General features: G+C 37.3%; 9 protein-coding genes across 11 annotated transcripts; 5 read left to right on the plus strand and 4 right to left on the minus strand.

The window, feature by feature from the left end:
- Positions 1-23,261: 23,261 nt before the first annotated feature.
- Positions 23,262-24,994, plus strand: LOC110857176 (DOPA 4,5-dioxygenase). The gene is made up of 5 exons (XM_022105783.2): positions 23,262-23,420; positions 23,491-23,543; positions 23,710-23,786; positions 23,860-24,016; positions 24,467-24,994. Exons 1-5 carry the CDS (start codon positions 23,313-23,315, stop codon positions 24,669-24,671), a joined length of 600 nt encoding a protein of 199 aa, XP_021961475.1. The 5' UTR covers positions 23,262-23,312; the 3' UTR covers positions 24,672-24,994.
- A 4,303-nt stretch (positions 24,995-29,297) lies between these two features.
- Positions 29,298-31,904, plus strand: LOC110857144 (cytochrome P450 3A8). The gene is made up of 6 exons (XM_022105749.2): positions 29,298-29,610; positions 29,694-29,841; positions 29,945-30,113; positions 30,184-30,338; positions 30,417-30,505; positions 30,960-31,904. Exons 1-6 carry the CDS (start codon positions 29,401-29,403, stop codon positions 31,686-31,688), a joined length of 1,500 nt encoding a protein of 499 aa, XP_021961441.1. The 5' UTR covers positions 29,298-29,400; the 3' UTR covers positions 31,689-31,904.
- A 3,264-nt stretch (positions 31,905-35,168) lies between these two features.
- Positions 35,169-44,930, plus strand: LOC110857145 (myrosinase 1-like). The gene is made up of 8 exons (XM_035857673.1): positions 35,169-35,312; positions 35,380-35,404; positions 35,609-35,742; positions 35,813-35,964; positions 36,048-36,216; positions 42,918-43,133; positions 43,217-44,453; positions 44,744-44,930. Exons 1-7 carry the CDS (start codon positions 35,172-35,174, stop codon positions 43,361-43,363), a joined length of 984 nt encoding a protein of 327 aa, XP_035713566.1. The 5' UTR covers positions 35,169-35,171; the 3' UTR covers positions 43,364-44,453; positions 44,744-44,930.
- On the plus strand, positions 43,862-44,872 carry LOC118438130 (cytosolic beta-glucosidase-like). Its single transcript, XM_035857923.1, has 3 exons — positions 43,862-43,934; positions 44,068-44,453; positions 44,744-44,872. Exons 1-3 carry the CDS (start codon positions 43,862-43,864, stop codon positions 44,870-44,872), a joined length of 588 nt encoding a protein of 195 aa, XP_035713816.1.
- A 137-nt stretch (positions 44,931-45,067) lies between the features above and the next one.
- LOC110857238 lies at positions 45,068-47,975 on the plus strand. 3 transcript variants are annotated; one of them, XM_022105855.2, is made up of 5 exons: positions 45,068-45,212; positions 45,885-46,137; positions 46,439-46,799; positions 46,873-47,244; positions 47,425-47,975. In XM_022105855.2, the coding sequence occupies exons 2-5, from the start codon at positions 45,890-45,892 to the stop codon at positions 47,713-47,715; spliced, it is 1,272 nt and encodes a 423-aa protein (XP_021961547.1). In that variant the 5' UTR covers positions 45,068-45,212; positions 45,885-45,889; the 3' UTR covers positions 47,716-47,975. The 3 variants fall into 3 exon arrangements, with proteins under 3 accessions (XP_021961547.1, XP_021961546.1, XP_035713598.1); XM_022105854.2 differs by having other exon boundaries at positions 45,081-45,212; positions 45,868-46,137; XM_035857705.1 differs by having other exon boundaries at positions 45,087-45,212; positions 45,859-46,137.
- A 287-nt stretch (positions 47,976-48,262) lies between these two features.
- Positions 48,263-50,390, minus strand: LOC110857274 (E3 ubiquitin-protein ligase sina). Its single transcript, XM_022105897.2, has 8 exons — positions 50,126-50,390; positions 49,815-50,051; positions 49,510-49,736; positions 49,336-49,433; positions 49,112-49,263; positions 48,833-49,032; positions 48,561-48,773; positions 48,263-48,465 (listed from the first exon to the last, which is right to left on the minus strand). The coding sequence occupies exons 1-7, from the start codon at positions 50,139-50,141 to the stop codon at positions 48,600-48,602; spliced, it is 1,104 nt and encodes a 367-aa protein (XP_021961589.1). The 5' UTR covers positions 50,142-50,390; the 3' UTR covers positions 48,263-48,465; positions 48,561-48,599.
- Positions 50,391-50,878: 488 nt separating this feature from the next.
- Positions 50,879-52,987, minus strand: LOC118438093 (non-reducing polyketide synthase PKS19-like). The gene is made up of 3 exons (XM_035857850.1): positions 52,867-52,987; positions 51,834-52,724; positions 50,879-51,553 (listed from the first exon to the last, which is right to left on the minus strand). The coding sequence occupies exons 1-2, from the start codon at positions 52,871-52,873 to the stop codon at positions 52,024-52,026; spliced, it is 708 nt and encodes a 235-aa protein (XP_035713743.1). The 5' UTR covers positions 52,874-52,987; the 3' UTR covers positions 50,879-51,553; positions 51,834-52,023.
- Positions 52,988-64,819: 11,832 nt separating this feature from the next.
- On the minus strand, positions 64,820-66,351 carry LOC118438017. Its single transcript, XM_035857682.1, has 2 exons — positions 65,931-66,351; positions 64,820-65,398 (listed from the first exon to the last, which is right to left on the minus strand). The coding sequence occupies exons 1-2, from the start codon at positions 66,283-66,285 to the stop codon at positions 64,968-64,970; spliced, it is 786 nt and encodes a 261-aa protein (XP_035713575.1). The 5' UTR covers positions 66,286-66,351; the 3' UTR covers positions 64,820-64,967.
- Positions 66,352-66,831: 480 nt separating this feature from the next.
- LOC110857262 (oocyte zinc finger protein XlCOF19) lies at positions 66,832-69,168 on the minus strand. Its single transcript, XM_022105881.2, has 4 exons — positions 69,079-69,168; positions 68,504-68,673; positions 68,014-68,427; positions 66,832-67,556 (listed from the first exon to the last, which is right to left on the minus strand). Exons 2-4 carry the CDS (start codon positions 68,621-68,623, stop codon positions 67,173-67,175), a joined length of 918 nt encoding a protein of 305 aa, XP_021961573.1. The 5' UTR covers positions 68,624-68,673; positions 69,079-69,168; the 3' UTR covers positions 66,832-67,172.
- Positions 69,169-69,876: the final 708 nt, after the last annotated feature.

The following is a 69,876-nucleotide window of genomic DNA, read 5'->3' on the forward strand; positions in this document are numbered from 1 at the left end:
TGCCAATAAAATTAGCTCGGACCTTTTAATACATATAGACACGAGTTTTATGTATGTAAGAATTATACCTTTAATGAATTTATTTACAAATATCAACAACATTGGTTACCATGAATATACATATGTATAGGTTTACATTCTGCATATTAATTAAAACGTAGATTTAAGTACGCTACATAAAAATTTGCATAACTGATAAAATCTTGTTCACTGTCGAAATATGTCGAAAATTGGTGACCCGTAAAGTTTCCACTTCAATAATTCTCTCTGGCCCTTGAAGACCCCTAAAAACTTTACTGTGAGATATTATTAGTTCGCTTTCCATGAAAATTATCTTTTTGGGTTGAAAAAGTTCAATTACTAAACTAGCAGTTTTGCAAATTACTGAGAATCACATATTGTATTTGCACAGGTTTTAAAATTGACCTCAAACCTTCACTCGGAGTCAATGAATTTGTTTCGATTATTCAATACGTTCCTCAGACCTTTGGCTAGCTAGCCTATATCGCCGTTTTCACGAATTCATTAGTTTTCCTATATTTTGGAGAGAAATCTTCTTCAACTCCACCTGAAGGTTTTTCCGAAACACCAAAAAAAACTGGAGCTCGTCTGAGAAGAAGCTATGGTTTTAATAAATGGTCTAAACCCATTAAAAATCTAAAGGAGTGGCATCAGGACTTGTCACAGGTATCTGAGAGTTGGGAACAATTGAAATCCCTAGCTTTTGTTTTTACTCGGCTGCATACTGGGTCGTTTTCCCAAAGATTTTCGTTGTAAAGTTTGTTTTCGCGTGAACTTTGGCCTTTTTCTGACCTGTTTTTAAACTTTGATTTTGATGACGCTACTCACATGCAGCTGACATATTTTAACAACTTTTCCAATTTGAGTTTGGGTCAAAAGATTTTCTCACCTTGTCAGGGCGTCGATTTTTCGAAAAACCGTACGCGAAAACTTTTTTGGAGGCTGCAACTTTATTGGGGATGCCAGTCCCGCTAATTTAGATATTGGTCTAATTAAAGCGGAACTAAGTTCACGATATGTTGAAGAACGAGTAACATTGCATCCGGATATGTTCTACTTCTCCACAATTTTCCCACGTGACAATTTTCCTTCGGAAAAATGCGGAAGGAGATGGTCGACTTCGGATGTCGATTTCTTTGGCATTTGTTGACCGATTTTTGTCAACCAAACGTCAAATTCACCCAAAGAACTACGTTTTGAGAGTAAAATTGCGAAAGTACAAAAAACCTTATCCGCCCATGAGTTTGGTCAGTTTTTCTCACTGTGCAAATAGGATCTGTGACCCTGTAGACACTGTGTAAAATCAAAATTCTGTCAAATTCCTACATTTCCATAGTATGATTCCGACCACAGTAGTTTACCAATTCCCGAAACGTGACGAATCTCTTCCCACAAAAGTAACATGCATGCTTCCCAGCAAAGTGACGTTTTCTATGATCTCTTAAATTGACCATCACGTGAGTCCTGTACTCGCATTTGTCGCAGGAATGAACCTTCTCCTTGGTCCCGGGGTGTTTCGCCTCCACGTGACGTCTCAGGTGGGCTGATCTCGAGAATCTCTTGCCGCACAATTCACACGGATAATTCCTCTCATTTTCATGCAAAAAGCGGATGTGCAATTGTAGACCACGTGCAGTTAAGTAGGTCTGAAGACAGACGGGACACTTGAACATTTGTCGGGCACATCTTTCCAAATGCGTCAACTGTGAATAATCATTACAAAATTTGCACCCATTTTTTCGCACAGCATATTTACATAATTTACATACGTCGTGATTTCTCATGTCTGTCCTGCGGGAGAAACCCCTCCCACATTTGGTACACTTGAAGGGCCTTTCGGTCGTGTGGGTGGGAGTGTGGCTCTCAAGGTGTGCCCTCGTGTTGAACTCCTTTCCGCAAAGTGTGCACGGAAATCGGACCGGGTTCTCGGCATGTACAGTTTTTATGTGTCTCGAAACCTCGCGTTTTTGTAAAAAGGTTTTCTTGCAGCCGAGAAACCCGCATGGAAAACGGGGTCGTTCGCTCGTGCTGTGGATGTCTTCAATGTGTTTCCGTAGAGTAGAAGAGCAGAAAAATTCTCGGTTGCAAATATTGCAACTGGGTCGTTTCCGACTGGTGTGAATTCTTTTCATGTGCCCGGACAGGTATCCTGCATGTTTTACAGATTTTCCGCAAATCTATCCAAAAAATTGTGAGGATGGTCATAGAATTTGATAAATTAGTAATAAATATAATTGCTCACGTCACATTTCACCATGGCGTAAGAGTCGTGGATCGTCACGTGTCGATTGAGGTATTTCTTGGTTTGGTACGTTTTTGAGCAAGTGGTGTATTTCCATTTCTTCCCTGGGTCGAGATCCATTTGGGTACGAGGACGATTTATAGCTAAAAATGGTCTAACAGAGTTATGAGTAAGAATTAAATGATTCGACAAGCAGATCCGCCGACTATTTCAAAAGTACAAATACTCTATTGGATTATGTTCCCCACATGAAACGAATTAAAACTTAGCAATTTTTTCGGGCGCCAAAATTTCCTTTGGGGGGTTATGAGAATAATGGGAGATAAATGTGGTGCACATAGGGCACAGCATATCTATGAAATGGGTTGATGAAATTTCAAAAACAAAATTTTTTTACACTCTATGGATCAGTACCCCCATAGGTTTTTCGAACTGAGGTGGAATTCCGACTTTGAGGGGCTTTTCACAGCGACGCAAAATTGACTCAGAAATTAATTTTTCGCTATAACGAAAAAGTATGACGAAATGTTCATACATTAGCTTTTCACCAATTTTTACTACGTTGCAAATTATTAGTAGTAGAATAAAGGTTAAATTACAAAGAAAGTCGAAATCGACATGCGTGACCTTTTTCGGGGATCGAAAGGTCACAATGTCAAAGGTCACATTACCCCATAAATGGGGTATCGTTGGAAAGGTATTGGCGAGGGGATTCAGAATATGTATACTTTGTGGGGTCTGATACCACTCCCTGCAAGTCTAGAGGCCAAAGAACGAAAATCGGCAGTTGTCCAGAATTTAACACAGCAGTGGATTGGGAGCTAACACGGAAGCATGCATGGGAAAAACTCAAAAATATTCTTTTGGCTCTATGTTTGCAGGGAGTGGTTTCAGACCCCACAAAGTATACATATTCTGAATCCTCTCGCCAATACCTTTCCAACGATACCCCATTTATGTGGCTATGTGACCTTTGACATTGTGACCTTTCGATCCCCGAAAAAGGTCACGCAGGTCGATTTCGACTTTCTGGGTAATTTAACCTTTATTCTACTACTAATAATTTGCAATGTAGTAAAAATTGCTGTGAAAAGCTAATGTATGAACATTTCGTCATACTTTTTCGTTATAGCGAAAAATTAATTTCTGAGTCAATTTTGCGTCGCTGTGAAAAACCCCTCAAAGTCGGAATTCCACCTCAGTTCGAAAAACCTATCGGGGTACTGATCCAGAGAGTGTAACAAAATTTTGTTTTTGAAATTTCATCAACCCATTTCATAGATATGCTGTGCCCTATGTGCACCACATTTATCTCCCATTATTCTCATAACCCCCCCAAAGGAAATTTTGGCGCCCGAAAAAATGCTAAGGTTTAATTCGTTTCATGTGGGGAACATAATCCAATTAAGTATTTGTACTTTTGAAATAGTCGGCGGATCTGCTTGTCGAATCATTTAATTCTTACTCTTATGTAAGTAAATCTGCTTACTTAAATCTGCTGGAAATATCAAAATTCTATATCTTTCACTGGATAAGGAATTTACTAAATATTTTTCATCGCACTCCTTCCTTTTTTGGGTTACGTTTTCAATTAGTATTGATATACTTTTGAAAATGCTGGTAATAATTTTAAAAAAATGCAAATTGTTGATTTTTTTGTGTGGAATAACGTATAGGTAAGTTCGATTCTTACCTGCTTAGGATTGTTTATGCACATATTTATTTATGCATTAAGTGTTAGGTACGAAGAGGATGGAAGAGTGAGTTAGCATTTCGTGTGATCTGAAAAGGGTTGCATTTTGTTATGTAGACCAACAATGAAACCTTCCAATAATCCAATTCAGGGACAAGTTAACCCTTTCCTTTAGGAATAACCTCGCTTTGTAGGCCAGACAGGAATATAACAGGAGATCTTAAGATTAGTACCGTACATGCATAATGACAAGAACCATCCCTGTTGATGTCAGCAAAATTAACCCTTAGCCGAGGAAAAACGGTAACTATGTTTGGCGTTGCTGCGGGGCGTTTCGATGACCACAATTGTGATCATTCGGGAAGCCAAAAAATAATTAAAATATCGCAAGTTCTAAATCTGGGAACTTTTAATATATGAGTTGCTTAGATTCGGGAGGATTTTATAAATGCTCAATTCGGGAGAACGGCAAAACACGTTAGGAGAAAATTGACTGCGGGACAACGTCAATAAATATCATATTTTAAATGATGAGTATTAAAATTTACGTGTAACATTGTAAAGCAAAGTTGCATGATAATTAGAGTCAAGAACTATGACTTTGGTGCAAAATTATGACTATGCAAAACTACTCAAGACATTTGTAAAATAGAGCTATTGGTCCCAAACCACACATGTTTGTGGATCTACATAAGGTTTTTTTTTAACTTGGATCAAGAGTTCTGACTAACTATATGCATTCATTTGGTATATTTTAATTTTTAAATGCAGCCAAGACCTCAATCTAGACGAGGAGATCAATTTGATAATTTATGAGTTTGATAGAAGGTGTATATAACCCTTTATTTATTGGCGACGCTGGTTTTACCTCATATTTTGTATCTTAAATAATCCCCTGTACCTATATAAATTAGCTGAGATAGTTGGTGTACTAACTAAAATATTTGTCGAGCTTCTGGGAAAACCCTAAACTAATTTCTCCCACTAGTTTTTCATCAACGTTGAAATTTAGCAAAAATGAACATGTCCTGGCAAAATCAAGATTACACGAGACGGGTGTGGTTTGGCCTCAATAACTCTTCGTTATAAATTTCCTGAATAGTTTTAGCAGTTAGTAAACCAGAGTCAAAAATTTTACATGCAACCCATCCTATGCAAAGTAGGGGCGAAGTTATATGAAAGTGACCTAGTGTTACCACGGACGATTCTGAACCAAGGCCCTAATAATTTAAGTTTTTAGTGCCAACGTGTTTTGCCGTTTCCCGAATCAGCTAAATAATTTTTACCACGGAAATATCCGTTGTCCCGCACCTGACACGGAAACGTGAAAACGTGAAAAGCCGTTGACCCCGAAGGCAGAGACTTTTTTTGTGAACGGCTTTTCACGGTCTCCCGAATTAAAGCAAAAACTCTAAAACGTTTTTAAACGGTCTCCCATGGCTAAGGGTTAAGGGTGAAAATGCATGTATGTATTCTTTAAGCACGACCCACTTCAACCTTGCTGCTTGGCGAGGGCAAATTTCGCCCCTTGTTTTAGTCCCCGATATGAAGGGATTTCTCATTTCGTGACGAATCAGAAAATTCAACCTTTACTTCACTCACACTTAAAATTAATGTTACCCTTTCGAAAAGTACTGAACTTGTGCTCGGTTCTGCGGTGTCTAAAAAGTCCTATTTTGATGGCCATAGCCATCATAGCTTTGATGGAGCGTGCACGCGCTCTCACCTACTTCAGCACCGATTCATGTAAAATTTTAGACTTTGTCCTAGAGATGCGAAATTTGGCATTTACATGCACCAACATATGCTGCATCATAATATACGAGGGTGTTTTATTATTGATTTTCAATATATTTGTTCCGCGCTGTTTCTGGCCAAACTTTTGATGAAATAACTAACTTCAAATACATTTAGGAGGCTGTGATTGTTTTCAGTTCTGTAGGTTAACATCAACACGAGCCATAAATCAGCAAAATTTCCCTCGAAAATATCTTAAAATTTACGATTCGACTGCATTATCATCCGGAAATCGTGTCCCCCTGAAGTTTTTCTTTAAGTTTCGAAACGAATAATAATCACTAAGGGTCAAGTCTGGATTGTACAGTAGGTGGTTTATGACGCCGAAGCAATTTTCGTCTGCAGCAGCCCTCACAAAAAGCCAGGTGTGAGGTGGCGCATTGGCGTGCAAAAAATGCACCAACTCTATTTTTTGACCTCACGTTACTTTTCAACCGCAGCACGCAGCGCCTTCGGGGTTCCTGCATACGCAGCCTCATTTCGTCATATCGTAGTATTTCTAGCAATAAATTTGATAAGGTGGGGTCCTTTGGTATCCTAGAAACTGGTCATCCTCAATTTTTTGCCAGATTTTTGCCCTTTTGCTTTCACCAGGGGTGGAGACCCCCCGTGCATCCATTGCATGGATTATTGTTTGGTCTGTGTATCATAATAGTAGACCCAAGTATCATATGCACCTAGTAAAATATCAAGCAGGTTCCAGTTTTCATTTAAAACTTCAAAATTTGCCTCAGGAAAGCCGACTCGATCCGGTTTTTGAGATGAGAAAGCAATTTTGGTACCCAACGGGCGGAAACAATTTTCATACCAAGGTCTTCAGTTAACATAGAAAAAGTTGTTGGTTTTGGAACACCCATCTCATTTGCCAAATTGGACAGTTTCAGTCGTGGATCTCTCATTATTGGTTTTTCTTGGTTATGGAGGTTTTCTGCGGTAGAAACCGATTTTGGGCGCCCTAGCGAATTTTTTTCCGGTACCTCTATTCACCATCATTTGAAGTTATTAATCAAATTTATATTGTGCATTGTGTTGGACAGTCTTCATCGTAAATTTTAAGGATACGATCATAAATCTGCGATACGGATTGCCCCTCCAGCATTAAAAATCACATCACACTACGATATTTAATTTGCAAATCTGACATTTTTTCCGTCGAGGTAAAGTTTGCTGATTTATTGCTAGTGTTAATGTTAACTTACAGAACTGAAAAAAAATGACGGCTTCCTAAATGTATCTGAGGTTTGTTATTTCATCAAAAGTTTGGTCAGAAACAGTGCGGAAGATAGCTTTTGAAAATCAATAATAAAACACCCTCGTAACATCAATTCCCGTTCCGTTAGCTATAAATTTTTCAGGAAAAATCAAAAAGCAAATGCCATCCCTATTACATTTGGTAAGACTACTAAGGATGTGCACAAAGAAATAATGAATACCCTCATTATCTACTTAGGAGTAGAAGGTCCCTACTTCTCGGGCCCCGATTTCGATCTCCTTTGGATATGTTGTAGTACTACATGAGTGTAGAAAAAGTGAAGGAGGGTTAGACTCCATGAGCCCATTTACGCCCGCCACACCCCCTCAAAAGCGCCCAAACCCCCAGAGTTGCCGCACTAAAATCCTCGCCAAAAATCGAGTTTTGGTCAGATTTTCAAGAAATTTACATTTTTGTGATCCCAGATAGTTGCTCTATCATATCCAATAGCAGACTCAACTTTTTTGAAATTTTCAATATTTTCGAAGATTTTCTGACCAAGGGTATGTATTCATGAACGATCCATATATGTATGTATTCATAACATTCTAAAAATATAGACGGGAGTAACAAACAAGTAATCTTTTGAAAATTATAATTCAAATCAAACTCATTGCACATCACACACGACATATCCTGTTACACAGAAATTGTAAAGTGAAGGATTTGTCCAAGCAGACCAAATCATAACAGAAACAACTCATGCATTAACTCCGGGTAAATTTTATTAAATTCCAGGTAAAGCTCCAGATCCTGCAAAATTTGTCGTTTCCCTCTGAAATTATCATCATTTTATCAGCAAACTACTTAAAACTACCTACAATCCGATTATAAGAATTCTTACGCTTTCATGAAGCGTTTGGTCTCCTCCATCAAACCGGTCTCTTCATAAGTCTTGGCCAAGGACCAAAGTTCCAAAACATGATCGCACTTTAGGTAATTCTCCGCCAGTTGATAAGCACACCAAATTCGTAAGGGGTCCATGCAATATTTGTGAGCAGCTTTGTAAAGGCCGACGAGACTTTGCAGGTCGGGGAGGACGGTCACCTCACCGCAATACATGTATCCCAACATTAATTCCATAACGCCTTTGCCCACGTCCTTGACCACGACGCGTTTCTCAATGTTTTCCTGCGTCTCGGAGGCAAACATCTTCTCGAAAACGGGACTCGTCACTGGGTAAAAGAGTAGCACAAAAATGTGGTAATAGTAATTTTTAATTTGGGGTACTTCATGTCAACTTTAGCATATCTCGCAAATTGACCATAGCAACATAACCTGCGAAGTTTTGAGAAATTTCGTACTTTTACTACGAGAAAACCATAGAATTTTTTTCCTAAATTTACAATTGGCATGGGCATGGTCTTATATCGCAAACTCATCCTCTCCACTAAATGCTTAAGAAATTTCAAAAAATCCTTGGAAACCGATAAAAAAATTGTTTGCACAGATTTGTGAAATTTGTGAAATTAGAGTTCATAAATTTGCTCACGACAATTTTTTTAACTTCTCAACTTTGATTAATGGGATGCGATGCGAAATTAGACATGGTCGTAAGTACGCTCATTGAAATTACGTTGATAATTGTATTGACCTGAAAGAATCAATCGATTCGCTGAAAATTCCCGATCTTCACAGCAAATCACAACATCTGATAGTTTTGAAGAATTTACAAATTTCCCCAGCGATGTCTTCAAGTTGGTCAAGGGATGCTTGGCCTCTGCGGAATGCAACGAGTCAGAATGCGACGTCCTGTCCACATCTGCCACTTCAAATTCTAAAAGTAACATATATTAAATTTTTAAAGGGTGAAAATATTTATTTATTTATTTATTTATTTATTTCCGTCTATATTGAATTTATGCACCTTTTTGAACATCGACGAAAAACCGGAGCCGAATTTTATCCACGGTGGGAACGTAATGCTCAGAGATATTAATTGTACTGGCGAAACCTGTAAAATCGAGTCTGTCAGTATGGGGAAAGCTATGCGTCAAAACGCTGAGGACTTTTCCCTTTCGCATGAAATGAAATTCCATCGGCTTTAAACGAAACACTGTATCCCGTTTGGAGGACTTGGGTAGAACAAAGTTGACATATATCTTGGGTCCAGTTCGGTAAATCTGTGCGTTGCTGTTGTAATAAATAAAGTATTATTTCTTAATTACCATTTAAAGGAAAATATTAAACTGTGAGGGTATTCACGTCGACATTTGTAATCTTAGCAACTACGTAAGGTTTGTAAGTTTATGAACTCTTACCAATGAAATTTTACACATACAAATATTTCTAAGGAAGATTGACGTATATTGTTACGAACTTTATGTTTTTAGCTCGTAAACAAAACTTCGTAATTAATTCGACTGTTTAATATTTGCATTTGAGTTGAAATCACGTACATTATTAAGAAAATTGTGCGAAAAATTGTTTGCCAATAGTTACAAACTAGACGTGAAATCCCTCTATAAATAATTTGTTTTACACAAAAGAGTTTTCATATTTGGATAAGGACCCTGTCGTAAAATCGTGACGCCCCAAATAAACGTGTGGAAAAGATGGATCATCATCAACCACACCCAGTGAGGGTGGGACTATTATGTTCCATTCGTATATTTCTGTTGTTATGTTTGTCTGAAGGAGGTAAATGAAATTTTGTGGTTAGAATTATGTAACTGGTCGTAATTTAATAATGTGGGTAATCTTTACCGTAACGAGAGTTGATAACGATGCTGTCATCACTGGAGGAGTATCCATTTTAATTAGATTGTGGGGCATATATTTAATGTTCGAATTGTGTGTTAATGCTAAAATTCTGGCCGTTTAATAATGAGACTTCAGGTAATGGAATGACAACTAGCTCAACGCAAAGACTCCTTTAAAGGAATTTACGCATTCATTTATAACCTTTTGTCCCTTTGGATATATTTTTTTATAAGTATGTAGCAGAATAAGGTAAAGGGTTCAACTTTCTCTTTGGGAACCTTTGTTTCCTTTGCCAGGATATGAACGGATTTTAATAAAGTGGTTGGTTGGTGCAAAGGAAATTTGTACATATGCGTAAAATCAGCACCGTGTAGCAGCGACTTTCGCATGCACAGGAAGATATTTATTTAGAAATATTTTGGGACTAGATTACAAATAATCCAAAACAGACTTAGGATTAGCCAAATCTTTTGAAAAGTAAATGCGCTTGAATTCTTGAGTAAACTGTACTAAATCCAAAGTACTTAAACTAGTTACATTTACATCTGTATGTACATATGTAGGAGCATGTAAGTATCTTAAATATCGTCAAATAGTTGACGAACAAAAAACAAGGGGCCAAGCTTGTAAAAATCGTAAGCTTATGTATGTATGTAGGAAGGTGATTTTTGACAACAAAATTTTACGACGCTTATAAAATCTCGTAACTGTCATAACTTAATTTACGATACCAAGAATGCTAAGGATATGTATGAAGAAATAATGAATACCCTTATTATGTATATAATTAGAACTTAAGTTTATTAATCAATTTTAGCTCTTGCACAACTTTGAGTGACAAGTAACAATTTATTAAGTACATAAACCATAATTGAATATATGTATGTACGGATCCGACGAACCAAAATCTGCAACTATTGTACTAAATTTGTACAACTGGATTAATGCATATTTTCCGTGAAAATGTGAAGCTGACTTGTGCTTATTTTGTACAAGTCAGATGTACTAAATTCATACCAATAATTTATCACTACAAGTTTACTTGTACCAAATATGCACAAAATTAACACAAACAAATATGTACGTATTTTGTGTAAATTTGGTGATGATTAATATGCATTAATGAGGTGCGACTTTAGTGCGAATTTGGTGCGAATTTGGTGCGAATTTAGTGCGAATCTATTGCTAATTGTGTGTTAATGCTACGCATGAAATTAATACACATTCATTTATACGAATTACTCAAATTTCAATTATTGTTTATTTATTGAAACTTGATCTGCAATGAATTTATTTCTACAATAATGTATCCTTCAAATATTTAACTAATTAAAAGATGAATTGCAAATTGGGATACAAAAATATTTGTCGTCATTAATTGGCAGAATTATGCATTTACGGCGCAAAGAGACAGGTCAAATTAAAATGCATTCCTGAGCAATGTCACATAAAATGCAAATATCTAACTTAGAACTTTTGCAAGGATATTGTTCCACGTCTAGTCGAGTTTTAAAAACCTTGGCTTCGAACTCACTGTCAGATATCTTATTAGTTAGTATGCAATATCGTTTATCAACAGTTAGCCAAACATTGTCACCACTTTTTGTACTCGGTCCACTATTTCGTAAACTAGTTTTTTCGACTGCAGATGAAAATGATTCTATTTCACCTACCCGGTGAATTACTTGACTCAGATGGGATGAGTTGGATCGAATCATTCTTTTTATAGTTTGCATAAAATTTTCGAATTCAAATGCACTGTAATTGTCCAAGGAGCCGTGACTCTCGACATCCAGTTTTACATGCAACAAACTATGCATATTATAAATCATCAACTCAGGATAATACAGTTTTGGGATTTGCTCCACAAAATTATCTAATAATTTTTGTGCAAAAGCAACCCAATCGGGTTTTTTTGTGCAATTTGATACTAAAATATAGATTGCAGTATGAAATAATAAAAAGTGTAGATACTTTTTGCCGTCCAGAACCTTCCTGAGAGCAGCGGGACCAACGTAAAGTAAAAATAATCGAAATTCTGTAGCCTTCCAATGCCTTAAGTCTTGAAGACTTCTACATTTACGCGAAAAGTTACAAGGGATTTGAGTTCGGAAGGAGATAAGTCGATTAGAAACTATTGATTTCTGGAGATTTGACAATTTATGTGGTTTCTTGCCCTCGGTCCAAACAAGAAGTAACTTTTTCATAGTGCCTAGTAAGCACAAATGCATATAGTCAAGAGGAATCTGAGAAATCATTCCTATTGACAGAATCTCTAATGGGGAAGGGTTAATTGATTTATGATGTGACTCATACCAGCGTTCTTTAAATGATTGATCTGTATAAAGATCACATTCCTTCTTTATTGGGTAAAGAATTCTTGAATTTTTATAAGTTCCACGTCTATAGCAACGTTCACAACCAAAGTATGCGTTATGCGCATTTATTTGTTTCAAAAAACTTCTTGCAGGTGCATCTGCCGTGATGCAGCTTATCCGAATAACGTAATTAATATTTCCAATTTCTAAGCCGTGTGCTTCCAGACCCTGCATTTCGGTAACGAAAGGGTGTAAGAACGACTCGATTGATTGAGGTTTTTGGGATCCATAAAATAAGCTAATAACAAATATAGTTGAGGAAGGATCTTGATCAATTTTACCAAGAATTGGCCAAAATTGTTGGTTTGAACTTTTGGAAATGGGAAGCCCGTCTACGCCAACTTTAATTGAAATTAAATTTTCTATGTCTCGAAAAATTGGGGATCGAGTTTTTGATAATTTTACGCGTTGTACAATTTTGATAATCTGCGAAGTTAGTCCAAAATGATGAAATAATCCACCTTCTATTTCGACAGCCCTAATATTTCTGTCCGTTTTCAATAAGGTGCGTGGATCCTTTGGAAAACCTTCCAATGGCAACCAATCCCTAAGTAGTCCCAAAAGTGGTGACAATGCATTATGATTAATATTAAAATCCGTTGCCCATTTGCCAAGCTGCCATGATTTTGAAATATTTTTCTCCACAATGTGCAATTCATCTTTACATGAGCTGTTAGTATCACTAATATTACTCAGACTAACTAATTCGGTATCATTTAACTTAATATTATTTAGAGCACCTACCCCTTCACAATTATCATCATTATCATTACTGACTATTTGATCCGGCAATGGTGTTGTCGGCGGTATTTGAGACTGGGGAAAATCTATCCGTATCCGCTTCAGTGCTAGTTGAAGCCATTTCTCCGCCCGACGTTTCTGCGTTTGTCGTGATGTCAACATTTTCGGTCGAAATAACTTTCATCCGAAACCAGCACCCAATGTGATGATTGATTATTGAGTCTTTTACAGAAGGGCCTGGATTTCCAGCTTTAACAGAATCTGTTGTATATATATGCAAACATGATCAATAAGGCTATATTTTTCATTGACTAATCATAAATAAAAATATGAGACCTCTAAGTAGATTAGCTGCAAGTCGATTGGCAAAGGGAATTTTGTTACTCTTAGCAGTGTACCGGATTTTAGTACGAAGGTCATTCGTAATCATTGATTTCAATATGTCGTACACGTCCTTAGACACCGATTGTCCACCCTTCCTGGAAAGGAGCGCAACCTGTAAGGGCATCGCGTTATTACTATTATTATTTTAACTCATTTGTATTGCGCTAGAACATATACATACATATACATACCTCTTGGTTATAGTAGGTTTCATTTGCCAGTAACGTTTCAATATTCTCCAGCTCTTCCAAAGTTTTCGCAGGCCAACTGATTTTGGATATGCTCTGCGAATTTGAGCCAGCTGCACATGATAACTTAATCACAAGCTTCTCAAGATTTGCCACCCTCTCCAACAAGATGTGCTGATTTCTCAACGATTCCTCCTGAAATTCTATGTACATACACACAAAAGATTAGGATGTTTAATTTTTTAAAAGTAATCAATGTTGCATAACTCCTGAACTCTATTAGTAGAGAGTCAATCCGTGGATCCAGTTCTAACTGAATGAGTTGAACTTGTGGAGTGTCGCTACTCACTTCTTCCGTTGTGGGGTTGCCGGCGACGGTGTCATTCACTATAAATATACACATGTTAAACAACCAGGGATAACCACAAAAGTATCAGATCGAGAATCAAATGTTGTTTTTAACTACATAATTTTGAACATAACTTTGTATATTTTAATTACCTTCGGAATATAAATTTGTCCCAGGGGCCACTAAGCTATTCACCTCAGGCTCTTCTGCAAATGTTTTAGGGCGACGCTTTCTTGGCTTGTCGTTGTCACTGGACTCGATGGGTTTATTCTTAATGTACTTTTTCAATTTTTTGGTGGCCTTGTCGTATGAATCTATAAATTAAATTAATCATGGTTGAATAAATAAGCCGAATATATCTTAAAGTAAAATTAGCTAACAATATAAAATTACCGTATGTTGCGACATATATTATGCCGTAAGTCGTCCAATCCTTTTCCGGGAGGGCATGCGGGTCGCTTTGGAAACTTGAAAACCCTTTTGGGATCGGATTAGGAAACTTGCACCGAGTTCTATCCTTTGAAATCCAGGTCGACGGCACAATTTCCACCCCTTTGTCTACCTCAAACTCGAATAATACGAATAAATGAATACTCTCAATATGCAATCAATTATAGAAATGTACACTGTAAGAAATGTGTACCTGTAAAGTGTCGAATGTAACATTCAAAATATTCATCCGTTCTCAAAGTATAGTTTTCACATCCAGGAAAATGGTTGGGGATCAGGGTTGCATTGTATTTCCGGAATGTGTCAGTTTGTTCGTAAAGATTAATTAGCACTTTCATTCCTATTTAAATAGTAAGTATGTATGTAAATATCGAACAACTATTAAACTATATACATCTTGCAAATTAAGGTTGTAAATACACCATTAGAAACCTGGTATTGTCCTGCAAGTATTGATTTCTCGGTATTAATGTTGCCACCACATGATATCAAACTTATGTACGTATGTATGTATATTGGTCCGTAAAAACGTACTACTGATATGACAACAATTTGATATAGAGCTATTTCTACAACGAATAATTTACCAATACCACTTTGGTACATGGTCATACATAATGAGTACTTCTTGGTATTATTTTAATACTGGACCTCTAAGCGTGCATGTCCTTGTTTTCGCTTACCTTTTATCATTTCCTTAATATCGTCCGGATCATCGTAATAGTTCATATCAACGATTGGTTTATCAAAGGGGTCAGTAGATCGAAGCCGAACTGTGCCCCTACTTTTTGGACGACCTAAATTAAATCCGACAAAATTTGCATCCCGTCCAATAAACCCTTCCAAATATTTTGCCATTGTTCCCTTCTTGAAACCAAAGAGAAATTCGTAGTCATGCCCGAATGATTTGTGGATCCCGAACGGTGCTTGGACAGCATACAAATTTGGCCATTCCGGTTGTGGTGGGTCCGTCGTGGAAAATAGACCAATTCCGGTGACAAAATCAAAAGAAAATGGTCCTAAATATTTATACATTAATTTAAGAATAAAATGGATCACTAATTTAGGGGATATCCATAAATTATGTCACGGGTGAGAGAGTAGAAGATTTATGTGACAGAACGATTTGCGCCACATGTTAAAAGAGGGTGTCATGCGTGACAAGGGGAAGGAGAGGTCTGAAAACTCCGCATTTTAGCGTGACATAATTTATGCGCGTTCCCTTATAAAATGTTCTCTAAACATGGCTAACATACCAGTATGATTTACAAAATATAGCCCTGCACCACCCACACTTAAGTCTCTATCAGCAATAAAAGATACAGTATCATTCAGAATAAAAGGTCCAGCAAGTGAAATGACGTGGTCTTGAAGATTATCGCCAACGGGAAGATTGGACCTTACTGGGATCTACACATGAATTATCAGCAAATTCACATACGAGATGTTTTAAATTATTAAATGATTTAGACATATTTATGCACGACTTACTTCAAGCGATGTTAAATGATCCGCAGGCCCAATACCCGATAACATTAATAGCTGCGGGCTACCTATTGATCCCGCAGATAAAATGACTTCTTTCGAAGCTTTGACAGTAACTGTTTGTCCATTTCTGTAATATGTAACACCAACGGCACGATTTGAGGAGTCGAAATTAACCTGAGATCAAATCCCATCATGTTTAAATAAATAATCAAGATAATGTAAACATGATTCGACGTACCCTTTTTACATGAGCGTATCGAACCACTTTCAAATTGTTCCTACCCAGGACTGGTTGAATAAAAGCTTTATAAGTGCTCCATCGTTTACCATCCTTTATTGTAACGTCAATCGGGTAGAATGCTATGAAAAAGATATCAACACATACGTACGGTGGAATTATTTGTGTATGTCTCCTCATCATTTGCCAAAATTTCAATATCCCCATTTTCTCCGATACGGGCTTTCCGTGGTGAATAAACTTTACGTCTGTCGCGAATACGTTAAAATATGCAAATGAGGTGACAAATAATTGCACATTCACATTTGATGATGTAACGTATGACTAAAACAAACTGGATGTTTGGTAAGCATTCGCATCTGAATTGTTGAACCCCATTTCCTTCGCAGCTTCAATCCACGCGTCACTCATGGGATGATAGCTTTGAGAGCTCACTCTTAATGGTCCTCCTGTTCCGTGGTATTTAGCTAAACCATTTCGACTAACGATGAGTAACTCATCTTTTAAATATATGTTTAATGTAGGTGCACCAACGGTCAGGATAATTGCCCTGGTAATCTTCCGACTTTATAAAGTAAGGCAATACATTTTAAAAAGACCATCCTGGATAATCTGTGAGATTAGCCCAGTTATCAAAATCTTTCGGATTCCCTCTAATAAATATGAAAAATTTTCATAAGTAATTAAGTAATATTAACTAATTAAATAATATTGCGGAAATATGTAAAGGGTCGTTCATTGATTATGTAACGCAAAAATTGTGATTTTCAATACCCCTCCCTCTCCCCATCGCGTTACATAATTTTTGAACGGCCCCTAAGTATGCATGTATGCATAAATTTACCTCATGTACACCATTAGATTTAAGGAACTGGAACCTCCCAACAATTTTCCCCTGGCTATTTGTATCGACTAGATTTTTCATTGCATATTTGGATTAATAAAATTTTCAGAGATTATTGAATATGAGAACGATACCCTAGTCGCCAATAATATCGGGCCTCAGGATATTTTCGAGTGGCCAGCGACGTTGGCCTGAGGTACGATCCTGGCCACGCGTTTGAAGATGGGCCGTTGGTGGCCAAAAACTATCGGCCCGACAGTGTGTAAAAATTTTCCCAACCGCGAGCCACCAGTCCCCCAACATGTTTCTGATCACTTGCCACTGTCCCTACCATTCCCCAATCATTTCCAAAACACTCCAATTTCGCACTCAGAATTTATTTTATTCTTTATTTAATATCATGTAAGAGTGGAAAACAAACAAAATTGTCTTTAAAAGGTAACATAATGCATCTATGCGCAATTTCTAAACAATTCAGTTCACAAGATTTCTTTATAGAATTTTCTAGAACAAAAATTCCCAATACACAACTATTTATAGGCTTTTCATACAATGGATTTTTGTTGATAAATGTGTCATATTCAACTATTTTAATATTATTACATTTATTTAGCTTAATTCTACGAACTATAATAATTTCACCAGAGATCAAAGAGTAACCGTTATGTAATAACTTTGTCTTATCATCAACGCATTTTTCGGATAAATTTATTTTAAGTCCGTTACATTTTTCATTTTCTACTATTCTTTTTGCAACCTGTTGTAGATAAAACGTTTTTGCCCTGGTCATTTTCTTTAGTTGCTGCATAAAATTTCAAAGTCAAACGCACTAATATTGTCCAATCGCCCGAAGTTTATAGCATCTTCATTAATATGTAGCAATCCGTGTACGTTATAAACCATAAAATTTACGTCATAAACTACTTTTGATTGTGATACAAAACTTACTAACAATCGTTTGGCTAAAGCATTCCACCCAGGATCATCAGCATTGGCTGACAAAAGAATGAACATGGCACAATGGAAATAGAGGAAATGATTATAATACTCCGTAGGAAGGATATTTTTAGTGCTACAGGCCCTGTGTATAGCATGATTGTCCTAAACTCGGTTGCCTTAAAATTGTCTACTTCATTTAGACTTCGTGGTTTTCGCTGAAAATCACGTGGCATGAAAGTTTTAAAACTTGCAAATCTATCAGAAATTTGGTTTATAATTTTACTTTGCATCCTATGGGGCAATTTCCCTTTAGTCCATTGCCGAAGGAGCTTACGCATGATACCTAGGCAGCACATGTGCATATAATCGTAGGGAACCTGTGTCACTAAACCTATTTTTAATTTTGATAAAGGGGTAAAAAATTTATGGTGATCGTCGTGCAATTGTGTACGAAATGATTCATCTGTACGAGAAGCTGAGTCTAATTCTGTATAAATCACACTTTTCCCAAATTCACCATGTTGAACACATTTCTCGCACCCTGAATAACTATTGTGATTTTTAATTCCTTTAATAAAACTCCTAGCTGGAGCATCCGCAATAATACTTGAAACTCTAAAATGAAATTTTTTACCTAAATGATTTAGCCCATCTTTCTCTAATATTATTGCTTCGTTTACAAAATCATTTAGAAAATCTAAATTAAGCGGCTTTTGGACGCCATAAAAAAGACCTATTACAAAAACTGAATGATTTTTTAGTTGATCAATTTTACCAAGTATTGGCCAAAATTGTGACCTTGGGCTTCTGCTCAATGGAACTCCATCAACACCTACACATATTGTTACCAGATTATCACCAAAACTTTGAAATAATTTGATAAATATTGTCGACTTTGGCTGCACAATTTCAGCAAAATTTGTAATTAATCTTCTCAAATTATTTTCTATTCCAAAGTATACAAACTCCCCACCAGAAATAAAAAGAGTTTTAACTACTCGAGGAGTTTCTAATAATGTGCGAGGGTCAAGGGGTACATCTAAGTTGGAATTTTCAGTTAATATATGTAAAAGGTCCTTTAAGGCGACATGCGTAATATTATGAGACAAAGCCCATTCCCTAATCTTTTGAGAAAATACTGGCTGCTCTAAATTGAGGGAGTCATTTTGATTATCAGAACTGGTAAAGCTAAAACTGTTACTCTCTGATCTCGGTGACTGTTCTAAATTATTAGATCCAAAACCAACTATAGGAGATTCTAACACTGATTCGCCTTTCAGATACGATGTGGACATTGGAATTGTTGATGCAGTGGAACAATCGATATTATGGAGAAGAGATGTTACTTCCTCCTTTCGTCGTCTTCTTTTTGTTCGATTTGACGTGAGCATTTTTTCGTCTCACTTCTCGTCCGCCGTCTCTATCGTCAGCACCTTTCAACCAAACGGCAACGGAATTTCCAATTTCGTGGTCCGTCGATGAACTGTAGCCCTTAGTTAACCTCATCGATTCTAAAGTAAACAAATCTTTAAATACACCTCAATCTGTATTAACTTGTTTTGAACTTGTCTATTTTACCTCTTATAACTTGGTAAATTGGCGCATCCTTTAAAGCAACTTCAATATCTTTCCCTGCTCCGGTAATAGTAGTGATTTTCGCAAGATTATTTGCAAAAACCTTACCTAAAATTTTGCTAACGACACCGGACAGTCTATTTGCACCCATTAAAGACAACTCGGTGACCTGAAAAGTGAATATATATAAATATATGACGTTCGGTTTAAATAATTTAATAATTTATTTAATCTTGAACCCTAACCAAACAATCACGATTCTCTGGCACCGCCTTTATCCATGCATTGAGTGACTGAAACTCGTCCACCGTCTCCACAGGTAATTTGTGCAGTTTTATTTTTGAAGGAATTGATATGTTAATTCCGCCAGATCGTCGTAGAAGTTCTGTGACGAGTTGCTCCAATTTAGTCAACCGTTCAAGGACAATTTTCTCAAATTCTGTGTATAAATGTATGCAAGTTACACAATAAAATTGTACAAAAAGTGTAAACATGTAAAATGTTTAAATGGGTTTAAATTTTTACGAGTAATATTTCTGCCAACTGCCGTCCCAATGTATCCAGGTAGATTGCTAACACTTCGAGAAGAATCACTTTCATCAGGTTTTGAAGTCAGTGCTACAGGATCAACCAGAACTAATTTTGGGCCAGATGTGATAGGGCTATTATTTGGACCCACTAAAATTATAAAATTAAACGTATCACCAAATAAGTAAAATAATAACCGGCAATTAAAAATATGAATTTTATATTAAGTATTTACCAGCACAAACGCTAGGAGGTTGGTTGTGCTCGGAATCACTTGAATAATTTAGTACGTCTGGTTTTGATTTGGAAGTGGGGGGTAGAGTAAATGATTTCGTGGGAACCTCGATATCACTCCCGTCTACTGAATCCTTGCATGGTGACGATGAAGATGTTGACGATTTTTTCTTCTTCTTTGGCTTATTTCGCTTCCGTCGTCTAGGAAGATGACTTTCCTCATCATCCACAGTAGTTTCAAATGTTGACTGGTTTGACTTTTCGGCTAATCGAAGTACGATAATCGCATCCTCAAAAGTATCTAGAATAAGCAAAAAAGTAATTATGTAATGTGCACAAATATTTGAACTAATTATTGATTTATCTAGTTACCTTTAACTTTCAAAATTTTGCAAGAATGTCGACCCCAATTTTCTTCCCGTGCCTTGTGTTTTTTAACCATAGATGTGACGTTGGGTGATGATGGCCAGTGGACTATTGATGTGTCAATGAACCAATTTGTAGACACAATAGATACAGAATTATCATCCTTAATAAATTCGACAACTGCGAATTTATCTTTCGGGGGAAGAGTGATTTTAGCCATGCTGCCAGAATCTCGTGCTGAAAATCGATTTAAGTTTGTATTCTACGCTGCGGACGATAGGTGGCGTCGCATGGAATAATTGGCCACTAAAGGCCCGACTTCGTGCCGACATTTATTATTAAATGCATTTTAAATATGCTTTTGCCAACGTTTTCCCACTTTCGGGGTGAGGATATGTAGTTTCTTGGGGTACCGAATTTTTAAATTATTCAAGTGGGGAATGGTTGGCAAAGTCGGCCTACCATTGACCACCCTTGCCACTCTAGAATATTCTTCGGCCCGATAATCTTGGCGAGTAGGGTAGTTTACGTGATTAATGCACGCAAGACATGAAGTATTAGTTGATTTCGATGGAATCATCCAATCCGTTTCGCGATGATGCAGGTTGTACGTTGCCATTGCAGGAATTGAATGAAGGGCTGTCGGGTCACCACCAGCTTCAAGGAGTAGGACTAAGGAGCAGGGAATAAATACATAATTTACGAATTTTTAATTTTTTAACGTATTTTTTTCTCCTGATTAATTCACCTTCGAACTAGCTGATAATCGATTTGCCAGAACGGCCCCTGCACTACCGGCCCCGATTTGGAAATTATACGAACATCTTATATTATTTACACATTAACCTATTAACGGTAAAGTACAGACTTTTGTGTAGCATATTATATTCCGTGGAGAGCGAAATACACGAAGAAGTATTGTGTACTGGATAAATTACTTTGACACATAAATTGCTCAAAAACTAGAGTATTTTTGGCATTTCTTTTGGAAAACTCGAGGGCAAAAATGGGCCTTCTTTTGACATTTTTCTCCCTAAATTTTTAAATTTTTCTTATACCAACCAATGTTAAAAAAATGATTTTTTTGTGGTTTTCGTCAAAAAAGCTCAAAAGCTAAAAACTTGTTATAAATATTCGTCTTTTAAAGGAATTCATGAAAATTTTAATTGGTTGCTATCAGTTATATTTAAGAAATCAGGAGAAATTTTATCTAAAAAATCACACGTACTGAAGGCGTTAACTTGTGATTTAACTATTACCAATGATGAAGTCATAGGTATGCGTGGATATCAATGGGAGCGGATTCGGATGCGTCATGTCTTTGGCATGATTAATTATTGACAATAAAGTTGTAATTGCAGAGATCAAATCGACTAAATTCGAAATAACAATGTTTGGAGTATGAATTTCCATCAGTTTGAAGAGATGTGTAACGGATCTTGTAAGATTATCCATTTTGAGATGTAAAGTAGAAACACTGAATTGTATGAAATTATGAAGCTGTCCTACCTCAATTGGTTCGAAATAATGTCTAGAAAATTATAATGGATTGACGTGCATAATACCATGTTAATTATGTTAGCATTTAAATATTTCATTGTTTTCCTTGTTTTATGTTATTACATAATCTATTGTTCTTACCACATTTTAAACTTGAAGAACACTCTCAATAAATAAAAGTGAAATGTACAGAATTTTGAATAAAAAAGAGGATGACACAACAGGTGTACAAAAGTTTTTTAACAATTTGCCAAGTTTTCCACAACGGTTGGATAAATGTTACCCAATTGTTGTGTCATCCCTTTTTTTTACTCAACCTTGTTTAGATTTTACATATTTTTATTTAGAGTGAAATTGAAGTTATTTTCTTAACGAAAACAAAATGATAAAAACGGCACTTGACGCACGATATGTTTATCATTCATAAAATGAACCGCTTTAACGTTGGAAGTAAAAAAATCCAAGGCTAAAGTTTGAGGGCATTGCATTTAAAAAGTGAGTTTGTTACTGCAAGCTTTTGATATTCATTCATATATTTATACTATATTATTTTCTAGTAAAATTTTAAAATTTTGGTGCGTAATATTATACTACAAAATATGAGAAAAATGAAAATTCTCGCGTCCGAATTCCATCATAATTTCGTTTAAACTGAGCATTATGAAAAATTCTGAAATATGTGGTTAATTATTTATGTAAGACTACATAGTTATCTTGATTTTCACAATATTTTCACAATATTTCACAATATTCATGACGCCAACGAGACTCTTGGCGTCATCATATTGTAAGCTAGCCAAAATTTGGATATTCACGAGTATATTTAGAGTCTGATCTGTACAGTCTTTATATCAAAAATATCATATAAATTTCATATATGCGAATATCACAATTAAGTACAATCGCTCATCAACCACGCTGATGACTGATTATTGGTTATTTCATTTTCTGCCCAGTTATATAATAAAGTGCCGAATAAGCAATTATGTAAGTAATGTATCACCTAATCAAAAACTTGTGGAGTGGATGATCGATAAAAGTCCAATCAATTCTTGACAACCAGCACACTAATTTGTTTTCACCTCACTTGAACCCGTCACAAATTGATGACATGTTATCACAATAAAATTCCAAAGGTGAGGATGAATTCATCGCCAAAAATTAATTAATTACGTCGCGGATATGGAAACTCCACATAAGTTGTACTTCAAGTGCTCACAAGGCATGATTTTATCTCGCCTGAAATGTCATCAGTTTATTACGACGTGGTTTTCAAGCATCACTCGAACATGCGAAGTTCATTAAGACGTCATCCTACTTGACTTATCTTTAGGTATAAAAAGGGATTCGATGAGGTATCCGATTCATCAGTTGTCTGACTGCTTAGAAGAAAAAAGTCGAAATGGTGGCTAAATTGGTAATCATCTCTCTCGCCCTTTTGGGTTGCGTCGTGGTCAGCTCTGCTCAGGACGAGTGGTTCGACAGTGAGATTGAGGCGTGGCATTTCCATGTAAGTATTTAGTAAATTTATAAATTTATAAATTTCTGAGGCCAAAAATAAGAATTTTATGATTTTGTAGACCTACTTTTTCGAAGTCAATCCCCGCATTTCGGCTGAAGTTACCGCCTTCAGGTAAATATTTATAATTTGTTTGTTAATGTGCGTTTGTATCTTACTCCATGATAACTTGCGACATAGATGAATTGTAACATTGGCGCAAGTTGAGAAGGAGTGAAGTATGAACCAACGTTTAGTAACAATTTGGCGAAAATATTGTATTATTTTTTTATATTTGCAGAAAGGCATTGAGAGCGAAAATCAATGACGGAACGTTCCCAGAATGCTCCCTAAACGATTGGGCTATTGGATGGGATGGTAAATAAGCTGAATTTTGATATTGTAATTTCAGACGCTTTAAAAATATAATTTTTTCTTAATTTTCGAAAAGGACCACACCCCGTTTCTCAGTTTGAACTCTGCTGCAATAAGACATCCTTCGCCGTCGCGCATTCCTTCCATACGCAGAACCACGGGAATCTATCTGTCCTCGTGCATCCCTTGACCACGTTGGATCAAGAAGACCACAAAGCCACGCGTGTCTCATGGTAATGATTTTTTTCAGTCAGTACCCTCATTGTGACCATAAAATTCTCCCTTGAGTACGATATTAATCAATTCCATAATTATTACTGATAGCAAGCAATTAACGTTTTCATTGTTTGCTACAAAAGACGAAATATTTTTTCAACTAGTTCCCAATTTTCTGAGTTTTTTACGATAAACACAGAAAAATCTGTTTGTTAAGATTCTTTGAGTTACTAGAAATTCCAAAATTTGAGAAGAAAAATATGTAAAAAAAAAATCATCTCCTTATGATCAAGTTTATACAAAACATCAAAGATTAGTTTTGAGAAATTTTGCGAAATCTGAATTTTTTAAACACATGGTATGGACATGTTTCGAATAGTGTCATATGACGAATTTGGTCGAAATGAAGATCAGCAATTAAAATTATATTATTTTCTTAATTACTTAACAACTTAATTTATAATTAGGATGGGAGCACCTGTCGTCCTTGACGAAGAATGTCCATGCCTTTACCCCATCCTCCCGAAGCCAAGACCATGCCCTGTCTACCCGGACTATGCTGACGAGATTCCAACTGCCCAAGCTAGCCGATCGAAATTCCTGCCAATTCCAGGAACGGAAGATTATCAGAGACGCGACCCGAGTTTCAACATCCTCACTGACCCTTACTAAATAATTCGGAACAGTTTATGTCAGGCAAATAATTAAAGTTAAAAGGGCTCGTCAATCATTATATTTCGTAGTAGAAAAATATAAATAAATAGGTTTGCATCAACTCAAGATGTGTTATCAATATGAACAAATCATGCATAAGTAATTTTGCATTATTAAATAACAATGCCAAGTTGTGACGTTAAGAGAATTTCTTGTTCGGCATATGTATGTACATGATTATTGATTCCAGGGTTTTAATCAAAAAATAACAACCCACGGGTTTTAAAGGGTTTTATTGGGTTTTAATAGGTTTTAGGTAATAAACTCAACATAAAAATCCTGCAACTATTGAAAATTTCTACTCATATGCAAATCCTTCTTGTCCTTATTAGAAATTATATCAGTTCTGAAATTATTTTTTTGTAGCACTGGATGATGAGAGATGTTGTTCGCATTTAATTTTTTCTTAGTTTTCAAAAATTACGATATAAATGAAATGAACAGATTAGCTCCAGTGAAACAACTTCCTCTAACGCATGAGAGGTGTTTGCAACTTTTAGAATGCAGTTTTAAGGCAAAATCCTGGTGCAAAACACAATAAAACCCATTTAACATGGTAAAACCCAAGTTATTTTATTTATTTGCAACTGATTAAAACCGATTAAAACCCTAAAACACCCAACCCAATAAAACCCTGGGTAGGAATACCTTGATGATTAAGTACAATGTTCCCAATATGTATGTTCACATTTATTTATGTAAATACATACATAGTTGATAGTATGTACATGCGTACACACATACATAAATAACTCGAGATCTAGGTATGGAAATAAACCCAATCTGGACATCGCTACTCCTGCCCCTAGCGCCAACGCTTATACGCCCAAATACTATCCCGGTTACCCAGCGACCTCATTGATGTCAACAACTTCATCTAATTTTGAAAATATTATCTTCCATGAAATTATAAATCTTTTCCTGTACACTTTTACACCTGAAGAAGGGGGCAGTTGAACCCTGAAAGCTCGTGAATAAATAACTTCAAAAATGTCATCCATACGATCCGATAATTCTAACTTAACTAACTCTAGTCCCATCAACATAAAGACATCGGCCCATCATTTCGCATGACAAATATCTACATAACTATGTTTTAAATTACTGTTTATGTATGTAGATTATGGCCAAGGATGGCCAAAATATCTATGTATGTACATACAGTACTTCCAAAATATGTACAAATGCGTTTAAAATGCAACATACGTATTTTGCAAATAAATAAATATTCACTATTCTATAATATATTTTTAGTAATAGTTTTACAACAAATTTTCTAATCCGAAGTACAAGTAGTAGAAAAGTAGTGGAAAAATGCTACGTTTATTTTTATTCCAGGTTACTCGTTCGTTGCAAAGTTGCATGGCACAATCACTCACCAACACAAAAGAGAGAGGTGAATATTTCCAGGAATTTTATTTCCAGCGTCGAATTTCAATCCTTCACCACTGGTCAATCCTTTCATAATGCGAATGTTTCTCGACTTCAGTTCTCATTACCACTCTGCATTCTGCACTTTTAACATCTCATAATTTTCCACATTGCTTAAAGTCACTTTTACGTAATTTAAGTAAATTTGTGTAAATCAAGCAGCAGTTTAAAAAACTTAAATATTCACAACCAGATTAATAATAACTTGTCAAATCACAAGCTAGTGAATAAATTAACTTTTCTAAAATGGAAAATATTTTCACCTTTCACCAAGCAAATTATGTTGGACGTTTAGAGTGAGTACTTTTAATTATTTTCATTGAATATATCGCACTTTTTAATCTGGAATATTTAATTATAGACAAATTTAGTATGTTTTAGCTAAATACTAATTAGTACATTTATAATTCTTACTTCAGCTCCACCTTCCTCGCTGAAGTTTGTTGCATGGAGGAGGGAGTTTTGCAATCTGCTCGACCGACGCCGTACCTGCGCCTTATGCTGACCCAGGACGACGGGGAGACAATTATGGTGGCCATTGCGACCGGGAATTTTTACCACGTGGCAAAAAATCTTTACCAGCAGGTACATATTTAAATATTAAATTGATCAAATCTAAATGAAATAAATGATTTCGTAGCGAAATTTTAAATACAAATTAACACTTTATGACATTTCTGGGTTGCTTGTTAGGTCGGAAACGTTTACTTATTTCCACGTGGCATGTTCGAGATCCGTCGTGCATCGCAAGAGTCTAGGTCAAGTTATCAATTCGACTTGTGGTTCCTGAACGATTCTGGTAAGAAAGAGGCTTTTTGGAAAATTGATCACTTAAAATCCGCAGAGGTTTTCTTTTATCTTTTTTAACAACTTCATATTTATTTTGGTAGCCACATCTGATGAAACAAGCCCCAAATCCTGTCGGACTTCACAATTGGAAGAGTCCATGCAAAACATGAACATTTTCTAAATTTGTATAGTAAATTTTATTTTATTTTATTATTCACTTATGTACATATTTATACATAATATCTTTTTATCTAGACAAATGTCGTACTTTATGTTTTACATCATGTACTAACTATAACTACTGTGATTTTATGCTTACTTGTAATTAAATATTTGTAATAATTATACATACCACTTCAGAATGCATACATACCCATGCAGATACATAAACATACAGACCATAGATCGGATATTTTGCGTCCTCCGGCCTCCGCGTACTCCGGCCTCCGGCCGGCCATGCGTACTCCGGCCTCCGCGTACTCCGGCCTCCGGCTGGCCACGCGTACTCCGGCCTCCGCGTACTCCGGCCTCCAGAAAAAGTCGCGTACTCCGGCCTCCGGAGGCCGGAGTACGTACTCCAAGCCCGGAATTCTCCTATCTATGCGATCGGAAATTTTGCGTACTCCGGCCTCCGTACTCCGGCCTCCGGCTGGCCACGTGTACTCCGGCCTCCGCGTACTCCGGCCTCCGGCTGGCCACGTGTACTCCGGCCTCCGCGTACTCCGGCCTCCGGCTGGCCACGTGTACTCCGGCCTCCGCGTACTCCGGCCTCCAGAAAAAGCTGCGTACTCCGGCCTCCGGAGGCCGGAGTACTCCGATCTATGATACAGACATATACAAAATTCCCATGCCAGAAATACATAAGTTTCATTCCAAATTCTCTAAATATCCTGTCTTTTAACATGACTTTCGGGGTGTATCCTTTGCCTTCCAAACTTGCCAATTCTTCTATTTAGAAATCTAACGATGCCGACTACAATTTACGCCTAATGTACATATGTACATATCTACGTCCATAAATATTACTTAACATAAAAAATAATCAAAGTTCACTTCCAAATTGTTGTCATATCTTTTGGGTGGAATACAGTGCAACATACTTACTGTCATTTATACATATTCATTATTACTAAATATACACATGCTGAATAAAAATGAGCAAAGATAAAATTAATATTTGTATCGACCTGTTTATCGACCTGTAAAATAATCACTCCCCATCGATTAACCTTGATGGCGATTAACACCGGCTTATCAAGTACATAAGAGTGTATGCCTATTCTACATAGTCAACATTTCTTTCTAGCACCTTCAGAGTCTTCATAGATTTGAATCCAATCCATCTAGATATTTTCACATTTATATATGTCACGCTTAAATAGAAAATTTTTAATATGAAAAATTCATAAATTCCCATCAGTTACAGAAATCTTTATTTGAACTTCAACATTTTAAGAATTTGGTCATCAGTGTTCCATTAATAATAATTAATTAAAATTCCAATCCCAATTCTTGCAACTATCCAATTAAGATTTATGGGCTTTCACCATGGAAAAATTTTCCATTGTAGCGTTAGCTTGACACTTAAACAACCATGTACATTTCATTCACTCACACAGACCAGTGTTATGTATGTATGTACGATAAGATTTTCATCTCCGCAGTAGAAATCAGATTCGCTAACATTGTATATACATACATATCTCTGATATAAATACCTTGTTATAACAAGAAGTTGTTGATACAGTACCGTGTTGGATAACTCATCATTTATGTTGTTAAAGCAACCTTGAGATACTGCAGATCATCACTCAACTGGCGTCTCACTTGATCGTGTTGTTCACTCTCAAAGGCAGTCGGCAGTAGCATAAAAAGCATACATATTTGGATATATATGTACATGCCATACAATGTACAAGTAAGTACAGTCATCATAGGTCGACTGGCAGATCTGATGTATTTGAGTCCAATACACCAAAACTGCCAGTTGACCTGTCAATAAAATGAATTTTATTCAGTTGCATTTCCTTTTAATTGCAAAACGATTTCAAAACATATGTATGATGAAGAGAAATACAATTCTCGATATGCAATTTGAACAAGGCAATTTAAGGTTCTAAATTCGAAATAGAACCCGTTGTTATGTATGTATGTAAATGTAATGTACGCATTTATGCATATAATCCTCTCCATATCATGCAGGTGAGTAAGAATAACTGATTATTAAGTGAGCGTGACAATCTAAGTAATTACTTCATGCCAAGCACATGGTCGCAGATGAGTGAGATGGTTTGCGCGTGCATTACAGGATTTCATATAAAAAGGCAAGCGATTGATGCTTGTCTGGCAGTCGTTAAGTAGAATGTGAGCCTGGCACACATACATACTTAAAAGTAATAAGTAATTATCTATAGCTCCTTCGGTGAATAAGTAGATCAAGTGTGAATAAATAAGTACTCGTAGAAAAATGGTGGCATTTTTATTGGCGTTTATTCTGATCACAGTCCTGGTAGGATTGGTGATCTATGCTCGCTGGAACTATGGCACCCTTGAAAAACTAGGGATTCCAATGGTTGGCAAGCCCTTCTTAATTTTTGGGAACACCATTGACGCCTACAGCAAGGTCGTTGGAACTTTGGACATTGAACGGTTCAATAAATTCGGACCCATTTACGGAGTAAGAAGCACACTGAATTATTTCCTCGTACTCTTACAAAGTGTTTAAATTTATGAATGTGGATTAATTTTATTTGTCCAAAGGTTTATGAAGGGAGACAACCTCAAATTCACATTTGCGACGCCGAACTGATTCGACTTGTGACCACGAAGGATGCAGAATATTTCAATGATAAAAGACGCATGGACTTTCGAGACCCATTGCTCAATGAAATGCCAGATTTTCTAACATGTACATACATATTACAACATGATACAACAAGCATATAAATATGTATTTTCGCATATGTGCAAATTTTTTCGCACTCCATGAAATCCAATAATTTCAATTGCAGATGAAAAATGGAAGGCAGTTCGCACCTTTCTTACACCTGCGTTCTCATCAGCAAAACTCAGACTGATGACGGAATCCGTAGTGGTCACGTTGCAAGGATTTTGTGACAATTTAAAGTCTGGAGTTGTAAGTAGTCCGGGACAGAAAATGGAAAAGTTCAATTTACACGGGTAATTATTTACTTATAGTAAAATAACAAACTTTGATGGTGACTTAATTCTGCAATTAATACCTTTACAGCGAGTATTTTTCCATGTTAATTGAGTTGATTTCGCGATGTTTCTTCTCTATTCAAATCGAAAACCCGAGTGATCCTCAAAATGTCTTTATGAGTATTGTGCGAGGTTTCTTAAATCCAGAAAATACGGGTTATCCAAAGTTAGAAGTATTGATATGTATGTGGATTATTTAACAATTCAATTGGTCCGGAGATTACTGAAGCAATATATTTTTATTTTTTACCCACTTAACAGACTCATTTCCACTCTTGCAAAAGATAGCACCTGGAATGTTTAACGTTAAGCTGTCGAATGACTTGGGGGCAATATTCTTGGAAATGATGGTAAATATGTAGAACACTTTAAAATAAAATTATCTAAAATTTTGAGTAAAATCGAGAATGACACAACAATTGGGTAAAATTTATCCAACCATTTAACAAATTTGGTTGCACTCTTAGAAAAACGCTGACAAAAATTACTTCTCCTGTGATCAGGTTTTTTAAAATAATTTCAGTGATAGTATGCTTCCGCTTGGTAATAGATTGTTACCGACTAGTGGTGAGTTGTTTTCATGTGGTGACTCAGCTATAACGAGCAATGACATACATACATATGTATTTATCACCATTTGGTGAAATCACATATCACTGGTCGGTAAAATTTCTGAAGAGTGTAGATAAATTTTACATACATACATATGTACACAACGTTGGACAACTTTAACCCAATTGTTGCGTCATCCTCTAAATATGTTAGCCAACCTTGACTAAATTTTGCACAATTTTATTTTTTTAGAATACAAGAAAGAAAAGCGGCGAAAATAAGCGGGATGTTATCGACCTTTGTTTGGAACAAATGGGCAAGTTAGACACTCCAGAGTATAAGCGGCTGAACATTACTGAACGCACCATAGTCTGCCAAGCTCTCGTATTTTTCCTTGCTGGACAAGACCAATTAAGTTCAATATCTGCGTGCATGATTAACAACATTTTAAAAAATCCGGACGTGGAAGCCAAAGTCTACCAAGAATTGGACCAATTCCTCGAGAAGCACAAGGGAAAAATTGAATATGCAAATATTTCCGAGCTGCAGTACCTCTTCGCCTGTATTACTGAAACGGTTCGCCTTGTCCCATTTTTTAGCAGAACGGAACGAGTTTGTACGAAAGACTGGGAAAATGAGGAGTTTGGTCTTAAAATTAAGAAAGGGATGACCATGATTATTCCCATTTGGGCGGCAAATCGAAACCCCAAGTATTTTCCGAACCCGGAGAAGTTCGATCCGGAACGATTTATGCCAGAAAATAAGGGTAAATTGCACCCTTATGCCTTGACATCGTTTGGGCATGGGCCAAGAAATTGTATAGGACAGCGATTCTCAAACGACACCATGGTCCTCCTGTCCGCTTTTGTTTTAAAGCAGTTCAAATTTCATTTGAGGAATGACTCCGAGCCGGTGTATATCCCCGCTGGACCTTTGGTTTCACCTCATTTACCATTTAATTTTGATGTGACGCTACGTTAAAGAAATAATTAACATGGACACAATTTGTAAGTTAAGTCTTAATCGATATCTTTGTTTGAGAAAGTTTGTTATTTAAACCGAGCCTGGATTGGCATTATTGTTTTCTGTGCATATTATTATTAACTGCTAATTTCTGTAAATTTACTCTCCTAATGAAGGGTCGTACATTTTCTGAAAAACTTGAATGTGATCAACATTAAAAAATGACTTCGTTCCATTTCCATTAAATTTTAACTATTTATTTTAAAACTCTAATGTCATATCCTGACCAAAATTTATTATTTTCTGTCCTGGTGACGATTGCAGTCGAGATCGAAAGCTTGGTACCATTTAAAAAACAATACAGTTTTTTCTGATTTGTGCATACTATTCATACATATGTACATTCATGATGCCGGTAATCAAGAATTCTTCCTAAATATTTTTTTTAATTGATCAATGTGCACCCTGGTCTTCGTACAAAAAACCATGAAAAAATGTTCATGTCCATTTATATTAGTTATGTATTTACATATATTTATATTTGCATGAATATGTATGTTTATTTATTTCATGCACTATAATTATTTTCTCGTGTCAGTTACACTACGTACGGAATTATACTCCGTAAATTATGCATAATCCTGTTCTAAGAAAGAGAACTAACTTGGGCCAAATTTCCGCTTACGTGTTACGCTAAATTTCAGTGTACGTGACAATAGGTCCCCTTCAGAGTAAAAAGGCCACAGATAAGTATCTAAGAGCAAGGCTTCGGAGTGAGGACTCTAACCAGGTAAAGAGTCTTATAAACGTCAACTATTTATACATAGTTCAATTCGTACAAAATGCAAAAAATTTACATATAAACTTTGTGGACATTAATTTCCATTCAGCCCAAAATTCGACAAACCATTTCATCCTAAATTCTACCTAGTGAAATCTTATTTTCCCAAGTTTTGCAACAGTGCAATTTTCACATGGTCAATCTTAACAAACAATATGCATCACTAGCATTCAAGGGAAATAAGGGCAAGTTGCACGAGAAAACGCTAAGTTCACCCGTCATCCTTAACCAAATCGATGAGAAAAATGTAGACACTTATAAAATCCCGCGAGCATTAAAAATTTTCTTGCATAATGGCACCCATTTTCGCACGGAGAGAAATTTGTATTCGGTAAAAATTCCCTGCCTCGTTCTACACCTTGACTTATCAAGTGCTCGAGTCGAAGAGCAAAAAGAGTTTTATTTGGATTCTGTTATCTTGCTAACCACGACTAGAACGAAAGATCCAGACTGCTTCGTCTTAAAAGATATCCAACTCGCCCAAGAAATAACGCAGAATTGGATCAAATTCGTTACTGCTTTTCATCACGTTCTCACAACGGCTAAAATAATATTACAAGATTCCACTAATTTTAAAATTTATTTCTATTGTCATACTTGCCAGCGAGTTAAGAGATTCGCGTCAGATTTCCTAAGTCCAATACGACTTTCATCAATCATGTGCAACAGGAAGGACATGGACAAGTATGGTTTAAATTGCACGACAATCTCAACCTATTTTACGTTTCTCACAATATGAGAAAATACGCGGAAAAGCTTTTGGATTCTGGTTTCGATTTTTATAAGACACGATTCAATCCTTTAAGAGTGCAAGACGTCATGCTAAAGATTTTCAGTGTACGTTTGAATTACACAATTACTCGAAACAATTTACGGCAGGTGGGAGCCGCTTATATAACGCTATTTGCCGATACCTCTTACAAATACTTGATTGACGACAAGGATCTATGGGTGTTTATCGGAGCTAAAGCGTTACATTTTAAGTTTCAAGCGTACGCGCGGAGAATTTGTAGGGAGGATTATTTAGCGCTAATTTCACCATATGATATCGCAATTTGGTGCTTCATCCTGTCGGGAACGGTTCTTCTTGTGTTATTGTTCAAAAGATTTGACAGGAATGGGACCATCCAATTTAAGGAAATTTCACTAAACGTGTTCGTAACAGTGTTGGATCAACCGTTCCCGGGTAAAATGAACTTTTATGAAATGCGGGCATTAATCTGTGCATGGTTCCTGGGATTTGTCGTGGTTAATAATGTGTACAAGAGCTTCATGGTTTCATCACTTGCGGCCCCTATCCCGCTCAGAGTTCCTTCCACTTTGGGGGAACTTGCAAATTGGGACAGATATCCGATTCAAACGATAACATTTACTGAAATGCTTAACGCGGATAAAGATGAGAAATCCGAATCCATTCTAAAGAAGCTTATAATCGCACATATTTTACGAATTTCTGAAATTCGGTCGCCAAAATTTTCCATTTTCGAAAAACTACAAGAAAAAACAAAACATTGTGACACCGATATTGTGTCGCTAGTTGAGTTTGCGAATTCAACCTTTGTGCGGAGCTCAGTTGAATTTTCTCGCGAGGAAGAACTAGTTGTAGGAGAAGTTTTTGCAGTAATCGATTCAAACGAAATATTATGGAAATTGGAGAATATCTTAAATTTTTTTAGCGGAGGGTTTAAATCTGCAAAAAATAATGACCCGACTTTCTACACGAACTATTTTGTCTGGCTGACTGACGCGAACTTTTTTTTCGTCCTGTTTTCTAGAAAACTAGGTCAGATTGTGGAGTCTGGTATTTTTACGCATTTACAAAATCTAGAGAAAGTTGGGGCCCAGTTGAATTTGGCTGTTAATGTTAAACACATGAACGTAACGGAGTTAAATTGGAGTACGCAGTTTCAGAAAATTGTTTTTGGGACTCCAGAAAACCAGGAGGGTGTGGATGAAGCGATGGATTTAGCAAAACTATGGGTACCTTTTACTTTAATATTGGTACTGTTATTTTTAGAACTAGTAATTTTTATGGGGGAGATAATATATGTACGAATTCAGTACGAAGTGAAAGTGCGCAATTGTGTTAACGAACAAATCGAGTAAATTTCGCAATGGCGAGTCCCATTGGTAAATGGCTTATTTATAAGCATTCCATGTACGTAAAATGAATATGCATTGATGAGAATTACATAAATTAATCTCATAAACACAATTAAGAAATACATCCTCACAGCAGTTTGGGATCAAATAACTCCGGCGTACGTGTACACGTGTGAATGATGCATTGTTTTGTTACACTAATGTTTTTGGATAACATATGGTCCGACAGTACACAAATTTCTTGTGGATAAATAAAATTTGGTTTGGTTTAATCGATTTATGATAATTACATATGTACTGCGTTGAAGTGGGATCTGCATAATTGGAAATCCAGTGTTAAACTAATACCAAGCGGTATTCATGTACGTATGTATGATTCTACGAAAGTCGTATTGATCAGCAATACGGCGTAGTAACAGCTCGATATTAAAGTTTTTACCATATCGGTAGCAAATTTGTAAGGGCAGGTAAAATTTTAGTGTCAAGCGATAGTAAGTTTAATACGTAGAAATCAATACCTGTGTAACTACCGGATTTCTCATAAACAGGGAAGTGTGATGTCGATACTCATTGCTGCTTTTGCTACTGTGATCGTCCTTCAGGATCTCGTGTCACACTCGAATGGTGAGAAAGACGCATTTCTGTATGACGTTTTTCCCCCAGATTTTCAGTGGGGATATGCCTCGTCAAGTTATCAGGTAGATTTAACAAATTAAAATAATTGAAAGTTTGGTGACATATGTTAACAGATATGCGCAATTTCAGATCGAAGGAGCCTGGAAAGAAGACGGTAGGCAAATTAAATTTTGCTCATTGTGCATGAATAGGTCACAACTTGCTAAACATGTTCGTTTTTGTCTCAAGTATCTATTTAGCAAAACTCCATTCATTTACGTCCTAACAGAACAAGATGAAGTCGTCTCTGCTTATATATTTACATAATTTTAAGATCTAAATTTTAACAGGATCAAATTCCTATCTTTGTTCCATCCAGGTAAAGGATTAAGCATCTGGGACGAATTCGTTCATCGAAACCCATCTCCAATTAATGATGGGAGTAGTGGAGATATCGCCTGCGACTCGTATCACAAATATCCTGAAGACGTTGCGCTACTCAAGTTTTTCGGGGTATATGTACATATAAGCAAATAACCGTATTTAACAAATATTTCCTCTGTAAAGTGTTTAATTTGATCAGGCTGGAGTCTATCGCTTCAGTTTATCCTGGAGCAGAATTCTTCCCACGGGACGGATCGATTACATAAATCCGGCAGGAATCAGATACTACAACGATCTGATTAACCTCCTCATAGCGAATAATATCGAACCGTTAATTACCCTTCATCATTGGTACAGTTACATATGCTCAAATATTTAGCAATAAAATTCTCGCGTAGTTAAAACATGTCAACTAATCTAAGCCCGATAATTAGGGACTTGCCCCAACCACTCATGGATATCGGAGGTTGGCCAATTGATGAAGTTATTCACCATTTTACGAACTTTGCGCATCTTGCATTTAGCACGTATGGAGATCGTGTGAAGAAGTGGGTCACATTTAATGAACCAAACCTCATGTGCGTCAACGGATACTTTACAGGGGTGAGATTTCAGATTTCCTCCCTTTATTTCTTGCATTGAAAGAAATTTCAGGAAGAAATATGTACAAGATATAGGCGTCACCTAGCGGCGGACTCCTCGTGGTATACTTAATTATGATTACATTCAAACGTGGCTGCTTCATTTAGAATTGGTTAGAATTAGAAGTCACATGCGAGTCGCTGCTTGCTACAGTAAATTAATTTTGTAATGTCTTAAAAAATTGGTTCTTGTCTGGCTTATGTAAATTAACCCGTTTCCGCTTTATACTAAGAGCGAAGGGTGAACGTGAAGACCCTTAAATAACTAAAAGTTTACCAATTAAATTGTATCACCAAGTAATGGCTGTGTCATCATCGCGATACGTTCCTACAGGGCTGGAAAATTTTAATTACTTGGACTTAATCGACACTTCGGACGAGGATAGGGATAAAGGTAGAAAAGGTCCTTCTGAGCCCTGGGATTCGAGTAAGAACGTCCTTGTCAGTCGACATGTCGCCAACTTCCCTGAGGAGGACTATGCTGTGCTGAACAACAAATATTTTCGGCGTGCGTACATCAGCGGCCTTATGAAGTCGTCCCCTTTGTCATCGATTAATCATTTCGAACACGTGGACCTAATGCGTGACGGGATAAAGAATTTCAGCATAATAGAGTTAAATTCTCTTCAGAAAGGAGTCCTTCCACATTTGTGTCGTGGAGATGATTGCTTCATTATTGGAGGAATCCGAACTGGAAAAACGTTATCCTACCTGATACCTGTGATTGGTCGTTTAGTCACTGGATACAATGAGGCAGAAATTCGTCAGGCTCGAAGATGCAGCCCACTACTGATAATCGTCTGCAGTGACCATGTGGCTTGCCTTAAAATGAAAGGGACTTTGCACGGATTATTGTGTGCCATCAACCAGCGCCACTTGTCATATGATGTCATTTCTGATATGAAGGACCTATCAAAATTTAAACCAGACCTAAGTATAGTTGTCTCAACGTGTTCCCTAATGTGCAATCTGGTGCAGAAATCTTCAACTTTTATTGGATTTGACAAATTAAGGTACTTGGTATATGAAGACCTTGATGTTCTGATGGAGTATTTCCGAGAGGAGTTTGATACCCTCCGAGAAACCATATTCCAAATAGCACGTTCCAACGTTTATTTTTATCAACGGATTTTCACCGGACGGAAGTGGAATCAGCAAGTTGAACAATTGTACATGTCCACGCAGCGGCTTTGTGGTCCTGCAGTAGGTGACCGTTGGGCACCTACCCTCTTCATCAATTCCCACAACCAGCTAATCAAATATGGGGAAGTCAAGTGGTATTTCCATCATACGAATCCCGGCAAAGAGAGAATCGAAAAGCTATTGGAACTATTGAGAAGCGTAGAGCTGGTTAAACACAAGACGATCTTTATTGTCAGCAGTACTGCTGATTTTGCCAGTTGGATACATTCACACCTTGCGGAGAATGGAATTTATGCCCTTCTAGCAGACACTGATTCAATGAGGGTAGATCTTTTAAATGACTTGTTACGCGAATGGACAAGTGGTCCAGCCACTGATCGCCAAATTATGGTGCTCAACGATTCTGCTTTGTCGCGTCTAAATATTCGGAACGTCACATGCCTTATTCACTACAATTTACCAAAAAATCCTATCTCCAGGATTTCCTCAGAAGGTGCCGAAAGATTTACTTGCATGTGGAATAATTATCGGGACATTGCAATGGAAAAGGCCTGTCCACAGACAAAATACTTGAGAAAGGATTTGGAAGCTCACTTTTTGCTCACTGGAGAAGAAAAGTATTTATACAGGCTTCACAAGTTTGGAAGAGATTTACTTCAACAAATTCCTGGAACGCTTACCACGATTGCTTGTCGAATGGAACAGCAGGCAGTCGCAGAACTTCCACTTTGTCAGAGAGTTAAACTTTTTGGAAATTGTTTAGACAATGACTGCAAAGATAGGCATATATTTTTGCTCAAAGATTTGGAACAGAAGCCCAGAATGCATAAATCCATCCCATTATTCTGCCCAAGTTTTGCGCTGCTTTGAGCACCGTAATGGAAAACGAATTTTAAAGTGTTCGTGGATCAACGATTTTAAAATCATGTCGGAAAAATTGCAAGCATATTTTCAGAATGATGATACAAAAATTCCACCAGAAACTTATGAGCCTGGAACACTGTGCGTCATTGAGAATTATGACGGAATTTTTCGAGCAAAAATTCTTCAAATCTTGACTCGCACTGAACCCCAGTATCCAAAAAGTTTGCGGGTTCTGTGTATCGACTCTGGATTCTTTGGGATACTACATCCAGAGAAGGTGTACCTGATGCCACAGGAATTTAGAAACATACCACAGCTTTCTGTGGAACTGGTACTTGCTAATCTCCAATCTCTCGAATCAGGTGTCAGTTACAGTGGAGCTGAGATTTCAAGAGCTGTAGACGCAACTGTAGATCGAATTCTTCTTGGCAGGGTTTTGTTTTCAATGGTTGATACTGTCTGGGTGAATCCTTTGGTTGATGTGCAAAAAGATTACGCAGATGTCCAAACTCAATCCAGTGTCCGATTGGACTTGATTCGAATTAGATGCGCAAAAGAGAACGACACACATATGATCAAACTGTTCAAACTTGGTCGTGACACAGGATTTACTTGCCCAGAGTTGGAAGCTTTGGAGAACAGTCCAATTAAAGATGTTGTGTACATGTCTCAATTCTTTGGTTATGGTGAGAAATTCGAGTGGGCGTTCGTTCCTACGAGTACCCCAGAAAACCCCAAGAGTTTTGCCATGTGGTCGACATTTACAAGAAATCCATACTGCATATTTGCAACACAAACAAAATTTGAAAAGCTACTGGATGCTGTGAATACAGAATTGGACGCTTGTATTAAGGGACACATTTCTGGCCGATGCTCTCAATACAACAAGCAATTCAAAACCTGGTACCAAAGCGGTTTAATGGTTGCCGTTAAAGATCGAATTACAGAGCGGTGGATTCGAGGTTTGATAACGCATGTCGACCAAGCGAAACAGCTTTACAATATTTTTCTTGTCGATGTTGGAGATGTTCAACTACATTCGACCACTTGGGAGTTATTTCCAATGCCACGTACACTCGTTGATAGACTTCCATGTCAAGCAGAGAGAGGATGACGGATACGTTCCATCGCTTTTCGCATCGATTTCACTGAATCAAATAAAATTAATTGTAAATGCAATTGTGGGTACAAGGACAAATGTACCACAACATTTTTTGAATTCTGTGCAACCACACCCCCTATAAAAATAAAGGAAGAAAGTTCGGAAAAATGAGAAAGTCAATGTACATCGTGTAGAACAAGAGTTAGACCTATACTTGCATTTGCAATTTGACTTCCCCTTGGAATATGAACATTTTAATGCATCAAGAGTTTCAAAATTCGAAAATTGGCGGTTTTTTTACATACACAGAAATCCTTAAAAACCGAATGGTACCAGCCATTTACTTCGGACAACCCGATGCCAGATTTTTCTCCTTGGGAACAGCTACATTTTCAGCTTTTGTTGCCCGAAGGGAAACGCTGGTACCATGAGAAATTTGGGGTCAAAGTTTCTGAGGGAGGGACTTATACGGCAAGTGCCGTAACTAACGAGGGCTAGTGATATATCAACACATCATTTTTTTGTATTTTGATAAGCCTACATTTAAGTAACCCAGTATAGTTAATTAAATGAGACGCATGATTGAGTGAGGTTGACAAAGTGCGACGGATACGGCACTGACGCACGAATCCGCGCGATGGTGGTGGATACCCACCAGAACCCAAGTTTAACACTTTGTCTTGCGAAATATGGAAAATGCTTTTGTGGAACACTTCCTCTGGTTTAACTCAGCAGTGGCATTTAAACTTGATCATGTGTGTCCTGCAAATGGTTCACGCGAATGGGGGGCAGACGTAACAGCAGAGCTCATGAACTTTACACTTACGGAAGAAGATGACGGGGTATTGATGGATGTTGTGGCCTCAAACGACCTTGACGACTCCTCTATTCCGTGTCGCTATTACAGTGCAATCATGTTCATTCCCCACGTACATTCCCCGTCAGCGCGCCAACCGAGGAGGATTTGCTCTTGCACGAGCTCCTCTAAATTTATTTATTTTTAATCTAATTTTAATTAATTCTAATTGGTAATAACTTCAAATTTAATTGGCAATGTGTGAAAATCCCTCATTATCAAACTGAACAACCATTTCAGTCAAAAATTGTATTTTTAAATCGTATTTTTATGTATTTTTACGATCAGAATTACCACCTGGCTTCTGCCTGTATCCACTCGGTTGGTTGGGGAATCAAAATTGGTTTGTATGTCAAAATTAAGTTGGTTTTTTGGTGCAATTTTTCCAACAAATATAATTTAAGTAATTAAGTAAAATGTAAGTTGATATAAATTATAATTGGGTAATGATTTGAAATCGTAATTGTATCTAAATTTACAAACTCAGCCAGTCTTGGTATGCAACCAACTTTGTCGCGTTCCTTTGAGCTGCGAGATGGTTTTGTTTGTTCATCTTGCTAAATTATAATTTGATTGTATAAGTATTGGCTTAGAGAGGATGTAAACTGACGAAACTAGGCAAGTAAGTTACTTTAATTTGTCTAAATGTTTAATTTAGAGTCCCCTTCTCTAGTGTTAAGCATAAGTTTTTGTATTTCTTGTACTAATAAGCCAGTATAATAAAACTTCAATTCAATTATACAGGATGTCCCATAGAATAGTAAGAAATAGAAGAAGCACTCTGCTCTTTGTTAAGCAAGTAAGGGGGATGACTCTCCACCTCACATACGAGAGGTCGCCAGAAGCCCTCAATGTTAAACTAAATGGCAAACTCGCAGAGTTAACTCCTACTCCATCTGTTATGTGAGGTGGAGCATCTCTTTCTGCATCTTCATATAGTGGTGGTTAATTATTCGTCGCTAGAGCCCTCACTAACACTATCTCTTACGCATTTTGTATTTACCAATGCTAAGATACTACCCATCGGGATGTCCGTAGATTATATGAACACTAGACTTACACGGGTAACATGCGAACGGATGATCCAATTGGCGCCAAATTTGGCAAGCACGGACTCGAAGGTCATGACAACACTTTTGCAAAGTTTCAAATTTCTATCTTCAAAGGTGGCCCCAAAAAGTGACCCCAAAGTGGGGGAATCGTAAAACCTGTTTCCGAAGTTAATTTGGCCGCGGAGAGTGCCCAAACGATTATCCAAAAATCTGAAACCCATATTATCGTGTTCCCCATATATCCCTTCATCAATTTTGCAAGAAAACGATGGTAATTAGTTAAATCCGACCAATGCGTATCTAAAAATGCATACCCCTCAAAACGACGAATTCTCCCACCCTCAAGCAAACTGACTGCCTCCCTCTCAATGAGAATCCTCCGACCAAACAAAGGTCACAACACAATCCCAGATGCCTCTTGAACACGTTAATCGTATTATAAATCACAACTTTAAAAAAGCAGTCCTTAGGAAGGCGAAATTCGGAACACTAAAATTATCCAATGTTGTAAACAAAAAACTAACAGTTGGAGGCTGTTTGAAGGTCATGTTGGGAGTAGAAATTCCGAATTTGTCGTCACGTTGGAGGGGGCACTCTGCCACATTCAAAACTGCAACTGGATAAAAATAATTTAGTGCATTAAGGACCGGAAGCAGGTTTCAAACTATGGGTCTGAGAAGATGGAAAAGTTATCTGACTGATTCTTCGTGGTTTGTGCAATGCCGGTCCGTGGAGTGCTAGCATTGATACCTGTCTGGTATAATGTGAAAATAAAGTCGATGTACTTCATGGACAATGTTCTACATTAGTTTTTGGATTTCGAAATTCCATAAAAGTACCTTTGTGGAGCTCGGCAAAGTTTGCAGTCGTCACAACACAACATTTTTATATATTGCGGAGTTTACCTATTATGACGCCCAAGATTTAAACAAAAAATCGGAATGACCTCTTATTCCGAGGTCCATATTCAGTAATCTGGCATGGGTCAGATGGATTTTTTCGGGTTTGGATGCCTGAAACAAAGCATTTTCAAGAGGAAGTCATGAACTTTGGTTGGGATTTGGAAAGTTCTAAATCAAGAATGGGATCTTGTCTCCCCTGAAACGTGTCAAAATGTGTTTGGAAGTTGGAAACCAAGACTCAGGACTCCTCAGACTTGTTGCTAGGAAGAATGGAGAACACATTGAGATCGCTAAAGTAATTCACAGTCATCGTGTTCAGAAGTTACCACTATAAGGTAATTCATACTGTTCATATAAACTGCGGACACCCTCTGTAGGCATTGTTCGCTATATGACGCCTATTTTCGTGCATAAAACATGTCTGCAAATCATTTATTGCAGTAGTTTCTTGCAGGGTTTTTTCTTTCACGGCGAACATCGCCCATGACGCATTTCCAGACCTGGCCAAATTAGTAATTGACAATTACAATTTGTAATTTCAATTACTTCATTCAAAAAATGTAATTGTAATTGTAATTTGTAATTGAACTATGTAATTGGTAATTTGTGATGTAATTCAATTACGTAATTTGTAATTGTAATTGAAGCTAATTTGTTTTAGAGAAGTAATTGTAATTTGACTTCCAAGTAATTTGGCCAGCTCATTTGTCATCGTAGTATCAGTAGAAAAAAATATTTTTTTAGGCATATGCACCAGGGCACGGAAACGTAGAAGAAACCAAACACTGTGTTCATAACGTGATTAAAGCTCACGCAAGGACCTATCGCCTCTACGACAAGGTTTTTCGTCCCATTCAAGGCGGGAAGATAGGAATGGGATTGATTTCGTATTGGGTCGAGTCAAGGGATTCAAGGAACCACAATCACAAGATACTTGCTGAAACTGCTCTTCAAATTCAGGTAATTTTTTGAAATATTTTGAAAATTGGAGAACATCTATTTTTAAAAATCATCCTTAAGAAGTGTACTTTTTTTGTTTTGAGTGGGGTTCCTTTGCTCACCCAATTGTATTCGGAAAGTATCCGGCTGGATATAACGAGGCGATTTACACACTTAACAAAAAACTTGGCCTGTCGTCACCACCGTTGGAATTCACCTTAGCTGAATCTGCAGAGATAAGAGGCACATAAATTATTTTAGCTCAATCATAATTTTTTAATGTTTTAAGTGTTTCAACTGCGGATGCCACCCGTTAACGGTGAAAAGTTGGCTCAATACTTTATAAAGACTATTTATGTAGTCCACAATTGCTAAATTTGACGCACCGGGCAGAATAATTTTACAAAAATCACGGCATGTTGATGTGCGTCAGTTGAAGTATGCAACCAATTGCAAGAAATAAGCAAGAAAGTGGTTTCTTGCAGACATTTTAACCTGCATGAAACCTAAGGCGAAAATTCCAATCTATAGTTAATAGGGCGCGTGGCTAGATGGTGCATATTTCTTGCACTTTTTTGCAGTTTTTTTTACATCTTGCTTTGCAAGAAACGAAACACTGATGTGTATGTACAAATTAAATTGGTCAAAAACTTCTTATAATTTTTTTCCATTCTCAATTCAATAGTATTTATTGTGTTAATAGTAATCCCCATGTTTAGCAAAGTTCAAAGGTCGTAAATATCGAAAACATGTCAGACGTGTCAAATTTAACAGATTTACAATGGGCAAAAGTAGCACGCTATCCATCTTATACCGTTGCCCGTATGTATGACCCACATTTTCCACCTTGTGGTTACATGCGTTTATTCAAATGTATTTTGATAGTCGTATGCATATTTGTCAACTCTGCACAATTGGTCAAAATCCATGAGCTACCTGTTCTACTAATTTATAGGAACCTGGGATTTTTGGGGGCTTAATCAGTACGGTACGTTCCTTATTGAATCAACGTCAACCGCAAATGACGATGAAGGACTATCAGGCTTGTTTGGGATAAAGTTTTCCACCCATGAAACCTGGCCTAATACAACGTTACCGGAAAACAATGTCGTTCCCTGGGGTCTAAGAAAGCACCTGGGCTGGATTAAAGAAAAGTATGGAAATCCAGAGATTTACGTGACGGAAAATGGATACGCAGAGCCCATGGGTGCCGATCTTCGAGATTACGACAGGGTGAAATTTTACAGAGATTACATCAACGAGATGCTAAAATCTGTGAGCATCGATGGCGTCAATGTGCGCATGTACACGGCTTGGACGCTTCTCGATGCGTTTGAATGGGTAAAGTGTTTGATGGATTGTAAATATCGAGACATTTCACGTATGTACATACATAAGCCGTCGTAAGTCCGTAATCACGTAAACTTACGAAGATAAGTTTACGAACCAAAAGCATGCTTTTTACTTCGTCAAGTTTTCTAAGTTTGTAAGCAAAAATTGCGTTCCTCAAAGTCAAAAGTTTCGTCAAAAGTAAGTTTGGGTGGTTACGGACGTACGAAGGCTGACGTGAATCGCCTCCTTTTTAATTTACACACATTTTAAAAAAATATATGCTTAATTTTTATACGCAGAAGTTAGGATATACTGTCTCTTTTGGCGTGGTGGCGGTCAACTTTAGCGACCCAAGGAGACAACGGACCCCCAAATTATCGGCCTTTTGTCTCAAGCAAATTTATAATGATAATGGATTTCCTAAGTGAGAATGGATGTACAAATAAAGATGGAACGGCGTAATTAAATGTTTTTATTATAAATGTACATATCAGAAATGTATTATTATTCGCACTAATTATTTCTAACTAAATGTAAATTTGCATGCAAGTTTCATGTAATTTCAAGCATCAATTTGAAGTAAAAATTCTCAAAATACCCCGGCCTTCAAAGACCGTAAAAAGTCCAGTCTACCAGACTCACCGCTGTTCTTGTATGTGGGAGGTTTCAGTCATCTCAATTTTGTTCTTTGTTTGGATTTGAAGATTGAAGATTAATTAGATTTTCAAAAATCTATTATTTAACAAGACGGGACCAATTTTTTAAAAGGTGAGCTGCTCATAAATATTTCCAATTTTCAACACACAACAGTATCATTTATTTAAGCACATCAAGTGATAAGTCAGTGACGGCGGAAGCAGGGGGACATTATACTTACATAAATTCATTAAAAATTTTAATTTAAAATCATATCTTGCGTATGTTAATAAGCCCGTCACCTTCGTATCTCACAATACTAATGTCCCTCCAACTTCTGCAGCCACTGTGATAAGTTGAGCAATGCTCTTTTAAGTTTTAACCCTTCTTACTTATAATGGAGGTCTCCCAGCGTATGCTTTCTAATGTTGACAAGATTAATCATTAATGTCAATCGATCACGAATCTAATTAATATAAAATTTGGAAATCAGGTCATCCGCCAAATTGGCGGAGCCAATGCTCAAATTTGACCGAGATATTTACACCCGAAGGGGAGAAAACACAACAAATTTGAAACGAGTAATATTTTGTATTTGTCAGCTTATTACGCACTTTCTCCTCTTTGGATGCAAATATCTCTGCCAAAAATGAGCATTGTCAGATTGTGTGGTTTGCAGCAGTTAAATTAATTTGTGATCGATTGACACGAATTTGGTCAAAATCTGTGAAATATGCTGGGAGACCTCTACTTTTACTTGATTTGCGAACTTTTATAGCTTGATTAGTTCGTTTTTGAATTCAGACGACATGGCGACAGAAGGATCCTCCGAGAAGATGGAGGTCGACTCCATTAATGAGGATTTGGACCTTATTAAGTACACTCTTCTTTCCATTGGCGCCCTTCAAGCTGTCCAACATATGCCATCCGTTATTAAGGTGGAGGAAGACCTGACCGTTTTTCAAAAAAAGAGTGAAATCTTGGTCGACGTTTCATATTCGTCCGGAGGAATTAGTAAAATGATGGATCCTTCCTCCCTTGCGGAATCTTTGTACGAGTGAGTATTTACTACATAATTGAGTTCAAATTAAATTAGTGTAAGTATAATCGGTGGAATAATTCTTATAAGAATTAATTGTTGTGGAATTTCCTAATTTTTAGGCTACCTTATATTTGGAGTAAACTCGGTTTTAGAATAACGGTCTAAAACTTGTTATAAAAACAATCTAAAGCCAGCGTTCTAAAATTTTCATAACCGGTTTTTATATAATTTGAAAAAAATCGGTATAATCGAGAACCATGTTTTTGAACTCGTTCCACTTTGCATTACCTAACTTACCTTTTGCATGTTTTTCCAGGCCGTTTAAAGCAAGTCGAATTTGGACCAACGACACGTTTCGGGTCGGTTCTTCGTGCAACGCACTTCTCCCGCTGAGCCCTCCCCCAGACGGTGTAAACTTGTTGTTCGAGACTAGAAACTTTCCCCTTTTCCTCGAACGCTACAAGCTGACTGACCAACTGTATAGGGTGATGATGCGACAAGGCGTCGAACCATTTGTATCGATGATTTCACTCAAGAACAACGAACAAAAGGCTGAATTTTACTGGGGGCTAACCTTTCTTGGGAAAACGAGCGCTTTCGTGGCAGGCATTTTAGCTAGTGTGTCGTCCTTGCAAGAAATCGGTGTCAAGAATTGGATTCTTCCCACGGGCGAAAAGGTTAGTAATTTATTTAATTATCTGTTTTTTTTTACAAATTCTTAACTTTTTCCATTGTTTTGTGATGTCACAGGTCCCTCTGTCATCCCTCCGACCCACAATTTTCGAAGTAGTCCCCTCCCATTTGTTCACCATTATTCAGAAAATTTCCCGCGATGTGGAGGGTCCAGCAACATATTTTGGCGCCCAGCCGGGCGACCACCCTGACTCCGAATTTATCCGGTTTGACATGCGCAAAGTTATGACAACTCTAATAGAGGAGGCTGGACAGGCCCGTTTGGTCATTCGACACGTCGTGCTCTCCACGAAACTGAAGGATGGGACGGTTTACATCGTAGATCCGACGGGAAGACAGTTCGGTTACAAAGGAGCAAATGGGGGTCTTATCGTTCACGGGAGGGTGGACGATTATAAGGAAAAGTTTCCAGGACTTGTGGTTTCTCAGGTGGGCTAATTAATGATGGAAATTAACAGTGGCCGCGGAAGTTTTGGGACAATGCCCCCACGGTTATTTGATGTCCCATCATCCTACCAAGTTAATGTCCGGGTCCCCACCAGCTTCCGCGGCTACTGGAAAGTAGCATCATGTGAAATCTTCTTAAGAATTTACTTGTTTATTTATTAGTATGACGACGCTCCACTGGAGGCGACTGGTGCGGACGGTTTCATCCCTGTTTTGAAAAGTCTGCTCGTTGAGCACTTGAAGAAACGACTCTGCGCCTACTGTGGACGAATTGACGAGATTCATCCCAAACAACTTTCCTCCCTTCCGGTTGACAATGGGGCGGGACTTATCTACACTGATAAGGCTTGCAAGTTGAAACATTGTGGACGCTGCAAGGGAGTCTTGTACTGTGGGAAGGTGTGTCAGAAATTGAATTGGGAAAGTCATCTGCCGACCTGCCAAAGAATGTAATTTTAAACATATTAACGACGACTCGGATTCTGAACGGACTGGACTGGATTCTTTTTTGACTTTGTGAAATATATGATTTGATTTGTTACCTTGTAAAGTACAAGTTTGAATTGTTGAATACTTATTTTTTTCTATTTGACAATAATTGTCAAGCCTATTGTTTTGCTTGAAATTAATTGTTTATATGTATGGACTTGTTTTTACATATTTATTAATAAAATCTGTCACGTTGTTATTAAAAGAAAGAACGTTTTTATGGATTACCTGAATATAAGATTTTTTACACGAAACTATCTAATTTTGCATACATGGTGGTTTCAAATCGAACAAACCTATACAGCATGTTTGATGTTGGTTTTTTACCATGTTATCATCGTTTTCATAAGGTTTTGATAAAAATGCATAAAAAAGAAAGAAAACCCCACGGGGTAAGGTTTTTGTAGAAAACTCCTTAAATCTTCCGAATCCTGACCACGCTACACACTTTGAGGATCAACTCACTTAGAGTTGGATGTAAAAATAGAAATGAATAAACACCTCTCTAAAATTCTGAATTCTGATGCGTACATGCACTATTTATTTCATTTATCTTATCATACGCATTGCACTTGGTTTAATTTATTGGAGGATGCGCATGCTTAATACATATTGCATTATATATTTAAATAGAAAAAGCGCAAACATTTTTACTCTAATGTTACTTAAAATTTGGCGATTCAAACTAAAAAACGTCCTGCTCCGCGTCACGATCTAAAAATAAAATAGGAAAATAGTAATTAACACACTGTCTACTATGTTCCTGACCGTTTAAATATATAAATTATGCATGTTCATTATTAACAAACCTCATGCATAATTATTGTCCGTTTTGCAAGTGCATCCTTTTAAAAAATTCGGCATGCCGAGTCAAACTGTAACTTCGGCACGTCCTGCAATTCGACTCGAGTGCAAAATTCCAGCAGCATTTTACCCGAGATGTTTACATAGCAGGGTAAACCTTCCACGAATTTGGGTCGATCGTGATACGCAATGACCGGCATCGTCCAAGACGCTCTGATCTAAAACATGATGAATATTTTTTTAATTCGGTATTAAATTGTAAATTTACTAGTTTTACCTTCTTCCCATTGTCCATCGTCCTGTACAATTTGAACGTAAACGTTAACTTCTCCGCGGTCTCTGCACTGCCCAAAAGAGTCATCCAGACGAAGATTGATGCATCCACGTGAATCTGGCTGAGCAGAAGGAACGTATTTCCATCCTGCTTCATAATTCCGATTGGCCAGGCGCGACTTTGGGGATCGGGCGACGTGCCACCTAAGTAAATTTATAAAAATGAAGGATTAATTATCCATTCAATTAAGTAATTGTGTAATTAAACAAGCAATTTAATTACGAAGCATGTTTTCATCCTCCAATGTCAACACGAAACGTCTCGGTGACCCGCTAAGACACTGGTGGCGTTCACTTAAATGACCGGCGTACTCGTACATTGGCATCTTCATCTTTTCACAAGGTCCCGTCTTCGTCTCGGTGCAGGTTATGTCCCTAAATTATTACGTAGATTAATTATTTCATTTATTTTACAAAATTAAATGTTTTTAATGATATTAAACAAACCGATAGTAGCAATTTTGCAGATGAATTTTCATTTCTGTAGCAGCAATTACTTCCTTGCAGCCTGATTTCTGGTATTTACACGCCAATTTCAAGTCGAACTGTAAAAATTAAAATTAGCAAAATTAATTTAGGTACTTATAGGGGAAATTAAACTACTTATTTTATTTAACAAACTTGTCGAGAAAGTAGTTCCGCAAAGTTGGACAATTGCAAATCCATCTGACAAATGCCACACTTTTTCACCGGATCGTCGACACACGTTCCGCAAATGATGTGACCATTAGCACAACAACAGATGGGCGACGTGGGTTCGTTTCCACAGATTTTACAGTTGAGTAAATCCCCCACATCGCGGCGAATAAGTGGTGTTGGTGGTGGCGTCGGCGGCGACACGATTTTTCCTGTAAATATATATAAATTTCTAGATAAAAATACAATTTCCACCAGAAAAATCGAAGTTAGAGTCGCTTTTTTCTTACCAACTTGTTCCTCTTCATTATTTATCTTGGATTTCTTTGACATCGATGGCGTCGCGATCTCATTTTTTGTCGGCGCGGTGCCAGTAGTGTCCCCTGACCTTTTAATAGGCATCTTGCCCTTAGTAATAGTAACTTCCTCCTCGTGCCTGGATTTTTCCGAAGAATCGGCTGGACTGGTTCCAAACAATCGACGTTTTATGCCGGCGAGCCGGAGACTAGAACGTTCACCGTGGCGTTCTGGAAAGAAAACGGATTAATTAAGTACTTAATAAAGCTGTTAAAAAGTATTTCAAAATTGACGTGACACGCACTAGGAGGTAGTCCCATTATTGCTAATGGAAAATGAGTAGCACTTCAAACTTTAATTGCTGTACTTAATGTTCGTAATATGTAAGTTATTTAGTATTAAATTGACTTCAAAGGAGTTTGGAGATGTTGGCAGCTTGTAGAGGATTTAAATAAATATGCAAATGCGACAAACAATTAAAGTAACAACAGTTAAAACATTATTTTTTAACAAAAAACGGATATAAATTCTCAACCCGATGTTTACTCAACAAGCAGCTGCAATTTTGTATGGAAAGATTTACCACAATTATCCACGGGGCATTTTGACTTTTGATTTTACGGGATTGTGCACAAATTTTATGACTTTTGCAGGCCAAATTTTGCATGACAAAGTTGTGGCTATTAAATAATAAGTAGTCCGAAATCTTCGTCACAGAGTTATAAAATATTTGAAATTGGTTTCTCACTAATAAATTATACACTTAAATAAACATAAATTTTTAAATTATAAATTATCAATTTTATGGACAATACCTAGAATGCGATATGAAAAAGTGATAAATTCATATGTATGTACATATCCGTCCACACGATAAGAAATGTAGCTTTGTTAGAAATGAGATCGAGAACGAACGAATTTCCTAAGATATATTTGATCGTGTGATATCCGTCGTCTGATATTGATAGGGTATTTTTTTAAATTGTAACCTGATCATAATTGAATCAATTAAATTGATATGGATAAACCAGTAGACAGGCAGAAGTTATGCACGGTATTTAGAAGTTAACTTTAAAAATCGTTTATTGTTTTCTTTTAAAGATTATCTATGTTCGTTTAGCTTTTATGATAATCATGTAAAATGCTATATGTATAATAACGCCTACTCTGGCTGAGCATACAATTAATAAACATACAGCTACACAATGAGTATACCAAAGAAATGTCTGCTTAATTAATAAACATCGTTAAATACTAAGATTTTGGGATTGAAATTTTTCTACTTCCTCCCAATCAACTTCATATCCGGCGGAATACAAGCGACCCAAACTATTCAGCAATGCGACCCTGTCACCCACCTTCTTTTTTAGGGAAGTGTAGAAACTGTATTTACTGCTCGTTTGTGGGTCGTTGTTGGACAGGATGTCCTTCACCATTTGAATCTGGATGGGGTGTGGTCCTATTTCCATGAAATGAGTGATCTCCTCCGCCACAGCGGTTTCAACGGCCAAAATAAATTCCGCTGTTCCCGTCAAGTGGTCGAGAAAATACTGTTTGTCCAGTTTGTCCCACATTTTTCCGTTAACGGTGGAGATATATTTGCATTTGGCGGGTTGGTAATTGATAGCGGATGTGGTTTCGCCAAATTCTGGTATAATTGGCATTGTGAGAGAGGAGTGGTATGGATGGTAGGGATTCTTGATGGTCTTAATGCCATGCTTTTTACAGGTTTCTGAAATTTAAACAAAATTCGTTAAAAGCAATACACAATTTATCGCGTCTGAAACCATTACTGGTATAATTTTCGGCTATTAACTATTAATATCCAAACTTCTAAACTTTTCACAAAAAAGTTTGAAATTCAGCAAAACTTCAAAATTTACAGAAAATCATGAGTTCATTTTAAATAGAAACTTTATGCGTGTTCACATTCAATGTATGTATTTAGCGTTTGGCGCACGTGTCGCATTGTGTTTCAATATTAAAATGTAAATTGATTTTTTCCCACTCACCGACCAACTTATCGATATACTTCTCATTGCTGACGACACATGTCTGCTTTGGGGAATTAATGGCAGCAATTTCAAACCAAATATCTTCCATTCCTTCATCCTTCCTCGCCTCAGCGACAATTTCCTCAAATCTCTTTTTATCCATCATTCCCACGCAGAAGGCTTGCTCTTGAATGTGATCAGTCATTAGTCACACACGCGTCATGACGAGGCGAAACGACTCTTCAATCGTGATCATTCCTGCCATTGCGGCAGCGCCGTATTCGCCAAAACTTAGACCAAGAACATAATCGGGTTTAATCCCCCATGATTCCCAAAGTTTGAAGAGGGCGAACTGCAGGGCGAGCAGGTAGGGGAGAAAGTTGACCGGCGACTTCATCCAGTCCGGGACGACATTTTCGTCAACTTCCTCCAGAAGGAAGGCCTTGATGTCGATGGCGTATTCAGATTTTACCAGAGCGGCACAAAAATCGAAATGATGGCGAAAAACGGTACTGGCGTGGTATACTTGGCGGCCCATTGTGGGAAAGTGGGTGCCCTGGCAGGTCACGAGGTAGCATAGTTTTGGCGGCTTGGATGGAATCGGGGTCATGGGAGGAGATATTTTATCGAGGGTGTCGACAAGGTCCGATTTACTGGAGTAAAGGACACATTTTCGATACTCGGCGGTATCGTTGGAAGTGATGGTTAAACCGGATTTTGATAACGAGGTCAAATTGGAATCTTTCAAGAGCGCCATTTCTTGAAGGGCATAAGTCAGGTCGTTTACCGTTGGTGCGGTTGCATGGATTAACTTGGCGTCGGAAAGGCTGTCGACCACCTTATCGAAACCTGGAGTGTCAGGATCACTGAATGTGGCCCCAATTAAGCTGAGCATCTCGTAAGCTGGGCCTGTTAGAAAAAAATATAAAGTTATTTAATACTTGTAATAAAAAATGGTAAGAATATTAGAAATGTTTATTTTAATTTAAGTTCAGTTATTGAACTCTGAAAGCTTGAAGCTAGGGTAAATAATTTACGATAAACGGCTTACCTTCCATCTTAACGAATTTAATTAAGTAATTTGAGCCACGTTAGATTAGTACACCAACCAATTAAATACTGCCACAAATTAAGGAAAACTGACGGCTTAAATACCGTCCAGTTCTCTGTGCACGTGGCATAAAGTTCATAAGTCATGAGGCGTACTTCTTATCTGTGCACGAGGAACAAATACATAAAAGCCATAAGCTACGTCATACGACAAGTTTATCAAATAATTCTTCCACTTGGGAACATTTACCTTTATCTACATGCTACATGTTTATTTGCGCCAGCCCAGAGTCCAGTTTAATGGACCGTATGTTTTTAATTTAGGCATGAAAGTTGAATTGAACAATGTGAGGAAAACTATACGAATTAAATATATATGAAGATAAGCAATTATGTAAATGGATTATGCAGATTATTGTGCATTAAATTGTGCATGTTTTATGTGTCAAAATGTCAATTTGACATTGTCAAATATGCAATTGTACATGTGGTTCAAATTTAATGTGGCGATATATGTATGGATTCACACAAAAGCTAAAAAACAGGTGTACCAAAAACATATGCAAACACACAAAAAAATACAACAAATGATTTATACAATTTTGAGTGAGATACACATAAAAGCAAGAAATACATGTATAAAAACACCGTTTGCGCAACCCTGTCCTCAAAATTATTGCGATACGTTATACAAATCACTTTATTGTTCTTCATTCCCCTAAAACAAGCCAGGATTCAGCTCCTCTGCTCGTGATCAATGTAAGCGTGTTTATCTGGTCACACGTTTGGGGCTTATCTTTCGTTTATGTGTCTGGGGTTATTATGAAGAAAAAAGAACATTATGAAATAACCTTTCCTTTGTCAGGTTGTATATCGTCGCTCTTCATGCAAAAAATATTGGTTGTGAAACAAGTCAGAAACAGGAGAGGTTGTCTGATGAATTTTTGGGGAATATGATACATACATGGTGTCACGTTTTTGCCCCATTTTCACCTGACGACCTCTGTTTCCGACTGCTTTCTCAACCGACACCTTTTGTACGAACAGCGACAATACATATATGTGTATATGTATGTATGTACGCAAAAATGATGGGTATTCTCTTAGGCAACTGGTATTGAATCATTACCGGACGGAGTACATACATGACTCTACCGGAATTGGTAATATCGATCGTTACGGTGTAGTATCTAATGTGGTGGTAATGAAATCGTTACCACTCAGAATCAACTTATAACCAATCCGGTTAGGAATTATTACAAAATCAATATCAGTGCGGAGTACATACGTGACTCTACCGGATGCTTTACATATATGTAAACATCACACGATGAGCCATGTAGCTTTTGTTAGAAATATGGGAAGGTATATCTCTTGTCGTGTGTGTAAATATGGCTCACATAAAAAGAAGAGTTCGGAACGGATCTATGGACCTATGTATGTATTTAGCATCATTTTTTCACCTTCGCACTCAAGCTGTGGACATCGATTATCATTAAATTAAATTAAATAAGGTGTGTCCAGGAATAAATGGTTCCGCGCATAATGACCTCCACATTACGACCTTGTTAGTAGATACTTATAAAGCTTGTCGGAAATTGTAGGTAGGAACCAGACATGTCTATTTTTGCTTCAAAGGATTTTTCTTACTTCATTGTTGGCCACCAATCCGACTTTCCGCACCAGCCCCCAAATTATCAATTTTCAGCCCGTTTATGAAATGTCCTGGATGATTTTTTGGCATTATCGTTCGAATTATTCCAGCTTTTTCGCCTTGAAGCGAAGGTTGGAGTACCTTCTTTTGCACAAGGCTAAAATCTTATCGATGTCTCACAAATGGGGACATTTGGAGGGTTTTCTGTTTTAAGGCCATCTGTCTCAATGTAAACCTTGCTTTGAATTTTGCAGGGAATGTAGATATAATGTAAAACTTCTGTTGTTAATCTACACTCACAAGGTTTCCTGAGTGGTAAAATGTGCTTTTCGAAATCTTTGAAGGATCCAGTTCGACGTGGGTATCGTCACCATTGATGAAAATATTTCACGACAATTCTCGACACGTTTTTTTGCAACTTTTTTGCACTCTCCTGTTTTGGTTCTGAAAATTTTTTGTGAACCTTCGCTTATTTTTTTCTGTAATCCCCAGTTAATGTACTTTAATGTTGCGGAACAAGCGTTTCGAAATTTGCAGTAGCCGAGCAGCACCACGATTTGACGTGGAAGAGTTATTGCTGAATAATTTTTTAATGTCTTTCAAGATTTGGTGGATGGCTATGAAGAGAGTTGATCTGAAATGTTTTTTGAATTCCACTTTTTGTCATCCTCATACATCGAAATATAAACCTTGTTTGTCGTTTTGTAACATGTTTCCGTTTTGAAACACTGCCACGACTTGTTCGAATAAAGACAAGCGACGATTTTGCAGTTGTGAAAATCTCGATTCGAGAGGTTTTCATTTTCACGGTGATTGCAATTCAATTTCGCCCGTTTAACAAAAAATGCTTTATATCCCCTGGAGGCCAACGTAATTATGTTTCAAAAAATAAAAATGAAAAGTAGCATCATTTAAATAAATTACATCTAGATGAATGATTCGTACTTATTACTAACAACTTGTAAGAAGAGAATATTATATAAAAAATTAGGCTCATCAGTCACAATTTAATAAGACCTTTTTTTGTTGGATAAAAATATCAAATTTGTGTATGATAATAGGTGCTTACAAAGTGATCACTTATAAGTGTACCGACCACTTATAAGAAATTTCCACTTTTAAGTGACACAACTCACGCCGGCGCAGTTGCTATATATTTCACTTATAAGTGATCGGAAAATAAGTCTCCTCGACTTACTTCTTTCTGAAATGAGACATTTGTTGAAATTGAACTCACTCAAGGTTATTGCTAGCCACTTTGTGACCAATAAATTATTAATCGGGTTTTATCCTATATTTAAGTTACTTAAAGTAGTGCATAGTTAAAATTGGGTTAATTAAAATAGTCCAGTGAAATAATTAAATGGGGAAAAATGAGAATGAAGATAAGCTTTGCAATCAATTTACATCACAAATGCCATGTAATTATAAATTATGCAAGAATTCAGGGATATTATCTATTGTTGAAGTTTTAGATCTTTTCAAAGCTACCATATTCCTTTTTGCAATAATTTGGACGTTTAATGCAAGTCACTTAAACTGCATACAACACATCATTTAAAAAAAGTGGAGCATGTTCCACTTGTTTAAAATGCTGTTTGAATGCATTCAAACAGCACCCACTTATAATTGATTTGTCGAAATGACTTATAATTTGCGGGAAAATAAAAATAAGTCAATTATAAACCCTTAATGTATATGAACATAAAAGAACAACGACCAAAATAATTTCGGGTGGGGGTAGGAGATAATCAGGGTAGGAGATAATTACGGGTAGGAGTTAATGGATAGGGGTTCATGGGTAGGGAATCATCACGGGTAGGGGATAATGGGTAGTAGATCAGGGGTAGGAGTCCATGGGTAGGAGTCCTCCGCACACCGCCCAAAGAATGCAAAGCAAATATGTATACAACACACATGTATATGTAAGATGTGTGTAGATATCTAATAAAAGCAGACACAAGTGTACGTGTAACATTGAGCTTCGGCAGGGTATTCGTAAACATATGTAATGTATACGCAATTAAATGAATTATATACCCCTGCATGAATCCGAATTATAAACTAGTCTGCTTATAGTCGAAATATTTAATCCGCTATTATGATAATAATACATTGATAAATTCTTGTTTTTCCAAAAGCTATCGTACCTTCCTTTTTACTTCAATTTTAGTTTGCAAGTAAAGAAAACACATGTACATATGTACATACAGGGTAACTGGACCCCATTAGATAAATAGATACATACTTCACAATATTCAATCCTTCCCAACCTTAGAAACTAATTATTATTTTTAAATTGTAACTTTTAATCTGAACGCGCATATGTTTGTGAATCTTATGCCTTCACCAGTTTAGAGATTTTAATATATCACATATTTAACTGGAAATTTTGACCAGGTCCAAGATTAAATTAAATAGGGTGTAACATTTTTTGGTGATTATACATATACGAAAAAAAACATGCAGCAACCGTGTACCCCAAACTGATCAATAACTCAACATATTCTTTCACCAGTTACTGCTTCGAAGTTAACATGTAAGGTAACCCAGTTTTTATCATTTTACATATGTAACTTAATATTTGTCCAAAGAATAACAGTATTTTTAATAATTGTAGGTATTTAGGACAAAGTCTGAAAACTTAGGCAAGTACATACGTATTGCATTCAAAATAAACCCTCCAAACGAATGTAAATAAGTAGCGTCAGACCGATTCAAGTTTCCTTTAACGTTTCCGTATATGACCTCGTCCTAACGGTCATGAGGTCAAAAATATTAACGTCCTTAAAATCGCAGTCAAATTTCTTTTAAAATGACACCCCATATGACAATTACGAATCCTTTGACCTCTGACCTCGTCCTTAAGGTCATAAGGTCAAAAATATTTACATTTTCGAATTCGCGGTGGAATTTCCTCTAAAATGACACCCCATATGAAAATTGTGTTTTCTGACCTCTGACCTCGTCGTCAAGGTCATAAGGTCAAAAATATTGATGTCGTTGAATTCCTGGCGAAATTTCCTTTAAAATGATACCCCATATGAAAATTAACGTGAATTTAATTTTGGACCACACCCCCTGGCGCTGTGGGGGGTGGTCCGATTGACCCCATTTTCGAACTCGACCGAGAACTAAAAATTAGAAACACAATGTCGAAAACGGGGTTTGATTATGTTGACTCGTTCTGGAGATATCCTGCTTACGGACGGACGGACGGACAGACGGACGGACGGACAAAACGATCACAATAAGTAGCTGACGCTACTTAATAATTTTCTAAAATCCCACAGGTTGACCCGGTTTGTTTGTCTTTTTATGTAAATCAATATATGGACAAACTACCAATACACTAATGTACTATGCATATCCGGCTGGTAATCTAACAAATTACACATATTCACAATTTTCGTATAAATATACTCTAACAAAAATTTTGAATAACTGCAACCATACACTTCCTGCCAAACCAACTTTAACTCTCCTCCCATAACAAGTCGTCTTTCCTCCGTAAACGGTTAGACACCTAAAAAATGTCCAAATCAGCCTACACCTCGGCCTTACTCGTGTCTTGTTACACGATTGTCTTAGCAGAATCCACCATAAATTTGGCTTCCATTCTATCACCGCACAATCCTTGTCGATACAACCTCGTCTACAATAATCTTTCCACCTCCGACCTCCCAACTACCCGCAATATTGCAGTCACCCTTCACTTCAACGCTCCTTATCTGAATCCTTTTCCAAATATTTCTACAAAGCAAATACCCACTCCGTGGAGCTATTCCAACTCGACATTCTCCAAACTAGGGGGTGGCTCTGCGAAATTGTGATTCTATTCGTGACATCAAATTTTACGAAGTCTGACAAAGCCCAGCTAGGATATTGGATCACGACACAGGGCAGATACTACTTCAGAGTAAATTACAAAAATAATTTAGACATTTATCCGGATAACTTTTACTTTCTCTTAATTCCGAGAAATGCAGACGTATTAATGTCAAATCCTAATGTACCCCTGTACATGCAACCCTACACGAGTGAGAAACAACTACCCGTTAAATTCTCCTTGCTCTTATTCCTCCCGGAAGATGGAGCGTTACTCTGCCAGCAAAAAAGTATCGTGAGTCTCCCCATTTTACAAACATTTTCCTGTACTTCCACTCATTTTATGCGAGATACGCCACTATTCAACCCATCCAACTACCCGCCATCTTCCGAATTTAATTGGGTAGATGAAACTTTCAGCACAACTGTACAGACTGAATTATCTCGAAATTTAATTACCATCGCATTGGATAAACTAAATGCAACCAGCCGTACCCTAACTTATGGCGAGTGCCGAACCCCCGTTCTCACGGAGGCCTGTCTCCACCCCCAGTTTAATCACGAATACATGATCGCTGCGGTGCTCGGGAATCAAAACGTTGTCACAGCTTTTCCAGGCAGTTATTTCTTCTCGTGTTACAAATTCTCCGGTGGGGTGACGTTTTCCTTGTATTTGACACCCTTCAAAACCACGGTGTGGATTGTGACGGTTATCACCCTTCTGTTATCCACGCTCCTCTTGTCACTCGGGTTTTACGCGTTGACCAGAAGAATCTACGTGATAACGATTTTCTTGTACTTTTACGCCAGTCTGGTCGACGAGGTGAGCACCGTCCCGAGAAAATTGGGCTCTTTGCTTTCATTCAAAGTCCTAAGTATTTCCTGGCTTTTGGTCGGAATGCTGTTGAGCACGTGTTATTTAAGTATTTGCATTACAAATTGAAATTCACCGCTTCCCGGGGAGAAGTTCGATACATATCAAAAAATTTCGTGTCAAGACAAACCTAAAATTGGACTGGATATGGCAAATCTGATGGATAGATTTGACCTGGGGAAGCTCACTCTAGCCGGGAACATTGCAAATTTTACGGCACACCCGACCTTGACACGTCTGGGGGGATTCTGTTACGCAGTGTTGTCTGAATTTGTACCATTTTATCTGGAAAAGTTTTTCCTTCATGGTTATAAATTTGGAAGAGTTTACGCCAATTTTTTACTTCAAACTATCAAATTTCCAAAGGGCAAAGAATATTTGCGGTTTGACTTGTTTAACCCAAGGATAAGGTGGTATCCGGACAAGCTGAAATTTTTACGGGGGAGTAATGTAACTACCCCCGAAGTAAATGAGCTTATCGAAGAGGACATTTTACAATGTGACCGATCCGCATATATCGGAGCGTCGAGGGAGATCGATTCCTACTACGGGTATCTGAAGAGATATTATCCCGCTAAAAAATGGTACCGGGTCCAGAAAACCATGCTTGAAAGACCGATCGGATTTGCCTTCAAGGTTTGGAGAGAATCGAGGATGGTTCTGTATTTCAAATTGTTTTTGGAGGCGGGGATTTATCGCCACGTTTCTGACCTGGTTGACCTAAATGCGACCATATTTCGCGGAAGGAAGGCCAAGGTGAGAGGGGAAAATGAGAAATTTCGGTACACGACGAACTTCAAGCCAGTCCAGCTGGGGGACAGTATTCAAACAGTGTTTATTATGTTAGTCGCATGTCTTGCGGTATGTTTTTGTGTGGCGATTTTTGAACATGTGAAGTACAATGGGATAAACATTTCGAGTATCGCATTTATTTGGTCAATATTTATGAAAGGCCGGAAATTAAGGTGTCGCACATGGCGATCAGCTTAGGAGAACTACTCTTTCGCGGAACTCCATCCAAAATAAGATGACACTTATTGGCTTGAGCATGTTTCGAAAATACGACTTGGGTGCATGGACACGTTGACTTTGAAAGAATACGAGAACACCCGAATTTATATGCTTAACAGAACCAATGGCAGCGAGCACGCACATATGTATATGTACATACATATTTATGCAAATACGTGATTCATTCTTACACTTGATGAGCTTGATAGATCTACATACATAAGTGCATGCGTGTAAATTTATTAAGCATGCATTTCCACGGGAGTAATTAGTCTAAGGATTTTTGAAAATAATTAATTAATAATTGCTGAATGGGTGTACTCATCCATGCAACAATAATTTTTCTAATTTATCAAATTATCGGAAAAACTAATGACTGGATGTATTTTTTTCCCGCATTTATGAAAACGTGCAAAAGTTCACCTTTAATTTATCGGGAGGGGCAAGTACGTACACCTTGACTTTTTTAGCTACTTTAAATAGCTAAAAAACGTACTTTTAAGGTACTTAGTTATTCGGCTGTACGAGTACTTAAGTTTGGAAAGAGTTTTATGACTGTCTCAACCTATGGGGGCTGTTGGGAAGGCATTGTTGAAAATAGAGAGTTGGTTTCACAACCCTTGACAAAGACAGCATGCTCGTCTGTTCAAAATTTTGACCCGCTACGACAAACCGTTCCGGGTTTATTCAACGACAAATTCGTTATCAGTTAAAAAATCGACGCTCTGTAAATGACCATCAACATCTGTCAATCAGTCATCTGTAAGTGTTGTTATCCAAGTTGAAACCCTGCCAACAAAGTATTGAGGATTTTTATGGCATCTTTTTTGGAACTGATTAAGAATTTAATTAATCAAACTACTACAACCAAGATAATATTTCGACTGATTCGCCAATTCCATGCATTTTACTTACATACATGGATACCGAATTTAAACGACAAGCTATTTTTTACATACAGACTAGACTATAAACATATGTACATATGCATATTCATATGCATAATGACATCTTCTTACGGTTCTAATAATCTGTAGATTGGTATGTGTACTATTCTGTATATTTCTAAATTGTTAAAATTGTTCAGAAAACGGATATATGTACTGACGGCTGAACGATTTTTTGCAACACTGTCGCTACCTACACTTTTGCATGCGTGCTCGAATGGTCACACGTAATTGTTCAATTATACATACTTTGGGTGTTATAAAAATTCTAAAAAATGCAAGTTTCCCTTCAATTACTAATCTAAATGAATAATTGGTAAACTTATGCAAATTGTTATTCCTTTTGTGTAATATGTTCCATCCGGTTTAAGAAGCTTAAAGCTCAATTATAAACTACTTATGTAGATACGAATTACAAAATTACTGTAAAGTTAGTTCAAACAGTAATAAAAAATCTAGAAGGGGGTTGGGTTACAGTTAATAAATATGCAAATTTATATTTCCCTCCCAAGCCTAAAAACTTGATAATATTCTCTGAAACTCCAATTTCCCAAACATAATGTTTGCCCTTGCAAATTTTCTATCTTTCTTTGCTCACTGCATCCTAGAAATTACAAATTTCCAAGATATGGCCAACCCCACCATCGTCACTTCTCCCGTATTCCGAAAACAACTATCTTACAAAACTCATCCTCCTCCAAAACTTGACATGCACAATATCTTTTGTTTCATTCAAGTGCTTAACCTACAAAATGCTACTTTATTCAATAAATTTCTTCAATATTCCCATCCAAGCGAGCGACCTGCAGATTTTATAATTTTCACCAATCCTCTCACCCCAAACCTTGACAAACTTACACATCATTTACTCACCAAATCCAGCATAACGAAAGCCATCTTTCTGCACGTTGACTGCAACTACCACCTCGTTAAAACAATCCATATTTTTACCCCAAACTTGGAGAAATTTTCCCAACTAAAATCCCGTACTCCGACCCTTCTATCCACAGAAATGCAAACCTATTGGTCAAATCTGCTCAAAGACATGAACGGATTACAAGTCTATCTCCACTGCGGCGATAGTAACGCCAATTTCGCCTCCTCCCTCCGAAACGTTGCTGAAGCTGAAAATTTTTTCCGCTACTGCAGCAGCGACGAGGTCAGTAGGCATTCTTTCTATTCCAGCGTACAACTCAATATCATCTTCCCCCCCAAATGGTGCACCCTGCTGCATTTTATACTAACTAAAAATCTCTCCTCGCCCCAGCAACGAAACGATAAAGTAAACGGCAACCTTCGATTTGTGAATTTCGCCCCAGTAAAAGACCTTCCCACCCGGCACGTCCGTTTATTTCCGGTCATCCACTACTTTGGAGGCCTGTCTTACACAATTTTCGTAAATAAGAGCGAACTTGCACTAAACCTATTTTTGACGGAGCCTTTCGACCAGTACACGTGGACCTTTCTAATCGTCTCAGCTACCCTGATGGCACTTACCTTGTCAATTACGGCCTCACCTAAAAATCGGAAACTACTTGCCCTCTTTCCGTCCGCCCTGTTTTGGTGTGTCTCAACCATTCTGGAAAACTCGGTATCTTCAATTGAAAAACAATTAAGGCGAACCCGTCAAGGGGGGTGGCTTATCGCTATCTGGTCCTTAATGATGATCATCATCACGAACACTTATTCTGATCTAGTTTACGCTTTTTTTATGTCTACTCCAACCCCTGTCGGCATTCCGGACACTTTTCCCGCTATTTTGAGCCAATCAGATCTAGCCATTTATACTTTCACGTATTCCCCGGCAGCCGCAAGAGGAGATGATCTCCTCCATGATGCAAATATTCCAAAGTCCAGAGTCAAAACGGTTGACGGATTTGAACGCGATCTTGGTTTATTTAATAGAGCCATTCTTTCTCTAAGTTACACTGGATCTGTTGGAGGGGTCCAGATAGCGCGGAAGTTTGTGGCTTTACAGAAAAATGAGGAACTCTTCTACTTCGCGATTTTAATGAGAGGAACGAATAGATTTTTTGAAGTTAGAAATGCTGATTTCCGCCTGGTTAAGATAGCTTCGGGTTGGTACGCGTCGGACAATGTGGTTGGGGAGTCATTTGCCAAACATTTGCAGACCTTGCAGGATAATGGGATTTATTCGTGGTGGACGATGAGGTATGAGGGATTCTTTACGAGGGGGACGAAGCAAATTATTCGGGAGGATGTCAAAAATATTACTGGCGATGATGGCGGTATTGAAGAAGAAACGGCGAAACGTTGCCTGTCTATGAGCCAATTGAAACCCTGTTTTTTTATGCTATTTTTGAATTGTTTGCTCGCTGGGGTTTCTCAGGTGTTTGAAAGTGCATGGGTTTTTAGTATTTCTAGATAAGTATTCTAATTTCCCAGCTACATAAAATGATCACTTTGTATAAATATCTAAGATGATATAAACTTTGTAGATTAGATATGTAGCGATAGCAGAGCGACTATGTAATTTTCCCATATGTACCTACATGAGTATTTTTCTTGATGTCGAATGCCGTAATTTATAATTCAAGAAAGTTTGACATCCTAAAACCTGGAAATTGGAAGTTTTCATTTATACAAAACTTTTGATCACTTTTGCGTCGGAATCTCACAGGAGAAACATCTCACTCTTGGAAATTTTACACCGAACTTGTAAAAGTAAACATGGATATTTCCAAATCTTACTTACATTTTCAGAATTGTAAAATTATTTACATTAAGTTGCACATTGTCATAAATTATGGTTCTCCTTGCAAAGGGCAAATGTATTAATTGATTATGCATGCTTACACGTTTGTACATACATACATAGATAAATACAGACATAAATAGAGATTGATAACAATAAAGATGAAATATATGTATGCATATGCTCAGTAATTATATAGGCATAGGCTCTTAGTGGGGACGGGGGGGGGTAATGGTCTTGCGTTACACTAGTGTCACAGAGGGGGGAGGGGAGGGGTCTTCTATTTTTTACATATATAATTTATGAACGACATTTCGTAGGAGAGGGTTTGAAACAATTCGGTAAATTCGGGGGATTGAACGAGGTATAACGTTTAAGTCTGTGGGTGCGGAAATTCTTGGGCTCGTAATTGTAATGCAAGGCAACGAAAACGAGTGGAATTGACAAATTCATGGTTTTGGAAGAAGAATTTTGGTTTAATTCCAGATTAGACTCATGAAATTTGGCAGGAACTGGCTAATGGTGAATTGAGACGGTGGAGTTAAAGATTGATAAAGACTTAAATATGCAGATATGCATGTAATTAGTTAATTATGAAATCGCAGTGGAAATTTATGCTGCAGCATTCGCCGGAAAGGAATATTGAGTAGGCATGTGATACTGTTAATATGTAAGTAGGAAGCATTATGGTGTGCTTGAACATGAACTTTAGTAAAGTAAAAGAGGCCAATACTGAGAAGTATCCGGGATAAGATACATAGTACTAATGGGGGTGCAGATTTACGACGAAAACTAATCTCAGGATCAGTGAACATAACAACGAATTCGGGTTAGACATGGACGTAATGTACATTTAAAATAATGCAATCTCCTAATTTCTCTGCGTACGTATGTATCTTAAGAATATGCTTAGCGATTGGAACGTCAAGTCTTGTTTTTATTTTGTACATTGATTACAGCTTAAAACACTTATTGCTAAATATTTGCTTAAGAATGACCCTAAATTATTTACTTAATTTGGCATTGTAACGTATGTAAGAACTTGTTAGCAACAAGTAAATAGTTTAAAAGTTTACGTCAAAACCAAAATTGCAAGTATTGCAATAATTGTGACGACTATTCTATCGACACACCGATTGGACCAAATGGCTTGCGATTTTCCATGCTTACTATCGCTCTTATATTTTTTATCGCTTCCTTGCTCATGTGGCACTTGCGCTACTACTTTGGACTTATCAACACTTTGGCAGGTACAAATCTCCCCGGAGAAAAATGCTTTGACTCCATCATGTGATCCTCGTGAAATAAACACCTTGACCATGTCGTCAATTTGGCAAGGGTTTCCGGTCTTTCTGCTAGTGCATTGCGTGCGTGAGGTGCAGTACTCTGATTTGTTGGGGAGATATTCTGTCGGGCCGCAAGTCGTACTTTCTCCCCAGCGGCAGGACCCCAGGCTCAAATTCGGGACGAAACGAGCAGCATGACCGCTGGGATGGTTCTCACCTGCAATTTTTGTAAACTGTACGCACGTCAACCTTCTCATTTCTCGTAACTTGTCCACAACAACGAAAGTTCTGCGAGCGGATTGTGACCTCACAAAACTTTTGCTGGAGAACAGAACCATGAAATTTATTTGCAAATTTAGCTAGCAAGTGGGCATGTTTGCATTTCGCGAAATGAGTGTGCAAACTCGTCTTCTTTACCTCAAATGATATGTAGAAATTACGCAAATTAAATCAAAATAGGACACCAGAACTATTGTCATAGTTTTGCGAAATTTATTAAATCATAAACCACCTAACAAACAATTTTTTTGAGCTTAGAAAATTTGCTAAATGAGCTGTGATTTGATTACGCCTTTCGTGAAGTTTACTCGAATTTATTTTTCTCCAATAATATATTTTGGAATTTTGGAAAAGTTTGAAATTTTTATCATAAAACATTTGTATCTACCGTTTAGCCAGTGTTTCATTAATTTACGAGTTAAGTTACGAGCTACGAGTTACGAGTTACTTATTCGTGCTAAATTACTCACCTAAAAATGAGCGCCTGCCAGCATCACCACACACACATTTTGCACTAATTTCATCGCAAACCAACAATTTTTCCCCCGCGCAAAGCGGAAATCCTAGTTTGACAATTTCCGACTGGAATATATACATTTCGTAGATTTTTTCTACCTCATTGGGTTTTCCGGTCAGGATTGATTTAGCAAAATCTTCTCTAATTTCTTCCGCAGCGTAGGAACAATTGTCTCCGTACGAGAGGGCGTCAACTAACTTCGTAAATTCAAGGGGTTGAACGAGATCACGTTTTAATCTGTGACTAGGAAAAGTCTGAGGTTGGAAATATGATAATGTAGCGAAAACGAGTGGAATGGAGAAATGCATGGTTTTAAATTGGACAAAATTTTGAGCCTGAAGACGATTTAGTGTGCAATTAAAGAAGCTTGTCTGCTTCCACTCGAAGGAAAAAGATTAATGAAACGTTGAGATGAAGTATTGATCAATACAAATTTGGTTATGAAACTGGAGTGGAAATTTATGCGTGAGCATTCGTAAGGAAAATACGTTTATGTATTTACCGTGTCGGACATCATCACACAATTGATTGAATTCCGTTAACAATTTTCTAAAACATAAATTGGTCAGGATTTGCAAGGTGGTAACCCAGAAAGATTGTGGCGTGCTACTGTTCCTGTTTTTGAAAATGTTCAAAATTTTCAAAGGTCCTAATTTTTTACCTAGAAGCTCATTTTTCAGCTACTACATTACTAATTTTTTCCTTCTTTGTATTTCTGCATTGATCGACCTACACATTTTGAATATTATGAGACTGTACCGTGCACACTTCTTTACGATGTTTGCAAAAAAAGTTATGAATTTTTGTATATTATGTAAGTGGTAGCTGTAAAATAAGCTTTAGGTAAAAGATGATGACCTTTGACCTGTTTTACCTTTTCATGAACATTAATGCATCAAGCACTGTTCATCTGACAGGCTGTTTATTAGTTAAAATAATTAGTTAATTTAGATAATATTTACACAATTTTGGATACCCGTATAAGCGGACGTACTCACAACAACGTAAACACATAAACTTAAATATTTCCTATAACAGCACAATTTGTTAAATAAGTATTCTATAGACATAAGTATGTCCAGTTAGTAAATAAATTTGAAACTAAAATTGCATGTTCTGCAAAAGAAGTGTTGCAAAAAATGTCACAAATTTGATAAAAATTCGAAAATTACTTGTATCCCCATTACATACACACTTATATCTTCCTCTCTAAAGTATGAACTCGAAAATGCTTCACTAATTCCCAGAAAGTGACGAATTCCTTCCCACAGAAGTAACATTCATGCCTCGGATCATTGTGGCGTCTCATATGCTGAGCCAAATTGACTTCCGAGTGGCTCTTGTACTCGCAACCGGGGCAGGCAAAAATCGGCTCTTTATTCGTGGCGTGTACCGCTCCCACGTGACGCTTCCAGTCTGCTGAACGGGCGAATCTCTTGCCACAAAAGGTGCACAGGAACTTCCTCTGATTTTCGTGCACAGCTCGGACGTGGCGTTTTAGAGCACTCCTATTCGAGAAGGTCTGCGGACAGATGCGACACTGGCACACGGCTCGGGCATATTGTGCCAAATGTGTCACCTGTAAAAAGAAAATGCACATTTTAAGGTTCCCATGGATGACGTGTTGGCGCGTAATCTCACTCTGCCCATACCCAATGTCTTCAAATGCAATTTCTAAAATCGAATCAACTCCATGAGTTTTGAGATAAATGCAACTTTTGATATTTTAACCTCTAATTTTTGGTACTACAAACAAGTCGATTTGAAAAAATTAAAAAATTCATTTTCGAGGAAATTTATTGTGAAAAATCGGCAAACGCATTTTTTTTAATTTTTTTCAAATCGACTTGTTTGTAGTACCAAAAATTAGCTTTAGATTAACATATCAAAAGTTGTATTTATCTCAAAACTCATGGAGTTGATTCGATTTTAGAAATTGAATTTGAAGACATTGGGTAGGGGCAGAGCGAGATTACGCGCCAACGCGTCATCCATGGGAACCTTAACCTTGTTTTAAAAAAAATAAAGTCCTTTACCTCGTGACTTTTCATATTTTCCCTGCGGGCAAAACTCCTCCAACACGTGGCACACTTGTACTCCTTTTTCTTCGTCCTGGTGTGGGTGGGAATGTGAGCTTCAAGTTGAACCCTCGTTTTGAACTTCTTTCTGCAAAGTTCGCACGGAAATCGGACCGGATTTTTTACATGTTCGGTTTTCACGTGGTCCAAAAGATCGTCCTCGTGTAGGTAGGTTTCCTCACAGTCGCGAAACTTACATGGAAAAGGGGGTCCTTCCTCAGTGAGGTGGGTGATGTCGATATGTCGCTGTAAAATTGAAGGGGTAGCAAACACCCGGTGACAAGTGTCACACCTTGGTCGGTTCCGATTGGTGTGAATGTACCACTTGTGGTTGGATAAGACACGTCTGTTTTTGAATGTTTTTCCGCATTCCTATAAGTACAGAAATGAGGACGTGTGAGAATTGTATTGTAAAATTGGTTTGACTTTGGTCAATTTTCACCCTCACCTCGCACGTGACTTTGGCATCGGGATCGTGCGTGACCATGTGTGCTGTCAAGTAGCTTTTGGTTTTAAACGTTTTTGAGCACGTTGCACATTCCCATCTCTGTTCTGGCTGCGGATCCATGTGGATTCGGTGTTTGTGGACTTGTGTATATTCGAAATCAAGAAATTGAGCTGCAAGAAAAATGTTTGTTATATTCATAAAAAATTTCAACAAGTTTGAACCAATAATGCATACATTTTAAGAGAATAAGCGAGCATGAAACACGTTTCCAGTAATTTTTACCGATAGTAAGGAGGTATGCATTATTTTTTCGTATCCTTAGTATCGTAGAATGGTTACAAAGCTTAACCTTTATTAACTCGATCCTCGATGACAAACTGTTACGACTATTACAAAATCTTGTAACCGCCGTAACTTATTTTGCGAATCCGAAGAATATTAAGGATACGAAGAAATTTTTAATAGCTTCCAAAATTTATTAAAACAACGAGAAACGAATTTCGTGCTATTTAAGAAAATCTGGAATTTGGTCCGCTTCATTCGACAAACTATGTAGGTTAAGTTTCGTTGCTTACCGTGTGCTGAGTAGGATTGTTTAATGATTAGTCACTTATGCATGTGCTGCTCAGGAGTAAGTGAACCTGTAAAACTAAAATTTTGGTTCGTTTAGCTTGGAAGAGGTAGCTTTTTTACGCATATAAAAATAGAAAGTGCCAAAATTCCTGGAAAAATGACCCACCATCCTTTTGGGTATCATACATAAATCATGGAAGTAGCTTTGAATTTTTGGGAGAAGTTTCGTTCAAAAGAAGGTCCAATAACGAGGGGAATATGTATGCGTGATTTATTTTACATATGTATAATGCATTTGTGTTTATTTAGCCAGAGTCAGGGTTAGTGCTATTTTTAGTCCGATCGCCCTTAACTACTATCCTAGGTATTCTTAATCGTCAAAAACATTCCGATCGTCAAGCATGCAAAATTTCAACTTCTTCAAAACTAAGTTGTAAAAGCAAACATAAACTAGATTTTGGGCTCTATTGTTTGGTACGATTGGGCACTGATTACTTATACGTTAATCAGCATTCATAAGTACATACATATGTATATGTACGTATGGTCAGTTGGGTGAAGGTCTATCTCTGTCCAGTCCTTAAAACATTTACGACTTTTACAGTAAATTTAGGTTCTGATTTTAGATGGTAATACATTTTTTGAGAATAATAACCAGTTTTTTTTACTTTTACTATACTTATGATTTGAGACGAATTCATTAAACATGCGACGCATGTCATTAATTCATGCTTCCATTTTATTTGTTTTTCAGGAGGATTCGTCACATTTCTATGCACATATGTATGTACGTAGTAAAT

The sequence above is a fragment of the Folsomia candida genome, unplaced genomic scaffold, assembly GCF_002217175.1.
Source record: "Folsomia candida strain VU population unplaced genomic scaffold, ASM221717v1 Fcan01_Sc018, whole genome shotgun sequence".
Lineage (NCBI taxonomy): Eukaryota > Metazoa > Arthropoda > Collembola > Entomobryomorpha > Isotomidae > Folsomia > Folsomia candida.

What these genes read in the sequence shown, in the direction of transcription:
- LOC110857176 (XM_022105783.2), top strand. Translation starts at nt 23,313, where the DNA reads ATGGTGGCTAAATTGGTAATCATCTCTCTCGCCCTTTTGGGTTGCGTC. An exon ending in GCTGAAGTTACCGCCTTCAG is followed by an intron (nt 23,544 to 23,709) that starts GTAAATATTTAT and finishes TTATATTTGCAG; the next exon opens with AAAGGCATTGAGAGCGAAAA. An exon ending in TTGGGCTATTGGATGGGATG is followed by an intron (nt 23,787 to 23,859) that starts GTAAATAAGCTG and finishes ATTTTCGAAAAG; the next exon opens with GACCACACCCCGTTTCTCAG.
- LOC110857144 (XM_022105749.2), top strand. Translation starts at nt 29,401, where the DNA reads ATGGTGGCATTTTTATTGGCGTTTATTCTGATCACAGTCCTGGTAGGA. An exon ending in GAAAAGTTCAATTTACACGG is followed by an intron (nt 30,114 to 30,183) that starts GTAATTATTTAC and finishes ATACCTTTACAG; the next exon opens with CGAGTATTTTTCCATGTTAA. An exon ending in CAATATTCTTGGAAATGATG is followed by an intron (nt 30,506 to 30,959) that starts GTAAATATGTAG and finishes TTATTTTTTTAG; the next exon opens with AATACAAGAAAGAAAAGCGG.
- LOC110857145 (XM_035857673.1), top strand. Translation starts at nt 35,172, where the DNA reads ATGTCGATACTCATTGCTGCTTTTGCTACTGTGATCGTCCTTCAGGAT. An exon ending in ATGCCTCGTCAAGTTATCAG is followed by an intron (nt 35,313 to 35,379) that starts GTAGATTTAACA and finishes GCGCAATTTCAG; the next exon opens with ATCGAAGGAGCCTGGAAAGA. An exon ending in AGGAGCCTGGAAAGAAGACG is followed by an intron (nt 35,405 to 35,608) that starts GTAGGCAAATTA and finishes TGTTCCATCCAG; the next exon opens with GTAAAGGATTAAGCATCTGG.
- LOC118438130 (XM_035857923.1), top strand. Translation starts at nt 43,862, where the DNA reads ATGTCAGACGTGTCAAATTTAACAGATTTACAATGGGCAAAAGTAGCA. An exon ending in TCCATCTTATACCGTTGCCC is followed by an intron (nt 43,935 to 44,067) that starts GTATGTATGACC and finishes ACTAATTTATAG; the next exon opens with GAACCTGGGATTTTTGGGGG. An exon ending in TTCTCGATGCGTTTGAATGG is followed by an intron (nt 44,454 to 44,743) that starts GTAAAGTGTTTG and finishes TTTTATACGCAG; the next exon opens with AAGTTAGGATATACTGTCTC.
- LOC110857238 (XM_022105855.2), top strand. Translation starts at nt 45,890, where the DNA reads ATGGCGACAGAAGGATCCTCCGAGAAGATGGAGGTCGACTCCATTAAT. An exon ending in TTCTTCCCACGGGCGAAAAG is followed by an intron (nt 46,800 to 46,872) that starts GTTAGTAATTTA and finishes GTGATGTCACAG; the next exon opens with GTCCCTCTGTCATCCCTCCG. An exon ending in CAGGACTTGTGGTTTCTCAG is followed by an intron (nt 47,245 to 47,424) that starts GTGGGCTAATTA and finishes TTTATTTATTAG; the next exon opens with TATGACGACGCTCCACTGGA.
- LOC110857274 (XM_022105897.2), bottom strand. An exon ending in TAATGAAGAGGAACAAGTTG is followed by an intron (nt 49,737 to 49,814) that starts GTAAGAAAAAAG and finishes ATATATTTACAG; the next exon opens with GAAAAATCGTGTCGCCGCCG. An exon ending in GGAGGATGAAAACATGCTTC is followed by an intron (nt 49,033 to 49,111) that starts GTAATTAAATTG and finishes AAATTTACTTAG; the next exon opens with GTGGCACGTCGCCCGATCCC.
- LOC118438017 (XM_035857682.1), bottom strand. Translation starts at nt 66,285, where the DNA reads ATGCATTTCTCCATTCCACTCGTTTTCGCTACATTATCATATTTCCAA. An exon ending in TGGCAGGCGCTCATTTTTAG is followed by an intron (nt 65,399 to 65,930) that starts GTGAGTAATTTA and finishes CAAAAATTGCAG; the next exon opens with GTGAGAACCATCCCAGCGGT.
- LOC110857262 (XM_022105881.2), bottom strand. Translation starts at nt 68,623, where the DNA reads ATGGATCCGCAGCCAGAACAGAGATGGGAATGTGCAACGTGCTCAAAA. An exon ending in ATGCCAAAGTCACGTGCGAG is followed by an intron (nt 68,428 to 68,503) that starts GTGAGGGTGAAA and finishes CTGTACTTATAG; the next exon opens with GAATGCGGAAAAACATTCAA. An exon ending in AAAATATGAAAAGTCACGAG is followed by an intron (nt 67,557 to 68,013) that starts GTAAAGGACTTT and finishes TTCTTTTTACAG; the next exon opens with GTGACACATTTGGCACAATA.